Below are 72,089 nucleotides of genomic sequence, written 5' to 3'. Positions count from 1 at the left end.
CGGTGTCTTCAAGTCCTCTGCAATAAAAGTAATGCAGACAGTTAATTCCTGTATCATGCAAATCTGTGAATTAAAAAGGATAAAATGTATACAAAATGACAACAAATGTGAAATAAAGACAAATATAGTCATGTATGTACCCTGTTGTATGCATATGAGTCTGATATGAGTTACATGCATATTGATGTAAAGATGATGATTTTGGTATAAGCAGAGAAGTTCACATCCAGGTGACATTAAACTCTTTTATAATTCAGTAATGGTGAATAATCAGGTTTTTTTCATTGAAAGTACAGTAAATGTACAATGTAATAATAGTTCCCTTGAAAGGACTATATATATGATAAGGGCCTAAAATGGCCCCCTAAAATGAACATCATCATTTTACTATCATTCTTTGTTTTCTTAGTACAGATATGTATGTGATGTGTTTACATAATATTCATTTTGATTCAAGTGCCCACAATTTAGACATATGACATTGTAAAGACAACCTTTTCCCGCCATTTTTGCATTTTTAGCGTAAAACAGCTTGTTTTCAAGCAGTTTTACCTTCCGAAAACGTAGAGCGCATTCTTGAACAAATAAATATTTTAATCAGAGATGTATCTAGCCAAGACTAATAAGTGACACACAATTTTTCCTTGTTCAAGCATGCGCTCTATATTTCCCATTCGAAAATAGATAAGAAAAATGTCAATTGTTGGCTGATTTTGATTGAATTATAGAAATGGCGTCACTTCTGACGTCATCTACTGCCAGTGAGTGCAAATAAATCAAATAAAAAGATGAAAAATATATTTTATATCAACTCTTCTAAATAATTAGTTAACATTTTATTGTACCCGAAACATTAAAAAAAATGGCGAATTATGGGGGCCAAATTTAACTCTTATCATATATAGTTCTTTTCAGGTAATATTAAAATATTTAGTCTGAAAGCATATGACTGCTCTGTTATATATTGTTTATGAAATACCATGATAATTTGAAAAATTATCACTACAACCAACATTACCCAACCTTCAGTGAAAAAAGGTTATAAAATCACACCTTATGCGAACAAAAGAACCTCTCTATTTCACTTCTGGTTTTGGTATGCATGTTGGGTTAAATTTCTCCTCGGCTGCAGTTTATGTGCCTCATGAGATATGGCTTTGGTAGAATTAGGTACCAAGCATAGTAAGTGTCACCCGGCCAGCAGAATACTTTTTTCACACCTGCCATATTCTCCGTCTTTCAAATCTTCAAATTAATATTTCTTATATTTAAAAACCCAGAACAAATGATTTTTTTTTAATTTTAAAGATACTTAAAAATTGTCAGAAATATATTTATTAATAATGTAAAATACATATGAAATATATACACTTAAAATATGTGCATCATGATAGGGATCTGCCCAGTGAAATGAAATAAATAAGGTCAAATTTAAATATCAATTAATTTAATAAATCAATAAAACTATATAGAGTTGTAGAAATTAAATGCTTCAACAAATTTTAATGCAATAATTCTTAAGAAATTTAATTTTAAAATAACAGGCATGTAGCATTGTTTTTGAAAGTGGAAGGGGGGGCAGGCTCATCCAAAAAATCTTGACAAAATCCTAACCTTAGGGGGGGGGGGGGGGGGCGGTGCTACCTGCCTGAACAAAGATATAATATGAAATACATGTACACAAAAATTATATTAAGAACTCCAAACTGATAGTTTTTAGTATTTTTCCATTGCTTGACTGAACATAACATTTATTTAAATGTTTTAAAAATAACCATGAACCACCACTTGCATTTTGTCAAAGGGGAGATAAATCTTAATATGCAGTAACCAACATTGAAAATAAAATTATGCGAACATGTTCACTCAATATTTATCTATCAAGAAGCATATATTCTTTTCTCTTGATGTTTTAAAAATTCAAGGAAAAAGTGTACAATGTTTTTGTACTTACAGTACCCATTTCACTGATAGTTTTGGAAATTTTTGTTGAATGTGTTAAGTGACAACAACAATATAACCAATGTGAAGGTCAAAAAAGGAAAAACATACCTTTTTCTGTTGTCAGCCTTTTCCAGTGAAGGGATCCTTTAACATGAGGGGTATGGACCATATGCAAAATCCTTCTTCAATAAAAATATCACACAGATTACTGCAACCTTTAATGTCAAGCCGGTTGCTTTTCCGTAGATTTAATCATATGTAAGATTTTTTAAATCTTTAACATTTTTGAAAATGCTTCTTTGACCAACTTTTTCATTTGAAGTGACAAAAACATTACACCAGCGGCCATAGTTTATCACTGTGTTAAATCTTTAACCAAGGTACTAGGGGTTGATTAAAGTTAACACAGAGTTAACACATTGTTAAACTCTAACACACTTTTGAAAAACGTTTAACCATGTGGTTAACTTTAACACAGAGTTAACACGGTGTTAGAGTTAACCATTTTTCGAAAAACCGGGCCCAGGTATGTTTTTGAGCTCAGTATTAGATAACAGGTTATATATAAATCTAGTATTCTCTCCAATGTACCTTCCCTTGATAAATCCAGACTGTGTATCGTATATTGAATAATCTAAAACTTTCCTGATTCTGAAACTAACGCACCCTGAAATAATCTTATACAAAACATTCAAAAGAGTGATTGGTCGCCAGTTTTTTTTAAAAACTGTCTAGGTTTATCACCTTTATGCAAACATAAAATAATTCGAAGTCTATGTGAGATGGGGAGTTCCTTCTTTTGGAATATACAGTTAATGGCTCGTACAAAATACTTTTTAATATCTTTCCAAAAAAATAAAAAAATTCAGCAGTGTACCCATCACTTCCAGGAGATTTGTTGTTCTTCATATGTTTTATGACATTCAATACCTCTTTGTCTAAGAAAGCTTCTTCTAAACCATTTGACATTTCTTTTTCTAACTTAGGTGAATTGTAATTAGAAATAATATTATCTAAATCAATCTTCACCAAATCTGTATCCACATTTGCATATAAGTTTTCATAGTACTTCTTTACATAATCTAGTATTTCTCCTTGTTCTTATATCATTCCAATATCCTCAGCTTTTTTTCATTGTTTTGATTAAATAATTCCTAGATTCCAAATTGCTAAAATATTTTGAAGGTTTTTCGCCTTCCTCCAACCATATGGCACGATACCTGGATTAATAGAGCAGTTTTCAACTAAATTTGACAAACTAATAAAAATAAGAAAAAAATCAAGACGGCCTCGTTTCAATGGATTTTTCTTGTGCCAAGTGTATGCTTTTTTATCTGAATTTAGAATTCTATTATAATCGATAAGCTGCAAACCTTCCATAATTTCTAAAACTTTACTACGAGCCTTAGGGTTGTTAACTTCTGTGTAATTAAAAGTATCGAGAGAAGGATTTAGAGTTAGATTAAAATCACCACATAGTATGAAATAATCTTTATCAAAATCTAAAAAAAATATCCCTTATATTTTCATAAAAATTAGGAGTGTCCATATTAGGCCCATATATATTTATAAGTGTTACCTTGTTTTCTTCAATGATAAAATCCAATGCAAGTAAGTTACCATCTGTTTTTTTTTCTGAGGACTTTGAATTCAAAGTCATTATTAAAAAGTATACAAACACCTCTTGAATTTGACAAGTATGAGTTAAAAAACCCATTTATATTCCCACTGAGATTCAATGAATGGTTCATGCTAAGGTATAAAATGCGTATCTTGAAGACAAATTATCAAGTATTGTTTTTGTTTGTAGTAATTAATGACATCTTTGCGTTTATTTAGAGTTGCAAGCCCCTGACAGTTCACCGTAGCTATTGTAATATCCGACTGTGGCATCGTGAAAAGTAATAAAATAAAAAAAAAAGTGCAAAATAACATAATAGAGAATGACTTAGATTGAAGCAAGTAACCACTTACCAGTCCATTATTTGAAAGGAACACACACACACACATAAACATTCACACATAAAAGCACACCTATCGTTCATTTATTTGGTATGGCGATCCCGATCAATTAACTGTTCTTTGTCCTCGATCGAATTGTTGCTCCCGCAATATCGGATTTAGAGTTGTTTTAGCTTCATGTCCACCGAATCCAGTAGATCGAATTTGTGTCGAACTCCTTGGTGGTCCAGTGCAAACATTTTCCCGTTGAAATACCAGGTTCTTTGAATTCATCGGTCGTTGTGTTGTGAATTTTGTTCAGTTATATGATCAAACATAATAAAGTTCTTTTTTACTTCTTGATTTGATATGTGTTTAATCAAAATATTTTTTGCCTCTGTGTTTTTGAATTTGGCGATGACAGGCCGAATTTTACCACGTCCCCCCGGGATCCGATGAATTTCCAAGATGACGTGACGTGAGTTTCTCTGTAAGCGCTTCTTTTACTTCTTTGATAATTTCATTTTTTATTTCTCCTTTGATTTCATACACAATCGTCGTAACAATGCTTTTTATATCGTCGTTTTTTTACCATTGGTGTTCTGATTTCTGACAAACTTTGGTGTATGAGTTTCAATTCATCGGAAATATCAGTAGCTTGGTCCTTCGTATCGGAACTACTCGTGCGCTGTAATTTTGACGGTCTTTTGTCAGATACAGTTGCGTTTTTTACAGACGATGGGGCGGAATGCAGACTCAATTGTACTAACCTTTTGTCTGTTGTTTTCTCATTCTTTTTTTCTTGTTTTTGTTTTCCCAGCGACATATTCCAACACAAAACAGTCCGATGAGTAGGTACTAACTACGAATATTTTAACTTCACAATTTACAATATAATATCGTTAAAGAACAGAAAATACAGCAACAGCCGGATTTCCTACTGTTCCTTTATGGATTCAGTGTCTTTAGTAAGCCTTTAAAGTTTTAAAAAGCCGTCTCAAAATCCGTCAGTCAACTTTTATCACGTGACCGGAACCTCATTTCAAGAACGACTTAGCAAATAAAAATCCGAAAGTGTTTAAGTACGATTAAACAATAATCGAATTATTTTTGATACGAGTTAATATATCTTTGAACATACCACTATTTTTTAACCAATGATGCGGAATCAAAACTTCCGGAAAAATCAATTTTAAAACCCTAATATCTCTGTAGTGCATAGTCTGATTTTAAAACGGGTTTCATTGTTAGATTCTGCTTGAAAAGTTCTTTGTTCTTGTTAGAATTGATATCAAATTATCGCTCAGAAAAAGTATAATAAAAAGACTTTGTAGCCCTCCTGGCCCCTAATTGAGGGGAAAGCCCCTTTTTTCTTTATATCAAATGAAAGGTCGCGCAAATATAAACATATTTTGTTCAACAATTGTTAAAAAATTCTTGACCGTTTCTGAGATATCTGACAACTGTGGTTTAGGGGCCGACCCTTAAACTTCTTACCAGGGCAACCAACAACATATTTTTAGATATCATATTGTTAAGAACATTCTTCTGAGCAACTTTTGTTCTACATTTTTTTTCAAACTATTTCTTCTTTTTCAGATATTAATGATCAACGTTTTAAATTTCTTCTCCCTTACTATCCTAAATTACGTAATCTAAGACCTAGGAATAGTACTGTATAGGTAAAGAGCTGTAGAATGAGCATTTTTATATTTTATATTTATAATTATAATAAATAACAAATTATTTTTCAGTAAGGAGTTATTGTAAGAAGACTTTGGATCTCTCTTGCAAATATAAACATATTCTGTTTAACAAGTGTCCACGATTTGTTAACCGTTTTCGAAATATCTGAGCAAATGTGTTTTAGGGGCCGACCTTTAAATTCCTCATCAACAAAAAAATTTAAGAAAGCATATTGTACAGAATATTATTTTAAGCAACTTTTGTTCTACATTGCTTTTCGAAATATTTCTTCTTTTTGAGATATTAATGATCAAAGTTTTGAACTTCTTGCCCAGTAAAACCCCTAATTACGAATATATGACCTACGTATGGAACTGTATAGATAAGCAACTCTACAATTAACGTTTTTGCTTATACAATTGATAACAAATTTTTGTTCAGTATAAAGTTATTGTCAGAAGACTTCAGAACCCTCTTTGCCCCTAATTTGAGGGGCCATGCCCTTTTTCCTGATATCAAATGAAGGCCCCTGGAATTTTAAACATTTTTTGCATTACTTATTTTTACAAAATATTTATACGTCAAAGGATATTACAGAAAATATGCAAAAACTTCGTGAAAAAACTTGGGGCTGATTTTCATGCTCAGGCGAGCTTCGAGGCCTTAAGCAATTTTCATAATATGAAGCAAGTGGGTACATTTACAATTTTCATAATATGAAGCAAGTGGGTACATTTACAGACATTCATCTACAAACCCTGAACATTTCAAGCTTCTATCTTGATTAGTTTTGGAGGAGATGCGTAAACAAACTGACCATTAAAAATTTGTAAAACTGTCAATATCTGAAACCGGAAGTGACGCTATAAACTCAAAGTTTAATAACCTCAAGTATTTACAATACCAAACAAGTTCTGAAAATGTCGTGGAAATCTGTTAAATACTTTATGAGATATAAGCCCAAAAAAACAGGGGGAGAAAAACAAGAAGGTCTTCCGTTAGAAACGGAAAACCCTAATAAGAACTAGACACGATCTCGTTGCGAGCAAAGAGGAGGTCTTCCGTTCAATTTTATAAAGTGATATGAACATCATCGACTTTGATTTTCGATAACAAAAAAACAGTGGAGTAATATGCTTCTGCCTATCTTTTTTGTTTATCTTACGTTGTTTTATGAAATACTGATATTTCTTCCAATCGATGTAGAACAAATTAAACTTAATTACCTCTAGCCCCTAAAAACCTTAAAAAAGGTAAATGCATGAGACAATCATTACATTGTTAGGATATATAAACGTGTTATTCTGCTTATATAAACTTTTACAGAATATCCCTCAGTAAAGGGCTATAAACAAAAATCTTTAAAGCCCTTAAGTCCCCTTTATTTCAGAAGCCAGTCCCCTGTTTTTGATATCAATTGAAAAGTCACTTAATTCTTTACACATTTTGTTCAACATGTCTTTAGAAATTAGTTACTGCGTTTGAGATATATGGGAAAAATGTTTAAATGGCCGATCCCTTATCTCCTTATAGGGACCTTTTAACGAAATTCTGAAGTTTGCATTTTATTTATATCTATATCACTTTGAGCATCTTTTCTTCAAGACTGTATTTCAAAATCTGTTTTTCCTTTCTGAAATGTTGGTGATCAAAATTTTAGACGTTTGGTCCCAAAAAAATCCTCATTACGTAATACATGATCAAATCATCACCTTGCTTGGATACTAAACTGTAAGATAAACATGTTTGCTTCTATAAACTTTGACATAATATCTTTCAGTAGAGGGCTATAGATAATTTAAGGGGTCCTAAATTTGAGGGGTCAGCCCCTTTTTCTTGATATCCAATAAAATATCGTTTTTTTCTTAACACATTTTGTTCAACAAGTACTGAGAAATTTGTTACCGTTCTTGGGAATATATGGGAAAGAACGTTTAAGGGTTCGATCCCTTGTCTCTTTGTAGGGGCTGTTTAACAACATTTTGAAGATTTCATATTATTAAGTATATCATTTTGAGCATCTTTCCTTCCATACTGCTTTTGAAAATATTTTTCCTTTCTGAAATATGGTTGATCACAATTTTAGACTGTTGGCCCCTAAAACCCCCTTATTACGTAACACATGATCAAATCATTACACAGTATAGATACATAACTGTAAGAAAAACATTTTCATCTCTATTACCTTTCACAAAATATATCTCAGTAAAGAGTTACAAATGAAAGACTTTACAACCTTTTTGTCCCCTAATTTAAGGGTCCAGCCCTTTTTTCTTGATATAAAATGATATATAATTTCATTTTAAACACATTTCGTTCAACAAGTGTTTGTAAATTGGTTACCTTTTTTGAGATATCTGAAAGAGAACATTTTAGGGACCGATCCATTATCTCCTTTTGGGGGGCGTTAAACGAAATTTTGAAGTTTGCATATTGTTCAGTACATCATTTTGACCATCTATTCTTCAATACTGCATTTCAATGTATTTTTCCTTTTTAAAATATGGGTGATCAAAGTTTCGGACTTTTGACCCCAAAAAACCTTTATTGCGTAATATACCACAAAATCATTATATTGTTTAGGTACATAATTATAAAATAATTATAAAATAAATATTTTTGCCTCTGCAACTTATTACAAAATATCCCCCAGTAAAGGGCTATAGATAAAATATTTTAGACCCTTCTGGGTCCCTAATTTGAGATGCCAGCCTCTGCAACTTATTACAAAATATCCCCCAGGAAAGGGCTATAGATAAAATATTTTCGACCCATCTGGGTCCCTAATTTGAGATGCCAGCCCCTTTTTCTTGAAATCAATCGAAAGCTCTTGTAAATATAAAATCTTTCCGCAATATATGTCTTAACAAAAACAAATTCAGAAAAGAGATAAACAAAGAAATCCTAGAAAAATTACAACGCTTTTCTAAACTCAATTTTCAGGTCCAGGCGAGCTTCGGCGCCTTTTTACCCAGACAGATGTAATTGACATTATACACAACTAAAATTTTTTGTCTACTATTCCTGAAAATTTAAACATAATATCTTTTATAGTTTAGGAGAAGTTGCATGAACAAACTAACCCTACAAAAATCGCTAAAACGGTAATATCTTAGAAACGGATATGATGACATCAATTACCAATAACATTTCCAATAAGGTTCAGATCAATATCTATCAGATCTGTAAGTGTCATGAAAATCGGCCGAGCCATTTCTGAGAACTCGCGCGGACAAAATTTGTAAGAAAAAAAGATAGAGCAAAGCTCGTTGCAGAGTAAAGCTAGATGTTCTTGTAAGAAGCAGAGTTCTTAAACTAATAACAAGGGTAACTAAAAGAACCAAAAAAATAAAATTCGAATAATTCTTGGTACGACTTAACAAAATCCGAATGATTCTGAGTACAAATTGACAACAACCTTTACGATTTCAAGAACGACTACACACAAAAAATTCGAACGTGTCAAAGTAAGACTGAACAAAAATCGAATTATTTTTGGTACGAGTTAATTTAAATTTTAACCTTTACGCTATTTTTTAAACCTAGAACGTGACATCAAAATTTAAAAAAAAATCGATTGTTAATCCCCAATATATTTGCAATGCATCGTCTGATTTTCAAACAGATTTCTGATTTAAATACACCATGGCAAATTCTATAATACTGTAGTATTGTATTATTTTGTTTAAAATAAGAAATTTTCAAAAATTGGAACTACTTCAATTTTTAGCAAAATTAATGAAAAAAATTTCTTACTCCCCAGTACACAATAGAATTGATACATCTATCATCAGTAACAATTTCAAAGCCATATCTTTAAAGTTTACGGGGATTTATTCCGGACAAAATCACTTTTTAAAAAAAATTAAAAATGGCCGCCAAATTTAAACAGAAGTGACGTAAATGCTGAAACTTTAACATGGTTCAGGCACGCTAACTTTACAAAAGCTCTGAAAATTTCATTAAAATCGAATGAAAACTTTGGAGCCCTCTTGGCCCCTAGTTTGAGGGGCCAGCCCCTTTTTTCCTGATATCAAATGAAAGGTCTTGCAAATATAAACATATTTTGTTCAACAAGTGTCCACGATTTGTTAACCGTTTTCGAAATATCTGAGCAACTGTGTTTAAGGGGCCGACCTTTAAATTCCTCATCAACAAAAAAATTTAAGAAACCATATTGTACAGAATATTATTTTAAGCAACTTTTGTTCTACATTGCTTTTCGTAATATTTCTTCTTTTTGAGATATTAATGATCAAAGTTTTGAACTTCTGGCCCCGTAAAACCCCTAATTACGAATATATGACCTACGTATGGTACTGTATAGATAAGCAGCTCTACAATTAACATTTGCAATGCATCGTCCGATATTTAAAACAGATTTCATATTTAAATTCACCATGGTAAGTTCTATTAGACTGTTGTATTGTCTTCTTTTGTTAAACAAAAATGAAAATTAACGAAAGTTGGAACTACTTCCGGTTTTGGGCTAATCGACACCATATAATTGACACATCTATCATCAGTAAAAATTTCGAAGCGATATCTTTAAATTTTTAGAGAAATCCTCCGGACAAAATCACTTTTTCAAAAATTAAAAATAGCCGACAAATTTGAACGGAAGTGACGTAAATGCTGAAACTTCAACATGATAAGTTCACAAAAGCTCTGAAAATTTCATGGAAATCGGATGAAAACCTTTTGAGATATAAGGCTGAGAAGGAGTCAGAAAAAATAATAATAAAAAGAAACTGAAGAAAAACAAGAGGGTCTTCCGTTGGAAACAGAAGACCCTAATAATAGGGGGGAAAGAGAAAAATCAAAAACAATAAGGCCTTCCGTTGGAAATGGAAGACCTTAATAATAAAGAAGAATGAGAAACAGTAAGGTCTTCCGCTGAAGACGGAAGACCTTCAGAAGAAAATCGACCAACAACAATATGTCGCCCCTTTGAAAGGGGAGATATCATAAATGACATCAACTTTTTTTAAAGGTTTCTGAAAGATGTCCACTTAAAAACCTTCAGACTCTAGACTCTAATGTAAACAAATAGCTATTCTTCAATGGCAGTATTTCATTTATTAGCAGTTGGGATAAAAAGATAAAAAATTTTTTTTTAAAACAACTAAATAAAGTTTTCCTATAATTAATTTACACGATAAATTTAAAATATTGATATTAACTGAATGAGTATATGTGGTCAAACTAGGGGCCTAAGGTTAACCAACAGGTACAATACTTATAGTAAATGTGCAAGTACTAAGCACACACTGATATTCATAGATTTACTTCGTCGTCAACGGACTTATAAGCATTGTTGATCAAGCTTTTAAATGCATTTACATGTCTATCAAAATGCTGTACAAAAACAAGAACGTTTTGTTTTCGTAAGAACATGAGAAAAAAACTTGATAACTTTACAACCCAGCAATCATTGACACTCAAGTTCCAAAAGGGTTTGTGGTCTCTCCGAATGGCCGGAATCCATCTACTTCTACTTCTACTCTCAGGATCGTTCGGTAGTGTGTGGAAAGACAGCTCTCAGTTTATCCCACTATATTCGTTGCAAAAAGGGTACGCAGCACGCAACAGTGCTTGTTTCACCTTATTTGTCGCCATTTATAGACGGGGTCACGTGACCTTGTCTATTGGTTTACTGTCAGCCGAAGTCTCAAACCGGAAGGCACGCGTAGAACACATGGATTGAGTCTACGCGTTCAAAAATAGTGCAGAAAGTTTTCATGCATTTCAGTAAATATGTATTATAAAAACACGCATTAAATCTCGTTAACTCCTCTGTGTATAAATAAAATTCTATTTAGAAAATAAACAAATAGTTTTACTGATCAAAATATTCTTGCTCGGGGTTCAAATGTGGAATGAGTTACGTAACTGAATGCAGAGTACCGCTGACGATTCAGTTAGTGTACGACCTCATTAGACGATAGAAGAGGTTGATGGTGGAGTCGATATTAAAGTTCATGAACGCAATGTGCCATTTTTAAAAAAATGTGAATTTTAATTTGACAATCTTTCACCTTAATAATACAAAACTTCATGCGCAAGCCGAAGTTAAAATCGGGACGGGTAATACTCAGATGCTTTACAAATTAAATAGGTGTTTCATTGGCTTCCAGTCTACTTGCGGTATGACTGCTCGCAGGCATGTTAAGGCTTCCCGATGGATTTTACAGCGATATGTAGAAAGTCACTTGTCTGTACTTCATACGATATGACGTCATAATTAACTTTGACGGCACGATCTGCATTCCTGTCGATAGTTTTCAGGCAATGTATCTTAGCGTTAAAAGTGAATTATGTCAAACCAGTATAACACCGCATGTTTCCTTTACAAAGATGCTGCCGTTAATTCTAGACGTACATAATTCATTCATATTAAAAACCAGTATCAAATAATCGACAGTTTTAATGCTTCACCTAAAGTAAAAGACTATCTATAAACTAGTGGTTTGGAGACTCTCCCTGCTACGTGTAAACAACAGAATGAAGAAATTGTAATGCGTGTAAAACCAGCTTGGCGCAGATGAAAGATCAACACAATTTTAGAATATTTTACGTAAAATTGGTAGAGAATATAAGCACCAAAGTGAATCGTGCTTGGGAAACAAACGGATTTTCTCCAATTTTTTGTAAATCGCTTTTGATTAGTAAAAATGTGCATTATTTTGATGATTTTGTAGAATGTTTCAACAATATCTTCCATAAACGAAATATCTATTTCTTTCCCAAGCAAGAACTTCAAAATATGAAACTTAACAATATGGATGATTTAATGTCAGTAATCACCTGCGCCGATGCGATTTAAATAAATCATTTGCAATATTAGGATTCGCCCGTCACGTGATTACAAAGTACATATGACGTCACAAAAATGCATCAAATATAATGTTTAACATTGTTGTCAATAAATGTAACATAGATTTGAAGACAAACTCCCGGTCAAAGTATTTTTGCGATGATTCAAATAATATCGTTTTCTAGTCGTATTTTAGTATCGGGCCGCCTTAAAATTGCTGCGCTGTTTGTCTCTAAAGGAATTTTGTACAAAGAAAATGAAAACAAGTCTGAATTTGCCTTCTTGTTCGTTGGCTCTTAAGTTGATTAAACTGAATTTAAATTTTAAACAATGCATTGTAAGCAAAATATTTAATAGATTATACATTTTGGAAGACTTATACATCATATATATACAATCTTATCGATTGAAGAACCAAGTTAAATGTTAATGTTCATGTCTTCCGGTTTAGTTGGAATCAGGCTTGGAGTGAATTACATTGTAAAAAAAATGCATTACATTACCATTACTTCATGAATTAGGGCATTAAATAACCATTGCCATTACTTCATTTTCTTGAAGTAATACATTATATTACCATTACATGAGTAAAGTAATGCATTACCATTACTTTGTGAAAAGTCAATAAGTTTTAAAAAAGTAATTTAAAAACTAAATAAAAACATGCTTTAAATATTTACAGGTTCATGTTCATGTTTACTATCAGGTTCAAATTTTTTGACTTATACAATATTCTTGTTGCACTTGTAGTTTTCATAGTAATGTTGGTCTCGTAACATTAACACGCTAATGGCGGAGTTGCAAATCTCTTTTATTTATGTCTCTGATTTTCGGAGAATTATTTTTAATGAACGGAGCGGTTGTATCGTAATTCGTGTAGGTGATGCACGAGTGTAAACAAAAAAGTAGTAAGTGGCGATTTATTTTTACCTATTACTTTTGCATGAATCGCAAATGAAGAAAATCGTGTCAGATAAGTCGGTCTTAAAAATCAAAATGACGACCGTGACAATTTTTTTTATTGTCAAAGTTCTTGGAATCTTTTTGTAAAAAAAATATTTCTAACGTCAGGTGCCTGTGTTTGTTATCGGTATATATATATTAACTTTGTTTGTTAATTCAGCAGTTTTCGAGGTCTTCATAAACCTTGTATAACGGATACCGTCCGACTTGTGAATATTTCCTTGGATCACGAAACTGAATAAATCTAATGATTTAAATTATCTTACTTGATATAGTTGTTTTGATTTTCCCGGTTAGTAGTAATTTTGAAAACTTTTTTTACATAAAATACCGTTGTGTCAATTTTCTACAATTATGAAGGCCGGGATTAAGCAACAATTAGGCAAAGTACAAAGTATCAGACAATTGCAAAAAAGCCGAATTAACATAGATTGAAGTAACTTATTCAAACTCATAAATTTTGGAAGCATATTCGAGGAAATTAAGTACAATTACACATTCAAACTTTCAAGACCCCATCTTTCAGTACTCTCAATACTTTAATTTTCCATGGAGGTGCTCTTTTTGTTGTTGTTTGTTTGCTTGTGTGTATGTGGGTTTGTTTTTTTTTTTTTGTTTTTTTTTTTTTTTGGGGGGGGGGGGTTGAGGGGGATTTAAAATTGGGTCTAACTTCTTGAATCAAAAGATCACTAGTTCAGGTATCCAAAAAAGAAATGAAAAGATCAAATCATGTATCACTATGTTTATTGAATAAGCATACAGAGAGAGAGAGAGAGAGAGAGAGAGAGAGAGAGAGAGAGATAGAGAGAGAGAGAGAGAGAGAGAGATGATCAGTCTTTACTAAACAATATGTATGATCACACACAAAAAGAGCCCAGCTTTAAGTACTCAAGTACTTTGAATTTTGTAGTTTTGCCTGGAATTATTCATTCGTGCATCTAAATGGTATTTTGTCTGTCTGTATGTGTAGCATTGGCAAATAATGAGATATGTGGGGTATGTAAGCTTGCTTATTATAAATTACTTTTTCTTTCATTAATAGTGAGGTAAAAAATATTTTTTTTAAAAAATGTTAAGTCCTCTTCAGCTTATATTCAAATTCCCATTTCTTGTGGTTTAATGGCATTGATTAAAACAAACTGAATTGTGTTAAAGCAACCCTTCAGTTCAGTAAAATATTGTTAGGCTCGCGAAATATGTCGGAGTTTTTCCCCCAATAATATACAATGTAACGATGTAAAGCTAACGTTAACCTACAGATTCTGGAGAGTTTTAAAAAAAGAAAAATGTCCAACTTTAAGACAATATATTTGCAATATTATTGAGAGTCCAAAGACAGAAATTTGATACATTTTTAAGAATAATGTCCATTTATAGTTAAAAACAGATTTAGTGAATTTAAAGTGCCACTTTCTGACTTTTAAGCATTTAAAAAATGTATATTTTTACAATTTTATAAAAAGTTGGAAACATGCCATATTCGTGACCTATCTGCACTTAACAGAAAGAATATTTGGGAATTCTCATAAACAATATTTACACTATTGTATCTTGTTAGTACTAACTCTAAATGACTTTTTGAATTTATATTTAACTTAACTCAGAATTCTTAACAAGAATTAAGTGAATTATGCACAATTTTATTTTTTAAAGGAGCAAAATGCTATTTTTAGTAACAGAATTGCAGAACCTAGTTTAGACTGACCACATAAAAAAAAACCTGTGGCAAAATAATTCATATAGATGCACACTGTTACACATAGAATATAACGTTGATCAGAAAACCTTTCTACAACCATCTTTTGGATGGTTTTCTCGTAGACTCTTGAATGTATGACATAAATGATCACAGAATATATTATCGATTATTTTGAAGTACTGTGTCTTTGCAGCTATGGTGATTTTCAATAGTTTTCATGATATGTATTAGAGCAACTCTGTTTGCATAACATTGGTCGGCCTTTGAAAAGAGAGATCGATATAGGCCAAGAATACGGCTGATGAACTGCCGATTGTCAACCACAGAATCCAATCTATATATTTCAAATATTGTGAAATATTTTCTCGTTTGCTCGTGAAGATTTTTTGAATGAGGCTGTTACACTTCCAGAGCACGTTCCAATTGTTTCCTATCTCTGAAGGAAAGTCCCACATTCGTTAGTTCTGCTAGAAGGACTATGTGCGGTATTGTCAAATATATGCCCCCAATTTTAACCAATTTTTAAATAGTGTCCAATAAAATTCAAGCAATGTATTTATAATGCATGTATATAGTCTTTAATTATTTCTATCTTGTTCTCATGAGAGTGAAACATGGGAAACCATATTTACAGGGAACTGCTGATCCGATAAAAACATTGCATTACTGGTCTGAGTAACTAATGCCAAAAAAATCCGTTGAATCAATGTGCAACTAGTCCGAATTTTCTATTCACACACGCCTTGCCGGTAGAGTTCGCTTCGTTCGACGGCGCTGCATTTGTACAGAGCAATAAGCATCTTTCAGAGTAAACATTAACTAATAATATACATACATAATGGTTTTGTGTAGACAACCGTCAAAGGGGACGACTTGCTGGATTCTCACTGTATGTATCCAACACTGGTGCAATACAAGGTCCCACTTTATGTTACAAAGACGGACCACAGTTACCGCCCCTGAACTTTACCACAGAATGTATAGAATCCGGACGCTATGTGATATTTTACAACGAGAGATTTGATGGAGTCTCCTACCCTACAGGATATGAACTTACCAATGTATTCACTGAGCTCTGTGAAGTCATTGTAAAAGGTATCTTTTTGTAAATATCATTGTAAAATCATGTTAAAATGATATGAGGCTTAATTGTACAAAATGCAATATCACGTGTGTTTCCTACAACCTTAATAGGATGTAAACAACTTGGTGTGTATGGCGGTAAATGTGATATTCCGTGCCCAGTCAAGTGTAAAGGTAACACATGTCACATACTACGTGGAACATGCTTTGACTGTGAAAATGGAGTATATGGCGGTTACTGTAACTTGTCGTGTCCAAATAGCTGTAAAGACAACATATGTAACATGCAAAGTGGAGAATGTTTTGAGTGTGAACATGGCGTATATGGTAAATACTGTAATCTATCGTGTCCCATAAACTGTAAAGACAACACGTGTCATATACACAGTGGTACATGTTTTGCATGTAAACCTGGATGGACTGGAATATATTGTGATACAAGTAAGAGAACCTATAATTGATGTATATGTAATTTAAAACACTTGATTATTTACTATATCTAGTTACATGTATTTAAAAATTATTCAAGCTAATATGATATTTCGCAAAAAAACATATTTTGCAAAACCTGATATTTTACCAAGTTAGTTTGTAGTTAATAGAAAAAAATATCTGCAATTCCTGTTAGAATAAGTCATTAATCAAGCAGTCACACGTAGAATGCACCCTTAAAATAATGATAATGCTACAATTATGTACTCTTTGTTATCCATATACCATAGATTGCACAAAAGGATGGTACGGTGACAGTTGTAGACATCAGTGTTCAGGACATTGTAGAGACGGTGTAGCTTGTAATCACGTGACTGGTCGGTGTGACAGAGGGTGCGATGCTGGATGGACAGGGGCTACGTGTGCGAAAGGTAAATACGCCAAATGTTGTATGCTTACTATTTCTCTCAGTTATTGTTTGCAATTTGTTTATTTAAGGGGGGGGGGGTTAAAGGAAAAATAAGAGATTTTTGTTTTTTGTTATGATTTATGCTCTTCAAAACCGAAGGTTCATGTGCACTGTTCTGGTCACGTATTGTCTGCAGTATGTACGTCCGTCCGTCTGATTGTTCGTCAGTCTGTAAATATTTCTCATATTTGACTTCCTCTCTCAAACCACATTACCAAATTCATTGAATCTTTATACAAAGCTTCTAAAGTGAAGGGAATTTTAATTTGGTAATATTAAGGGCAAAACCATTTTAACAGTGAAATTATGACGTGTGTCTAAAAAATGAAATTTTAAATTAAATGAAATGCTTTAAAATCTTTTTCCCATGACCTACAGTAATTGGCTATAATGGCTGACGTCTATTCAGTTATCGTCATTACCTGAATTTTTGGTTAAGTTATTTCAAAAAACAAAGTGAAAATGACTAAGCAGACATATATTCCATTTTGTTTTATATCCTTGGGTATGATAATCTTCGAATTTTCTTCGTTTAGTGATGTACAGGCTTCAATGACTGATGCCATTACTACAGGCATATTTAAGGTTTGAATGTCGCATTTCCCGAATCAATGCAGACAATGGGGTCAAGCAATATCAAGATTTTTCACAAAAAAAGATTACACGATGCACATTTGATGTGTAAGCATCTACATTCACAATTGATTAACATGTTATATGGGATGTAATAACAACAGTGATCAAGAGTTTTAAAGTAAAATGGATGTCACCAAGCACTTGTGTAATCCCGATTTAAAAATAGATTAGCAATATTTTAACGGTGGAATAAAGGAGGGAGGGGGGGGGGTCATCGCAGCAAATTGTTACATAGTGTCTATGACGGTGCAATGTAAGTAATAATATGTGTTTGATTATTATCATTACCGGGCAATCATCAATTTAGATTAAAACAAATATATATTTATGTATCTGGTATGTTTACTGGAGGAACTACCAAAGCAGGGATATGAACCGCTTTGCGATCAATTGGGCAATATCATTCATCTTGAAAAGTGTACATAACTGATAACTCGCGTGTCCAACTAAATATACATTATTACAGCAAACAATTACTAGTCAGGTGTTCGTGCTAATTCGATAGATTTCTTCCAAAACATTCGTTCTAAAGTATAATATATGTAATTGTTACAAAACAAAAGACTATATATGATATGGGCCTAAAAAGGCTCCCTAAATTGAACATCATTATTTTACTGTAATTCGTTTAATTACATAATGTTCATTTTGATTCATGTGCACACAATTTAGAAATATGACATCATAACTGGTTTTAAATATATTCCTCAAAAACCGCAATGCTACATTTTGTGTGATTGCTTTACAGTGTTTTTAAATACAGTAGTATATATTCTTATAAAAATCATAATTACCAGAACAATAATAATACCCTAAAAAGAGTTTACATTTTTTTGTAGAAGTGTATATGTAAAATGATAAAAAAAAAATATTCTACTGAAGTAAAATGTTGCAATTTGAGATATAACTAGATCTCTTAACGTGTAACTAGTAGGTCTTTCGTCCGATTGGTTTTATATGATACAATGTAATATCGATACTCTCTGCCAAATTTCTGATCCTGGTGAAACTAGGGTTTTTGCCTTGGAACCGGAAACGGATGAAAGGAAGTAATTAATGGATATAAAAGCTTGTATTTCTTGTACATTTGCTTAGTGTACATAACTATTTTTCAGGCGAGATGAAACCCCCAAGAAAGTCTGTTAAACTTGTTAAAACATGAATTGTTTGAACCCTTCCGGTGAGTACCGAAGGTGACAGTTAACAAAATAAACCCGTTAAACACATGACACAGTCAATTGTCTATCATTCATGAAAGGTTTGTGTCTAAATCACTTACTGTAACTAAAATCATCTTGGGTATCAAATTTGTAAAAAGGAAAGCTACCAAATATATTTGATATATCTCACCGGAAGTAAAATATGTTTATAGAATATGTAGAATAAGTCACAACAATTCAAACGAAATAATGTAAACACATCTTCCCACATATACATACACACAAATACATACACAGCGCTATTATGCAATCCCCCCCCCCCCCCAAGTTTGGTTGTTCAGGTAGTCACCGTTTTTGAGACCTCGTGGAGTCAAGGTTTTTTGTTTAGGGACAGGAAACGGACAAACGGAACTGTTCAGTAAAAACAAAGTCAGTATTTCTAAAATACTACAAAACTGTTCTTTATTGTTAAAAAACAGTTAAAAATTTCAAACAACTTGATCAGTTTAAACCCTTCCAGTTAGAACCGGAAGTGACAATTGAAAAAATGAAAGCGGTTGAACGCATTTTCTATCATATGTCTATCATCAATGTAAGTTTGGTGTCTTAATCACTTGCTATTCATGAGATCTCGCTGGTAGAACATTTGTTTAAAAAAGGCTATCTGAGATATTTGAAATATCTCACGGATTGTATTTTGTTAAATTAACATCGGATAGATGACAATTGTAATGATTTAAACTTACATTTCAATTCTATGTGAAAATGAATTAAGTGCGTAAAAAATTAAATTTTTGAAGTGCTTCCGGTGAAGACCAAAACAAAATAGTTTAAAAACATATACAACTATAGGTCTTAAATTCTACAAAGCCTGAATGCTCACGTCTTTGTCATATTGAGATCTTCATGTCACAAACCTTTTTGTCGCGGGACAGGAAACGGACAACAGGAAGGAAGTTTTGAGAAAAAAATGAAAAAAAAAAACTTCAAGATATTATCATTGTCTATTATCATTGCAAATTTCGAGAAAATCTATCGAGCCATCTCAAAGAAATCTTGTAGACAAAAAAAAGGGGGATTTCAAAAGTCCTACCCAAGTGTTGCGCTTAGGCGAGCTCAAAGTAATGGCGCGACTGGCGTAAAACAACATAATAGTACACAACTTCAAACTATAGTCTACCTATTCTGAAAATGTCAGATTCATGTCTCTGATATTGTTTGAGATCAGCTCTGCACAAAATAGGTCATAGAAAATCGGCCGTAACTCGGTACCGGAAGTGATGATTTTAAAATTTTACAAAAACGTCTAGAATGATGACCTCTAGCAATTATCTGTAAAAAAAATGGTCGAAATCGGCCCGATAATTTCTGAGAAATCGCGTGCACAAAATTTGTGGAAAAAATAAGAAGAAACAGTACGAAAACAATAAAGTCTTCCTTTGGAAATGGAAGACCTTAATAATGAATTCATCCTCAAATAGTGTATATTCTAAAGTTTTAAAAACCATGATTCAATACCTTAATACCGTGGCCAAAAGAGCGGTTCAAATTTCAACATAAAAATTAATATTAATATATAAGAAGAATGTTTAATAATCTTCTTATCAAGATTTACAATTTGACATATAGTGAGACTACTATGCAACAATTCTAAATGTCCATGACCATCATACCAATACGGAAGCCCAAAAAAGGGGTTCAAACTTTAGTATTAAGAGGTATATATGGAACATATTTACACATGTAAGTCTCTTTTTATTAACTACTGTTTGTAATATTACTATGCAGTCATCCCCAGATAGTATTATCTGAAGTTTTAAATTGCGATTGCCATGCGTACAGCGCGGTCCCAAAAGGTAAGAACATTTCAAAGTAAAAACATATAGGGACAATCTTATTTTTTGAAGAAACTATATACTAAAATGTGTAAAATACTATGCAAGCATCTTCAGATAATGTAGATTCTAAATTGTTTAACCCCTGACATTTATGCATGCACTAGGTCCCTGATAAGACTGAAATTGTTCCTATTTACTTGAATGACTCATCAATATAATGCTATAAAAATGTTATTCGTTGTTATCATTAAATTACATTTGCTTTTCAGAAAACTTTGATCGCTGTTGATAATTAAATATTATTCTTATTGCTAACGCATTGTATTTTTATAAACATTAAAAGGCGGTTAATATTCGGTTGATATTCTAGTCGGCCTGTTATCTAGAAAACAATAATCCAACTTACAAATCAAATCATCCTAAAAAAAGGCTATAAATGACTAAAGTACTCTAAATCATACTAAAACTAAATTTAAGACCAAAAATGTTTAGAAAAAGCTTTCGTTCATTACTGTAAATTCCTAATTAAACGCGAGGAATTAATATCCGCGTAAAATCGCGAGAAGCCCGTCTCGCGAATTTTAAAATCTCGCTTTTAATTTTCGGATATATGTTAATTACATTAAACTACGATACAATTTCGGCAATCGCGATTTTATGTTCTCGCGGTTTGTTGGAAAACCGTTCAATCGCGGAATTAAGTACTCGCGTAAAATAAGGAAACTACTGTATACATGCATATGTATAGTATATGGCTAATGAACGAGGAACAGTGGAATGATTAACTTGGGAACTCAAATACATTTGGAATTTTTTCCCTTTAGTTTCTTAATAAATTTCATATAAATATAATCTGTTACAGAATGTGATGACGGAAACTATGGTTATGGTTGTAACAAGAACTGTAGTGGTCACTGTCGTGATGAATTTCCCTGTAACAAACTGTCTGGTCAGTGTGACGAGGGTTGTGATTCTGGATACACAGACGCTAACTGCAGCAAGAGTATGCTACTATAAACAAAAACATATAAAACATTTACGTTGTTTAATGATATCACGTCTAACGCTATAGTTAATAAGAGCAATGATCAATATGTTACGTAATTAGTAGTTTATCGGTATTGATGATATATGTTGTTTTTTAATATAGAATGTACACCCATGCATTTTGGACTGGATTGTAAAGAACGTTGTAGTAGCCATTGTAAAAACAATGGACATTGTAACCATGTCAGTGGAATGTGTCCTGATGGATGTATGGATGGGTTTATGGACGAATATTGTAATAGCTGTAAGAAATATACATGATCATTTTACAATGATATTTTACACATTCGCTTTTTTTTTATACTAAATCTTAATGTTTTGTGGATTATAGCTTGCAAAGCCGGATGGTATGGACAAAACTGTACTGTTCAATGTCCTCCAAATTGCAATGGGACATGTGAACCTATAGATGGGACATGTGTTGATTGTAAAGAAGGTTCTAAAAATTACTGCTCCATAGGTAATTATCGATATACTTTGAAAAATCTCTTTCTGTACATATTTATTTATAGGAATGAAAATGCATGATTTTATCCTATTGATAACCTTACTCTTAGTCTAACATTTTTTTTCTTTTAAATCAGTGTGTTATATAGCGTTTTTTTTTCTCTTTTAAGCTGTGTTTTTATCACTTGTATAGCTCTCTTTAAAATAATAACTTATTTAGAGTCAAGTAATCTTCTGTTAAATTGCATTTAATATTGTTTTTTATAGCTTTGAATTTGAATTTAAATGCAGATAATAATTAAGATCACAAGCAAATAACATAAATACGTACAAACTAACAATTAAAAATCGGAGGGAAAATACTAGAAATGTTGATGATGGTTGTGGTATATATGCTTTTAATTGATATCTATGTTCTGATATAAAACGTTGCTAAAAACATTGCTAACTTATGCAATTTGGATGATAGTAAGTCAAATAAAATACTGTTTTTTGTAATCTAATTTTGTCCAACAATACCATGCATCGTTGTCTATTACGAGTATCATTATTTTTTGTAATCATTTAATATAAAAAAATTATTACCAAAAATATAATCTAAACTATTTTGTCAAATGTTAAGTATCAACAAGCGCGATTCTATTTCTAAAGAGGATTTATCAGTATCATTGACAAGCATGAATATGTTCTAGGTGTAATAAGTATTAATACTTAATTAGCATACGTAGAAAAAGTATACGGATATCGTTATACTGTATTGCTATATATTAAGTACGTAAAAAAGATCTACTCTACAGTTTCATGAACTTATCATGTACTTGTTTACATTTATACAATAATATAGAATGATCAAGTTAAATGATAAGTTATCTTAGCATAATGCAAGTAATGAAATACTTGTCAAATATTTTTATTGATTGTTACAGAGCCAACTCGTTCACCTGAAAAGTTGTCGAAGAATCTACCTTTAACTGTTGTAGGAATAGTTGGTGCATTTGTGGTCCTTATAGTCGGAGTTATTTTATTTTTTATTTTACGGTACATTATCACATATTGTTTTAACATTGACATTTATATTTTTATTTTAAAATTAATTTGCTTTATGTTCAATAAACTTGTGAAAGCAAAAAAAAAAAAAAAAAAATAATAAAAAAAAGAGAAAGAAAGAAAAAAACAAAACAAAACAAAAATCAGAAAATTATTGTTCGTTTTGAAAGTTTCTTACATTAATCATGTTATAATCATAGTCTCAAAAGAAAAACAAAGGGAATGAACAAAAGGGAATCAATAAAAATGGAAATGAAGCCTCATATAGGAATTAAAAATCGTCAAACAATTGGTAAGTATTAATATTATTCTAATCTACGCGGGTATGATAAGGCAACTAACAGCGATCAAATTCCTCTGATCGATATGACGTCACAATAAGCAGCATGATGTCATATTTCACTCAGAAACATGTCGATTTTAACTTTATCTCTGGTTTAAATTATAAAAACTACAGACATAAAATATCACTAAAAACTCTTCTAGCTGAATATATCTTTGATTTCTCTCTATTACGTATAATTATCATTGATGACGTCACAAGCATGTTTAATAGAGAAGATCATGTCGGGAGACAAATCATCGGAATGCAGTGTAAACAATGCCGAAATAAGACTTATTTAATACAGATACCTAAGATTTAGATGAGTGTCAGTTAGGATATAATCAGGATAATACAGGCATGGATATTTTGTTTAATCAGCGAGTGTTATAAGGTAAGCAGATCGACATTTATATGGCTTGACCAGCCTTTCCTCTGTCAGTGTGTACAGAAAAAGGCAAAAGTGTAACACTACCCCGGATATTATGAAAGATGACTTTGTTAAATATCAACGGTGTATGACCTAAACTACTTGAAAAGTGCTGCTAGAATCCTGTGAATTATTGTTTTAAATGAAATATACGTAATATTTTCAATGAAATTATAGAAGTTGAGAGGGTTTCCGATAAATATTTACAATATTTATTTTATGCGATTAACAATAGGATTCTAGCAGTAATACTAATAAACCTGAACTAATTGACGATCGAATTATTGTAACAAACAGACAAATGAACTTCGGGGTAGTGTTACACTTTTTGATTTTTTGTTAAGGTAAAAAATTGATCTATTTATAACTGTCACGTGATACCATGGCACGGCAGCTTCAAAGATCGAGTCGATTCCGAAGTAGAAAAATAATATCTTGGTGAACACGTTCACTTGGTATTAATATAACACACTGTTTTCATAAAAATAAACAGTTTTCAAATAGATCATAATTTTGACGGTCATTAAGCTAAAAGTTGCCTTAACCTACCCGCGTAAAATTTATTTTTTAAATGTCTTAATCTATCCATTGGTCAATGTACATCTCTCTCTCTCTCTCTCTCTCTCTCTCTCTCTCTCTCTCTCTCTCTCTCTCTCTCTTATCGGCATTTTTATCTGCTTATCTTTTATATATATTTGGTTTTATTTACAACATTTTTTTGCAGAAGAGGAGTTTGATATTGATATTCTAGTAGACGAAATATCTCATTTTTTCTCAACTTCATTATACCACAGATCACAAATTTCTAGATGACAAGGCAAATGACGATGCTAACTCCACATATGCTTTGCCAGAAAAAACCAAGAGGGGTCCTCCAACCAACAAAAACATTTCCGTCCGGAATATTATGGCACAAATTTCAAACATGTCTGCGAACGAAAATGCTGGCTTTAAAAATGAATATCATGTACGATTGACTTTGTTAAATGAAAAAGAACAAATGCGCATAAGTTACAGTGCTGCTATCGTGAAAGTTGACAAAACTATCCTATCCTATCCTATATCCTGTATCCTGCATCCTATCCTGCAAATGAGCTCTATCCTATCCTATCCTATCCTATCCCATACCTTCAAATTATAGGAATGCAAGTTAAATGAAACGAAATTTAAGAATTAAATAATTTTATCAATTAATGTAGTACTCAAAATGAATAATTAAATCTTAAAACCGAATTTTCTTAGAGCGGGGTAACTTACTTACCTGTGCTACGGTGAAATTAAATCGTTCGCGGGATGGACAAAATAACGTAAACAAACAGGTAAGCGATTCGATTTTTTATTTTATTATATTTATGCATGAAAAACAGATAAATAACTTCGATGCACTTATTGAAGAACTGTTAAGTCACATATTTTTATCAAATTATTTTCTTATCATATATAACTGAGCGCAATTATCATTATTCGAGCGATTCGTTCGGCGATAAATGTAAACACGATCTGGAAATAAATAATTCCTTTGGGTAGTTTATATCGTTTATAGTTAAACCACTCGGAGTTATTTTTAAATTATGAATTCTTAAGCATATATCGCTAGCTAACATTTATTAATTCGATATATTCAGGTTAATATCGGACAGAAATATCCGTCCCTGTTATTTGGCATCGAAGAAATTATATAAAACGTGAAGCGATGTCTGTTTCTTGTAAACATGTTTATCTTTTAAAATGCCGAAATAATCGATTATAAATTCAAGCTTTTATTACTTTTCAGACTTTAAATGAAGTAAATACAGAAATATTATATTTCTGACGTTTTCAAATGTTGCATCGAATTCTCGCAGTAACTCCGTACTTGCGTACGAATTGACAAATATGTAGCGCCGTCATTTTAGCGCACATAAATGTTATGCACCGCGTTCTTGATATAATAATCATTCTTAAATGGTTTAACGTGTAAAACTTATTAAATTGACATTGAAAATACATTGTTAAGCCAATTTTCGTTTCGCAAAATAACTCTGAAATTTATACTCGAATCTGATTGGCTACAGGATGCAGGATAGGATAGGATAGGATAGGATAGAACTTAACTTTAATATTTCTATCATGTATCGTGCATCCTGCATCCTATCCTATCCTATCCTTGTCAACTTTCAGGATAGCAGCACTGTAATCAATTATACATTCAACTAAATATATTATTGATAGGATATTCCTCGCGGAGAGCTTCATCCATGCACAGAGGCGAAGAAACCTGAAAATAAAGCTAAAAATAGATACACCACTATTTATCCGTGTATGTATTATACCATAACTCACACACATAGCAATGCATCAATATTTTAGAATAGTATTAAAGCAACATAACATTGTTTTTAATAAGCTATATTTGTAGATGACCACTCGCGTATTATTCTTAAACCAGTGGCTTTAGATAGAAGCGATTATATTAATGGAAATTACATTGAGGCAAGTATTCATTTTTTTATATGACATATGATATATTGCATTTGTCTCAAATAAAAAAACACACAAGTTCTTCTTTTTTAATTTATTCAAAGGATACACGAGGAAGGCGACTTTACATTGCCACACAGGGTAAACTTTACATTTACTTATGATTAATCATTTTCATTAAATTTCAAAATTGTGTTATTCTTTGTGGTTTCTATTGGCAATTTTATCATTAGGCCCAAAGCCAAAAACAATTGCAGATTTCTGGACGATGATTTGGCAAGAGGAGGTGTGCAATATAGTTTGTCTGACAAACCTTACGGAAGGAACAAAGGTTGGGGTGTATTTAAGTGACAATGAATATTCTAATATCTTCATTTTATACACACTTTACTATAGTATTAAAAGAATTTGATAATTCATTTTATTGAAATGAAATATTATGATGGAAAATAGATAAACTTGTTTCTAAAGCTAACATAAAAAGTGATTTTTATGACTATTATCACGTTCTACTTGTTATGTGAACTATGATCATTTTTTAAAAAGAACAAGTGTGCCCAATATTGGCCAGATATCAACGACAAACTACAGGGAGGGACACTAACAGTCAGACATCTGGAGGAGAAAACCTACGCTGAATACATCATCAGGCGATTCAAGATACACCACAAAACTGTAAATATTATTTAAAAGCCATATTTTCATATCGTGTGTTGCAGATGAGTTTTGAAAAATACTCTTTCAAAACTCATCTTCAACACACAATGTTTTTTTTGTTTAACGAACATAACATTTCTAACAAAGTTGATTGCAAAGTTAAACAAGAATATCAGCTTATCTACTGAATATATATCACCACAATTACAAATTTATCAGATACATATTTTATAAACTTACTTACTTTCTTTAAGCTTGTAACTAGTTTCTTACTCACGACGATACTTCTCACATGTGACGAAAACAATGTTTTTCAACTAATTACGTGTTTAGGACAACATTCTTAAAAATCTGCCACATTATTCATAAATTCGATGGAATTTTGTCATTTGAAGTTGATTATTGTATTCTGTTACTTTTATATGATCGATATAAACCCTAGGACAATCCCCCGTGGTTTGTTCATGCGCAACCTGAATCGGGATGCGAAGTGAATTGACGTAAAAATTTTCAAATCCGAAACGCCCATTTCATCGGAAGTCCGCCAATCGTATTAATCTCTGTTTAAAAGAAGGGTTCTCGTATTTTCAGTCTTTGCTTAAGTATCTTGAATATATTTAAAAAAAAAAAAGCCCTATAACTAATACGTTTTCAACGAAACTTAATGTGAATCTTATGTCATAATTACGATTAAAAAATATCACTGTTGATTTATGTGCATGTCTTATAACCCTTAGAAACAAACGTATACGCTACTTCGAACAAAAATATTATCGATGAATATATCATACAATGTAAAAAAAATGTATACATATGAATTTCAAGTGCCATATTCCTTAGCTAAATCTATATGTGCGAGCAAGAGTGATTGTACTCCATATAAGAATGGGTAAGAGACGTATAATCAGATAAGCTGTTTTTTCTTTGTTCTAAACGAAAAACAAGATACCATATTGACGCAAGCGTCATATGGGCCGCATAAAATATAATTGTATGAATCATTGGTCGTTTACATAAAAACTCACCACAAAGAAGAAAATAAGAGTTGGTTGTACTAGTTTTTATGGAAAATTTTAATATACTTTCAGCAACTTGTTTTGAAGTTTAACATTCTACTATTATCATAAAGAATCGAGTTCGTTACTATAAGCATTTCTAACGGTAACTGTATGACCATTGCAATAGTATAAAGTAATGGAAAACACATTGACTTGTACATTACTCTAATACAAAGTTCAACTCATCATTTTTCTCTTGGAGATTATGTATTTCAAACTTTTGGTTTTTTTGTTGCATTGTATTGAATGAAAACTTAATGCTTTAGTTTTATGATTTCAAGGGACCACATGATAAAATAAAAATGGGATATAATTTTCCAGTCAATTTCAATTTTCATTTCTGTCATATTTGTGCGTAAATAATTGATATGGATGTCATTTGATGATATTTTCTACCACATTTTACATGGAAATATAATAAATACAAACACAAAGTCATTTTATTTGACACGGCACAAAGAAATTCAAATAAACGTTTATATAAAATTTAATGACATTCAGATCTTCAGTATTTTAGGTTTCTAGTATGCCCTGCATAGGAATCCAAATGCATTGTATTGTAAGTATGAAGAACTCCAAAATTTTCCGAATAGATTATAGTCTCGATAAAAACGTGCCAAACACGGCAATCTACTAAGTATGACCTATCTTTCATTTACGAGTAAAACCAAAAAATATGTGATATTTATTTAAATTCATAACAGATATTTCTACATGCAAATTTACTTTTCATTCATAAGAACAAGCATAATATTAAAAAAGGACTATCCTGCAGAAACGCAGTAACAATATTTTAATGTATATCAAATAACGGACCGCCTACCGGCGGTCCGTAATAACAATTTGCATCAAACTAAGAATTATTAGATTGCGTTTTTTGTTAATGGCGCTTAAAAGGATGTTCCATGCACAAACCATTATAATGAGTGTAGTGTGTGCACAACAGTTAAAAGCCTTTTTATATATAGCTATTCAGTAAATAATGAAATTACCTGTAAAATAAATGAAAAACGTTGTATTGTCTAATTCTTATTTTAGAAGCTAAAATACATTTCTTTCGTTGTGATTTAGTAATGATAAACAGATTAGAAGTCAAACAGTATAACTGAGTGCAGTGATTTACAAATTATCAGCACAAATTTTGATTTGAGTCCAGATGATCCATCGTACATTTTCTGCTATTCGAAATGTCTACTTCCTACATTTGTAAATAAGTTTCCTGAATTGAATATAAAAGAAAGCAGAAACGTTCAATTCCGTATGAAATTAGTGACGTCACAATGACTACCGCTTACTGATTGCTGGTTGCATTTTATCGCTTTAATATGCAAAGATCACAATAAACATATATATGGAGGATTTTCTTTTTGAAACTAATCAGCGTTTTTTATTCTATCAACGAAAAAAAGATTAATATTAAAAGTATTAAGAAAACTATTGCTCAGGTAAGCAAAATGGTCCTCAATCTTAGTTTTTGTCTGTTGTATTTAGTGCTAAGTATCTCTTTATATTACCTATCTATAAATCACAAGTCTTAAAAAAAATATTTTTATATTTACTTTTTATGTATCTTTATTACAAATTACGTATAAAATGTGCTACACTCACATTTTGCACAATGATATTTATCAGAATCAAAGAAGGAATACATGTAATAATAAGATATTAACATTGATATGAAATTAGGATTTCAGAATTCTTTAGTGTTCAGTATTTTTAAACAATCTACCAGTATTGTTAACGGTTATCTTGACCTATTAACCTAAGGAGTACGTTGAATTAAACTTTTATTTTTACACAAAACTCATATACAATATTACTTCGAAATTAAAGTCATGTTGAAAAAGCAGATTTCTGAATTTATCTTCTTTTAGTTAAAATGGTGCCTTTCCCTTTAATGTATAATTGCAAAAAAATCATGATTATATGTGAATATGAACAAGAAAGAAACATAAAATGAAAACATGGGGTTAATCCCTTGTTCAGTGTTTTCAAAAGTGACTCATTAGTAACTTTTAAAAATAACTGAATTATATAACTATGCCATTCATTCTGCTTTCCATATATTTCAGATAGCATTCGAATCAGTTGACTAAATTGCACCTTCATCATTCGCCTGCTAAAATGTACATCAAAATAAAAGCAATTATCAACATAGTCTTTATGATAAAAATATGATTTCCCACAAAATCTAATGGATTTTTAATCTTTAACTATTCAAAGTTATATTTATCATGACTCTAGACAAGATCAGACCGTCATGTTACGATGTTCCATTACACCACATGGTCGGATCATGGAGTGGCCGATCCCCTCAGTCTGGTCGTTTTTCATCGTCACGTGATCAGAGCAACAGCTAATTCTGCTGGAAAGTACACCGTTGTACACTGCAGGTATACGCCGCGTGACCATTTCAAATGAATCAAAGGCATGCGATATTTGGAAAACAAAAGAATAATCTATTGAATACAATTTAAACTACTTGAACATAAATTAATTTAACGGTAATAATATTGATCAAAATGCCCTGAATAAAAAAAATTGTATTTTATACTTGCAATAGTTGTTAAAAGCCAATGATTTTAAGATTACTTTATAACAAAGAAATACAATTTGTAACATTTCTATTTAAAAATTTTGTTTTAAATTTCAAATACCAAGTTGCTTTAATTTGATTTTTAGTGCGGGAGTTGGTAGAACTGGTACGTATATTGCTTTAGACGCCCTCTACCGCGACGGGGAGAGAACTGGTAAAATCAACGTACCTATGTACGTCAGGACCATGAGGAAGGACCGGATGAACATGATTCAAGGAGATGTAGGGTTTTGTTTAATTTAGATGTTCCCAAACATGTTGCAATTTTACCTTTTTTTTAAGTGTCAGAGAAACCAACAAATGTTCAAATTTTAAAAAAATATATCACACTTTTGTTCTTTGTGTTACACCTACCTATGCATTGTTATATACCGGAAGGCACTACAATACATTCATTCTCTCGTTGCGGCTGCTAGATTCATCATTGATATTTTGTTTATTAATGATGAACTTTAAACTAATTTCTAGAAAAACTCATTTGAATTACAGAGTATCTATAGTAATATTAGAAAAACATTTAAATTGTAATTGAAAACGTTCTCTACTGGGAAGTGGAGAGGACAGGTAAAGTCAAGGTACCGATATACAAAACAATAGAGGATAATCGTGGTTCAAAGAGTTGTGGGATTATGTATAGCTACACCTTATTCAAAAGTCAAAAATCTCTTTCGAATTTTAGAGGAATCTGATTGCACTGTCGAAAAATTTCGAAATATATGATCTGTATTTTTATGATAGTCAGTGATTAATGATCATGAATAATGCTACTCGAAATATAACAAGTTAACGAATCTATGCTTTTTAAAAAAATCATTGTGTTTAAATATATTCCCATAATCGCCTATGTTATTTTTTAACTGTATTTTATTTTTGGTTAGTGGTATTCAATCTTTTACACGTTTCTATCGAAAAGATTCAAATATAAATAAATGATAAATGATTTCATTATGTAGTACAATATTACTAATTTTCCTTCAACTTTAGGTCTGATATTTTATTGTAACTAGGTTTTGAAGCAAAATAGTAGCTAGAAGTTGGGAATAATTTTTTCCTCTTAGTTTTCTACTCAATAGTCTTATTCAAAATAAGTTTAAATGCGCAGTTTTAACGTGTTTATTTTGCGCTACAAGCGGAAGAAAACGAGGCTTTGTTACATAACATTTCCGTGGATATAATGTCCTTATTGAAAAGATGTTAATCAATCGTTTTCAGAATGTACAAAATACTTCCTATCATTAGTAATACAAATGCATGTTATGTAAAATGCATGTTGCTCTAGTCCTTTTAATTGGATGATGATACACATATTATAAAACTTGTTTGAAATCACGGAAATGACCTCCGACTTTAAGAAAACAAATATTTATTATCAAAAGCTTCCTATTGCCTTTGTTTATTTAAGATTAAAATAAGATCCTCTAGTGCCCAATTGATTAAATTGCCTTGTAAACAGTTTTCACAATACATGTGTAGATGTAATGAGGAAATATCCGCACAAATAAATGTCCAATGGAATTAATTTCATTAAATATATTTTATTCTCGTTAATCATAACAACTGTTTTTTTTTAATGATATTTATTTATTTTTTGAATCATTAAATTGAGTAGACCAAAGCATTCTTTAAGAACCTAATCCAACTAACCTTGCATTAAAAGATGAATTTCACGGGAAGGATAGGTGATCTTTCCGGGATTGAATTGCTTTAAAAGCCGTTTTTATACATGACAAATATATCTTGAATAGTGTAAACGAAGTGTTAGTCGCCATCTTTTAAATAATGTGATTTATTGTTGTCTCTAGATCAGTCGAGCAAATTTTCTCTAACGATTTTCTCTAAAGATATTTTATCAAGTTTAATAAATTTTATTTATTCGACTTATTATTATGATTATCAATATCAGTAATTTATGATTTATTATTTTGCTTTTTTTTTTACTACGTTTTAACAAATAAAATATGTTTCTCAAACCAAAATATTCTTTCAGGAGCAGTATAAATTGCTATACCTTGCACTGAAGGATGCCTTTCACGGCCGAAGCAAATGTTTGGACACAGAGAAGTTTTTGGGCGAATACCAAGAACAGACTTGTTATACGAATTGTGGAGATCTATCACAAAAGAAGTCATTATCTTCTGACCTCGAGGTTATCAAATTGTGATTTATATTGTCAGCAAAAAATGCTCTCTAGATATATAACTTTGAAATTTGATAAGCAAATCTCGATTTAAACATATTCGTTATGATTGAAGTTATACATTTGGATCTAATGCAATGTGTTTTTTCTTCATTTTTTCTTATATGTTATTTATAAATATATTGTAGGAGTTACTGTCCTTGAGAAAGGAGTATACACAGCAAGATTACACTTCTGGTCGTGCACAAATATCGGCTAACTACACACAAAGTGTATTACCAGGTAACATACTATTTCTATATATACGCCTGTGAAGGTTGTAATTATTTCATATAAGATTTTATACTAAAAAATTGCTTTCAATCTGATACACTGAATCTTTAATGATAATTAAAAAAAAATTAAATAACAACATATTATTAGATATATTTAACGATTCTTACGTTCCTACTTTAATTTCAGTTGAGGAGTTCATGTGTCATCTGTACTATATGAAGGGCTATAACACGTACTACAATGCTGTGCTTATTCAGGTTTTGGAGAAAAACACATAAATACATTGACTGTATATATAACCCTCTTTTCATGCCTTAGGGTAATTTTCTATAACAGCAGTCGCATGGAGACCATGTGTATTCCATACACATTTAGTACAACATGCACCTAACATTATTTCAAACGTTATTGTGCCGCCAGATCTTAATCAAAACTTGAAGTATTACTACAAAACGTTAAATCTGTATCGTGGTATTTATTATTTATACAAAAGCAGTTGGTAAGATAAATTTAATACATTTACACAAAAATTTATATTTGTAAGCACATTCCAAATGAGAATAGTGTTCAACTGATGAACAAATCATATTTTGTATAAGTGAAACTTAGGTGTCAGTTTGATGATGAATTAAAAGTTACTGCATTAAAATTTTAGGAGCATTGCATTGGCATTTCATTTGACCGTCCTCCTAAAATGATTACTGCTAATATACTTGAATATAACCATATTGAACCAAACAATAAACATCATTATTGTTTTCCTGTCATCATTTCTGAAAAAATATGTTGAGTTCCCAAACCCTAAAACAGACTTCAATGTTGCAAATGCTATATTTGTGTGTTTAATACAGTCATTCCTGGAGAAGGACTCCCTGATCAGCGCCCAGTATCCTCTACCAGACAACACCGAGGATTTTCTTAGACTGATCAAGGACTTTGACGCACGTGTTGTCGTCTTTTTGTGTCCACTTGAGGATATTGAATCGGTATGGGGGAAATGTTTAATCCATAAACTTATCTGCCTGTCTGTCTGGATGTGATGGTTTTTCTCTGTTTAATTATTTATTCTGTGTGTATTATTATTTTTTTTTGACAGACATCCAAATGGTTTCCACCAGAAAATCAACACAAATTCAATGGGATTTTCTACGTTAAAAATATGTCATCAACAAGAAGCCACAACGTCAAACTGACCAGATTGAACATACAACCAACGGTGTTATTTTCTTTTATTTAAATTCAAACGAAAATAAGATATCAAAAATAAATTAAAACCAACACATAACGACGAAATGCTTAGTAACTGTTTTTAATGCAATTATGATTTATGGATTGTTGCATTTTTAACTGCAAAAATACAATGCCTTTCGTTGAAACTGCAAAAGAACAATACATTTAAAATTTCACCTAATTAATCAGAGAATGGTTTAAGTTTGTTTTGTCAGAATCAATTGCCTTGGGCACATTTAGGTCAATTAGAATGTTTCAGACTTCTAAATGACTTCACCATGTTTTATTCGGTAGTTTTCTGATGATACTGTTGGATTCTAACGCATATATTTTTTTTACAGAAAAAACAGAGATAATCATCTAAAATTTTAACATTAGAATTTTTATCCAAAATTTGAAACTAACACTTCTATTTCTTTTCTTCTTTTTTTTTCAATTGTACATTCGATTTGTAATATTTAGGGTTTCAATGAAATGGATATCACTCTTCTGGAATGTCCGACTTGGGGTGAGAGACTGAAAAGGGGGGACAAAAGAGTACTTTTAGATGTAGTTAAGGCAGTAAAGACTGAAAAGTCTGACCAAAAGGGCCGAGTCCTCGTTCTGTCAAGGTAACGTAAACAATATCACATTAGTGTTTATTCCTTCTTTCTGTATCTACCTGTATTCAATGAATTGCCATTGTTTTCAAGAATAAGTACACTTTGGTATTATGCAAAATATTTTAATAAATACACTCTGGCATGTTAAAAAATAAAAATTGTAACAAAACCCGGCTTTACAGTTTGACATAATTTATGATAATCTAGAAATACCGGTAAAAAGTTTGACAAAATAAATGATAATTTAGAAATACCATGTAAGTATGACCATTCGCTTCTAAAATACAATTTCATTCAGATATCTTCTTTAATCACTCACTCTCTTGACCTAAAATATCAGTAACCAACTGTTTCCATCGAGGCAGGATCAATTTATAATGTGAAAATATAAAAAAAAACACCTTAAATTGCTTGATTGAGCACAAATTTTCACATTAAGTAAGTTATTTTTTTTAAGGTTCAATACATTAAAATGTAGATACGTTTAGTCAATTATTTCTTTAAATAAAATGCAAATGCACATGAAACGGCATGTATAATAAAACATTGACAGGTCATATCCATTACACTATGTTTAACAGAAAGAAATATATACAATATTAGCAGAAAAACTGTATACAAAACTTTAAAAAGTGTACAAAAGATATGCATATTCTTTAATTTAGAAATATATGTAAACTTAATATTTGTTTGTACATTTTGTTATTAGCGACGGAGCTACACGCTGTGGTCCATTCTTTGTTGTATACAACGTGTTAGAACAGATCTCCGTGGACAGAGAGGTGGACATCTTTACTGCTGTACGTCAGATCCAGATACGGAGACCAGAGTGTGTCTCCACTGTGGTATGTATTACAGTTATATTTGTAACTTGACTATATTTGAAATTGTTGATATTATAAAAAAAAAACCGATTTGATTTTATACTATTGGCATTCTCAACTTGTGCTAATGACGATTGTTTTTGGGAGTTGATTTTAATCAACTCTCCTATGCACTTACTCGGGCAAAGCGAAAGTGAAACAGTGTTTGGACCAAAGCACAAATCAATGCCTTAGACAACACTTAGTTCTTGAAAATAATCGATAAATTCGATGCTATACATTCTGAAGCATTGTTTTTCAAGAAAAATTATTTATTAATACCATGAAAATAGTAAGATTTTAAACTGTATAAACAGATTAGATATTTTTTAAAGTCGTATGTATTCCTATGCTAGATCAATGTAGTCTCGTTCAACCAGACGCTTGGCTGTCTCCGTTAATATCCGACAAAACAGAGTCTCTCTTGCTTGTCGAAGATAATCGGAGACAACCGCGCGTTTGGTTGAACAAGGCAAGAGTTCAATCTTGCCTGGATCCGTACAATTTCTCAGAAATATTTCGATTACTGATACTTCTTGTCATGCAAAATCACATATTTGATTTTGAATAAATGATAATCGATAAAATCAACTCCCGTCAGTACTTCAGTACTTTGATTTATCTTAGGACGAATACAAGCTTTGTCATGACGCCGTGGCTGAATATCTTCTGAATGACTGTGTTTATGGAAATTGTTAAAGAAACATAAAAACCCTTCAACAGATGCTTTCTGAACACTATATGTTCATTTTGAGTATGCAATTAGCTATAAGGAACTTGTGTGAATTTAGTTTATGTGCATTTGTGCTGATATAAAAATCATTTTGAATTTAAATATAATTTTATTGGATTGTTAAAAGATCATACTTGTTATTTGACGTTATTCCGATTAATTTTAATTTCTTTGTAAACTAATGAATAACCGAGTGTTTTATTTGTACCTATTAAAATTACTGTTTTTGCTTGTTTAAAAAAAACGATTTATCACCCATAGTTTTAAGTATAGTATTGCCCTACAAATGTATTGTTTTGTTGCTGGACACCAAAACCAACGTACTCAAATCACGTTCAAGAATGTTAAACATTATTTTAAAGATTCAATAAAACCGTCTTTTGATTTTAATTTGTTTAATATGAACATATCTATTGTTTGTTGTTTTATATTTTTTCGATTGTTATAGGTTTAAATTGTCTATAATGTCTTTTTTATATTTTGACATTAAAGGAACGGTGATTTTTATTCGTTCAATAATGGTGGTTATGGCCTTTAATATTTTTTACAATATCTTTTGTTAAATTTTTACTAAAATACATTTCATCTTTGAACTTAAGATTTCTTTGATTTTTTTTTATAGTGAACATAACTAATTTCAAAAGTATCATATTTACATCTAATATACTTTTATTTATTTTAATAATGTTGGTTATTGTGTGATGCATGTTAGCCAATATAAGCAACTAATATATTTTTGATGCTCATAACGAAATACGTGAACTTTCTTATGATTGTCTTTTTTGCAATAAATATGCTTATGATAAGCGTGTTGTTGTTTTTTTAAGTAGTAGTGCCAGAGTTTGTTTTCTTCGTTTTTACCCATGTAATTTATTTCAATTGTCCTGAAAAAAAAAACTGGTTGTCCCGAAACTTTGACACTATCGATTGTTCGTGTCGTTAGCCATTTTTAGTTTATATGTTTATATTGTTCTTGCTGACTTTATTCAAACCTAATGTATCCTTGATGCTGTTATAAAGGGCTTTAAATAAAAGTGTTTGGGTTTTGAAATCTCAAAAAGTTATCGATAATTTAGTGTGGTTTGAAGTTTAAATGTCAGGTAGGCTGTGAACAGAAGTACCTGCATTATCGCCTCACTTTTAACGAAATTTTGGGTGTTGAAAAACTCGGGTTGTCTTCCCTTTTATGGACATGACTCATCCAATTACCGATAATACATAAAGAAAATCGATGCAATCAATAGTGACGTTGTCTCATTTATTTTTTATTCATCGATGTAATTTTCATAATTAATGAGAGAAAGGGAGACTCTCTATATAATGCTGTCTTGCAGCGACTGATGAGCACTTTTAAAACGTAATATTATGTTGATTTGATCATGAATTGCTTAATTTTGGTAATATTTTAACACTAGTTACATAAAATCCGAAAATGGAAAACTATAATTTGGTTTGATACGAAATGTTTATTTGATCTATTGCTTTTTGTGACCCGGATGTTCTAAAAAAATGAGCTGCAATTAAAGATATGTGTTGGATTCCTAAAACCATACAATGAGTATTACTGAACTTAGAAGCAAATACAATTCCTCGGCGCTTTCTTACTTATGCGGAGATATTACACATGTCATTTTGTTTATTTTAGGCGAAACCTAAGGCAATTATATTTACATACCCCTCCCATTCCACACACATAACAACAAAGGGAAAGAATAAGTACTCTGCCTTTCCCTTCTTTGATTTTCATATTATAATTTTGCTTATAATTATCCCAATTGTAACAGTTAAATTGGCTCCTAGCTAGAACACAATTCTTTAAGCAGATTATATATGGTTATACTGTGGTTGTAGTTTCTTAACTAGATGCTAGGTGAACAAGATGTTAATACTAAAAGTTCTCAGGATCTATTACTTAATCAACTATTCTAATATTAACAAATGATTGAATACAGCCTGCCATGATCATAGTATGAAAAAAACCCGATTCTAATGATATTCAAATATTTGCAATACATTGGTTTATTTTTTTAAAATAATGATTTTATAATGAACGGATTGAGAAAATGCCCCCCCCCCCAATTAAAAAAAACCAAAAATTGATGTATAAAATGACAACAGAGAAAACACGGGATTACATATTTCTAGGTTTTGTCTAAGAGTTTGTTTAAGCCGATTTTAACAATAGGCTTTTGATTGTTATAAAATATATAATAAATACATAAATCTGTTTTTATGGACATGGTATTTGTAGTTTTTATATTGAGTCAACAGTTTGGCGTTCAATAAAATGCAATGCATTTCAAAAATAAAACTGCTTCACGATTTTTGTGTCCTCTCTCTCTCTCTCTCTCTCTCTCTCTCTCTCTCGCGGTTTTTTCATTCTTTTATTAATATGAGCTGCAATTTTCATATTGAATTTTTTTTAACGAAAATGTTATTTTCTACTAAAATGACAAAATATCATCGTTTTTAAATTTCTTTTGGCGAAATTTTTGTGAAAAAGGCAGTTAAGGAGCCTTATTTGGAGCAAAATTGAATTATTGTCGTCCTGTACAAAAATTGATTTGATATGTTTCTTAGAAGAAATATCTACTCTGACAAAAATTAATGATTTTGTTTAACCTTATTTATCATAAAAGTTTAAGATACATGCAGACTTAGCATATAAGCATGTTTTTAAAGCAAAATAAAAATCTAAACAATACAGCTAATATTGCTTTGATTATATATATATATATATATATATATATATATATATATATATATATATATATATATATATATATATATATATATATATATATATATATATCCTGGTTTTATATATTTACTTGTATTTAGTTCTCGCTACGACTTCCTGTTTTGTTTTTGTTTTTTGTTTAATGGCGGAAGAATTTGTTTGACCCTTAAATTCAGATATTTATTTTATTATATTTGTCCCGGAATATTTTCTTCAAGGATATTTACGTTTGTTTTATTTCATGTACGCTTTAATTATAAATCCTTGAACTGTCAAAAACATCTTTCCGTGACTGTCATAATTAATTTTGCCAATTTCCTTGTCATTTTCTTTTTTGCATTTCTACAAATCAATATAATTTTCAGTAATTTCATGTAAAGCTTACACATCAATAACTGATAATTGATGAAACTTGAAAATTATCGTTAAAGCAGCGAATATAAGTTAAGGAGGTTTGATACAAGTGATCATAAGAGTTATCTAAAATTTTAAGATATGAATTGTTCAGCTATAAACTATTATTAAGAAAAGAAAAAAATCCATAAAATGTTGTTCACCTTTTTAATTTGGCTACATATATAAAGAGCTTTTCTTCTAAACGAGATCATTGCCGTCTAAATATAAACAAGACCATTAAGTGTTCTTACAGTCGCGTCGGAAGCAAATTGAAAGTGGGGGGCTACACTAATCATCAGAAACTTGACAAGCAAAAACAAAAAACCTTATTCCCAAAATTATGAAAATCCTAATCCGTTGGAAGGGGTGGGGGGTGGGGGGGGGGGGTTGGGGGTAGTATATCTCTGACTCCAACAGCTCAATATTTAAAGGAAAATTAAACAACCATTATGTTTACTACGAGAAAAAGTGGAAGTGGGGGGCTGAACCCTCTATGATGCTATGTGCCTAACGGTTAAGTCTAACTTTGCAAAAAAAAGTGTGTGTGGGGGGGGGGGGGGGCTCAGCCCCCCTAGCCCCCTCCCCGCCCCGGTTCCGACGTCTATGTCTAAAATGAATCAATATTGAAATAAAAGTTCGTGTTTATTAATCTTTATTGTTTAGTGTTAAATCTATGTAAAATAAGTTATTCCAGAAAATGCATTAACAAAACTAATCGCATTAATATTAATCATTGTGCTAATTTGATTATTTTAAGAAAAGGGTCTTCTCGTTATCAAACATACTTCTTATAATAAGGAATTCATGAAATTTTTGACACAATAAAATAGGATCATATAATCAAATGATTCTACAAGTAAAATCAAATTTGACCTCCTTGTTTTTGCATAAAGGTCAGGTCAAGGTCACTTCCTTTTTCCTCAACTTAAAGGATGGTAAAAATAATGTAGTTCTTTGCAGTTATGTAGACATATGAAAATTCTATTCTTTAAGGGAATCAAATTGTCTAGCAGCTTACACTATTAAATTAGGAAAAAAAATATTTTAACTAAAATTGATATTGCTTAGCCCGCATTTCTTGTAATTTTCTTAAATTTTGAAGATATTTTGATAATTTTTTTTTTTATGCTTTGAATATTAAAATATTTCTGATTTTTACAAATTACAAAGACCTTACAAAAAGATATTAATTGACAGAAAATCTAATGTATTGACCATTTCATAAGAGAGAAAAACTGTTTTTTAGTGATTTTTTCACACAAATCAATGTATAGAATGGACGCTTTAAAGAAACTTTTAAAATGTAATTTAAAAGGCAAATCAAATCGTGAAAACATATTCTGAAACTCCAGTATCATATTTATATTTTACGGTAGTTTAAAATCCTTCATTAATGATTTTGTTTTAAAAAAAAGCAAAAACAGACTTATTAATATAGAGCAATTCTGGATTGCGAAACGTGATATTTTCCCACGCTAATATTCCGCCATAAATACAGTCCTTGTTATATTCTGAAAATTTATGACTATTTCTATGCTAAGTTGTATGATAGTACAAAAGAAAGAAAAATACACTACTTTTATTTCCTTCCATCTTCATTTCATGAACAATTAATTAAGTTTGGCAAGTCGAAGACCAGAAAAGACTCCTTTCTTAAGAATGTATACATTTCTAAACGACGACGATTTTGATTATATGAGTATTTCAATATATTCATACTAAAGGCATATATTTCATTTTTTTTTTCTGGAATTAGGTTTCAAAACACGCATTTGAATAAGTTTCCTCGTTTTTTTCTTATAAAACTTATTAACTTGCAAATACGCTTCCTTAATTTCTGAAATGGGCTTGACTAATATAATAACGTGCATATCAATGGTTATTATCGTCAGTGCTTTTGGTAAGTAGTATAACCAGTAAATAAGTGTGTCAAACCGTTACTGTTGTTTACTAATCATGAACAAGTCTGCTCTCTGCTTTACATTCAAATCGACATGCATTGCTGCATGCAACTACTAGTATTAAATATTATTATTATTTTTTTTTTTATAAAGAAATTCTATTTTTTTTATAAATGGCTATAGAAGTTAAAAGCAACTTTGAATAAACATTCTTTAAAATTGGCAATATGATTCACAATAATTTTTCTATAAATATTTTAATATTGTTTATCATAAAGAGGATTTGTCATATAAAAAAAATGCAACTCAATCGCCATTATATCCCGGGACCTCATATGATGCAAGTAATGCAGTTGACAGAAATGTCGGAACATGTATGAGAACAGAGGGGATAGGGCTGAAATCTGTATACCATAGTGCGTGGTGGAATGTGGATCTCGGCGGAATATACAATATCTACAGCGTCAACATCCTTTTTAAAAACTATGAAGGCTATGGTATACACTTAAACATTTTACTTTCATTTTATATTTTAACTTTTATAACTTTTTAGTATTATAGTGGAAATAATTCTACTTTTTCACTTTTTATAATATATTTGAAAATCACTCAAAACAGTACAAAATGTGACTAAAATTGAACAACTTTTTTGTCACACTTAGACAAAACAGCATTGATATTGAAAGAAATGATAATGATAAAAAGACCTCAAAGTACTCATTAAGACAAAATACTATAGATATAGACTATTTTTCATAATATAGACATTACAAAATGAAAGTAGAAGTAGATAATGAAGCATAATAAAAGTAATGGCAATAAAATGTGTACAAGAGTCAATATCTCTTGAAAGTCTGTGAATCGATGCCGATATGTTTGTTACATATTGATAGTTTAGTAATATTCAGTATGTAATCGAAATACACCCATTTGTAGAAACCAGACAGAGAGGACGATTTGCGGGATTTTCCCTGTATATAGCAAACACAAGTAGTATTAAGGGTTCTACATTATGTTACAAAGACGAACCTCAGTTACCGCCACTGAACTTTACTAGAGTCTGTCCATATGTTGGACGTTATTTGATATTTCTCAATGAGAGACTAGATGAAACTTCCTACCCAAGAGGATATCAACTTCAAAATGTATTTACCGAACTGTGTGAAGTTATTGTTGAAGGTAATTTATTTTGTAATAAAAGGACAAAGCAAGATAGATTGTGTTTTAACATCTACTTTGTGTCATATTCGGAATTTATTATTTACATGTAACAAATTGGAACAACAATAACGTTTCAATTTTTTTTCACAGCATTTATTTTGATCTTTCGATGGTTATAAAATCATTCCTGTTTCCTTTTCGAATTTTACAGAAACAGGGCATGTTTAAGAAATTACTATTTTTGTAAAAGAAAAAACAATTACACCAAAGACATGCGATTTGTCATGAATTAAAAATTATATCTGTTTTTCTTGATTCATCGGAAATGAGGATGTACAAAGCGCGGCGTATATGGTTCTGGATGTGATACGGCATGCCCAGTCAACTGTCGAGAAAACGATTGTCATATAAGAAATGGGACTTGTTTTGCTTGCAAACCAGGATGGAAAGAGAAAACTTGTGAAAGAAGTATGTATTTTTCTCATGTGCTCTGCAGGTTCATGTAAACTTCTCTGATCACATTCGTCCCAGTTTACCCACAGATCTTATGCAAACCATTTTTCGGATTATCGTTCCTTAATCTTTTTGATTTAAGTAATAGCAAATGATTTCAGAGAGTTTTTTTTAAGCTAAATCCATTATGACGTCGATAGTTGATTTTGTATATATATTTTGTATATATATTTGCCTCTTACTTAAAATGCTGTAAGGAAATGTTTGTTAGGTATAGCAATTTTCTTGAATTCTTTTTAAAATCCTTTATAAAAGAAGCCCCAATAACTATGCTCAATCTAATGTTATTTCTAAGAAGAGTAAAACTATCCATTTGGAAGAATTATTAACGTATATATTTCAGAGTGGTATTTACTATATTCTTGCAATTAATATCAGATTTATTTATAATTCTTTTGTATAATAGATGCATTGTTTTATGAACGTCCCCATCCGATTATATTTCTAAAGTTCACTTTAATAGTGCAACGGGCCATAAGTTTTTTGGTAAAATTAGGCGCCAGTACAATCTATAAAACAAGCTATTTATAAGCATCGTTAAGAGAATGTATATCATTTAATTGGTCGTAATTTCTTAAATATATTGAAAACAATAGAATGTTCGATGTTACTGTGCGTCTAGATGGTTGAATATTTTTTACATCAAGATTTTGATTCTAATAAAGAAAGTGGGCATCAGTGGGAAACAAAGTACTTATAAAAAAAAATAAAGCATCAAGAAATTCATTTTAAAAATCATAAAACATGTAATTAAAAAAGAAAAAAACTGTGTCACAACATGTAATAAAAAAAGTTTAAGGTTTGTCTACGTACATGACCATAGGTGGGTTGTATGATGACAAAGAGATATTTTGAACGAATCCAAGGTAGTTTGAAAGATTTTACATGGCCAAATCATACTACTGAAATATCTAAAAGGGTCAGTGAACATATGTTACGCGTTGTGCCCAATGGAGCTTTCCTTTTTTATCTTTCTTTTAAATAATTTCTGTTTTTTGGCCACTTTTCTCTTCCGTATTATTATTCACTAAATTGTGAAATGGTTTACGTATAGAGTGTAGAGAAGGTCTGTATGGTGAAAGATGTAGTCAGCTATGTTCCGGAAATTGTAAAGAAAATGAAACCTGTAATCACGTGACTGGTCAATGTGACAAAGGTTGTACTACTGGATGGAAAGGAGCTATGTGTGACAAAGGTAATCGTGTTAATAAGTACTTCATTTTTGTCATTTATTCAGCTGTTTATATAAAATATTTCAGTGAAAAAAAATCGTCAAGAACAGATTTGATAATAAATCATAGATTTGAATAATTAATAATAAATCTTATTTTATTTGTAGAGTGTGTGGACGGAACATTCGGATATGACTGTAACGGCAATTGTAGTGCTAACTGTTTGAATGAGCTACCCTGTAACAAAACAACTGGACATTGTGAAGACGGATGTAACCCAGGATATACCGACAGTGACTGCAAAACACGCGAGTTTAAAGATTGATTATGCGGAACCACCGTGCAAAACCATGTAATTTTTAAAGAAATGGTAGGTGCCCATTCTTTTACAATAGTTATCTCTTATACATATTGTAGTGATATATCATGTAAAATATATAACCCGTTGGACAGCTATAGGTAAGGTTGAAAAAAGTAACATTACATTGGCCGTCACATTTACAGATTAAATGCCTAACACCGATAATGTGATACATAAGGGAACCGCTGAAATATTAGTTAATAATCAAAAATTTTGTTTCTCTACTTTGTTTGGTAGAATAAAGTTACATTGTATGAATAATTCATGTGATCATAATTACGTTTAACTACAAATCAAATCAGAATGTAAATTGGGACAAAGTTTTCTGCACCATAAGAAACTCATACATGTATCTGTTTCACTTAGTAAAATCATTATTATCAATCATGCAGACCACACGCTCCTGGAAAAAGTACTTACTTCGACATTCAACATCTTCTATTACCATGCCCAAAAAATGAAACCGAGCCTGTCAATGCATTCCTTGTTTTGATTGGTTCAATCGTTTTTTCAAAAGATGCAGATATTTTTCATAGTTCTACCCTCGATAGACCGAAGATAATTTAGAACAGTGTCAGTGATTGCAGTACTTCTTTGAAATCTCGAAAGTCTGCAGAAACGGGTTTTTTTTACAACAGAGAATGAGATATTCATGTTGAATGAATATATTTTTTTCACTTCAGCTTTTTATACTTTTGAACATACCTTAAACTGTCCAATAAGAAGTCGTGGAACATCTAATTAATGACATGTTACAAAACATAATGATTTTTCCTCGGTTCAAAAAAGCAGGATCACGTCAAACTTTGCAATGAAACTATTTCTTGTAATTTCTACAATCTCTTAGTTTCTTTCTTTTCTCATGAGATATAATTTTAACCTTATTTGTTTTAATTGGATACTTAATTTACTTTAAGAATGCTGGTAACTAGTAATGCAGCCTAGCCTACTAAATATTCCTATATAAGACGTGAGCTTTTTTTAAGCATTTGGAGAAAGAATTTATTTAGTCAATATTTCATTTAAGTTCGAACAAATGAATAGTTAATATTTTATTTCAATTTTAACAAAAGGTATTCTTTGACAGAAAGTTCACAACTTAACTTCATTTAAATTCATGTTTTTCCACAGAATTACTTGAAATAATATCAATGTTAATGTCAATTGAACGATTCAAGACTTTCCTGCACATTTATTTGTAGTATGGCTTTTTTGATTTTTGATTGAGGCGTTGCCTTATTTAGTTTCATTTTTGTTTCCGTAGGCTGCCCATTTGGACACTTCGGAAGTGCATGCAATGAAAGTTGTAACATAAATTGCCTACGTAAAAATGATATCCTTTGTGATCATATTGGCGGTGAATGCTTAAATGGATGCGAAGACGGCTACATTGGAACACACTGTAATGACTGTAAGAAAATCAACAATTCATTAAAAGTTTTTACCTTGTGAATTTACAACTGAAGAGTACTTAGTATTTAAAAAAAATAGTTTCATTTTTTAAAGATTATTACCTTCTTGCATATAAAAAAATTATATTTATATATGACTTTAATGTAGCTTGTGAAGAGGGCTATTACGGTAACAAGTGTTCTTTCGACTGCTCTCAAAATTGTAAAACCTGTCGACACACAGACGGCTTTTGCACTTGTAAGGAGGGGTGGTTGGGATACAATTGTACCACAGGTAAATATCGATCCCATTGGAATGTCTATGGCACATATCATTGATCCTTTTAAAAAATGTCTTTATTAATCTTTATTTATCTTTAATAATAGTCATGGAATTTTGTTGTATAAAGCAAATGCATTTTTTATACTATCTAAATATCAATGTAGTATATTTTTTCTTTTTTAAAACAGGATGTTCACCGGGACATTATGGATTGGACTGCAAGGATAACTGTAGCGGGCACTGTATAAACAATGAACCATGTGACCATATCAATGGAGTGTGTCCAAGTGGGTGCCAGGATGGGTACACTGGAGCACGCTGTACTAATAGTAAGATACAACATACATCCAGTGACCAAAACCGTACGTTGTAATTTTTTTTAAAATATGTTTTTATAATCTAATTTTATAATGCAGCTTGTGCAGAAGGATATTACGGCGGAAACTGTTCCAAAGTTTGTTTTCTCAACTGTAAGACGTGTCGACACACAGACGGACAGTGTTCTTGTGTTGCTGGTTGGATGGGTTCCAATTGTAGCATAGGTATGTGTTATTTCACATCCTTGGATTACTTTCTCAACTAATAAATGCGTATGCCTATATGCTTGTGAAATCGTAATTTTTATATTGAATGGTAAAAATGTAAAAAAAAAAAAAAATTCTTAACATTTTTAAAATATAGAAATCAATGCATTAAAGAATTAGTGTCTACAACAATGAAAGTAACTGTCAGAAAACAATACTTTTTTTGAATGATTTGATTACTTTTATCGGAAATTGCCGACGTAAAAAATAAAGTTTCAATTTCTTTTCAAATAATAAAATAAACTGATGTTTTCTTCTGCTGAATGCAAGAAAAACTATTTTAAGATGTACTTGTTAGCCATTGGATTTTTTTTAATCAAACCAGACTTTGTAATGTAATATTTGTTTTTACTATTAAACACCAATACTAGAATGTGACCAATCCTATGGAGAGAACTGTCGGTATGCATGCGGTGAACATTGTGTAAACCAAACATGTGACAGATTTAATGGAAGCTGTTTGTTGGGTCGAACGGACGGACAAAGTTTCCAGAAATGTAAGATCGACTTTTTAATTTTCTGCAATCTGAACAACGTCATCTAAATAAAAATCAAAGGTCATGCTATAGGATATGGATGTACAGAGGAATAAAAATCATAATATCATAATTTTCATTTTGTTTTTAGATAGCGAAAAAATACGTCTTTTGACGGAAGAACTGATTGAATCTTCGAAACAAATGTTACTGTGGATTATTGGATTTTCGGTAGCACTTGCCGTCTGCGTCCTTTTTATTATCATCACATGCACAATAACGATACTACGGTAACAATATACTTTTTTCCTTTGTTAAACCTGTTCAAAAGAGCAGTAACCTGATATAAATTTTCTGATAATCTAAAGAAAACCATATTTTCTTTTATGTTTGATTGAAGTATATATTTTGAATTTTGAATGTTTAACTATAATCAATTTAATGTAGGAAAAAGGCCTGTAATGCGAAACGTAAAACTGAAGATAAGCAGCCTTGTTTGAGGTCCACAACAACTGCTAAACATCCAGTTACAACCAATATCGTCTCTAACTACCAGGAACTTAATACAGAAAAAGAAATAAACGCATATGAGTCAATACTGCTGCAATAAATAGGATTTGAATATTCGACGGTAATAAAAAAAAAACAACAAGGTACTGACGGGCATCGGTTTACTCCGATTCTAGTTATTCAAAGAGACAGTGGCAGGCTTCATTCATTCTACTGCCATCAACCTAACATGCTACGGATGTGGATTCATCGTGTTACTATGAGTGATGACATACTTACAAAATTAGTTTTCATGTGGGACTAAGAAAAATCAAATACCAAAAGTTTACCATTTCTTTTGTAGTATTCACTTTAATAATCGATTAATAAAGATGTCAGACTCAGACTGCACTGGTTATTTTCTCATCTAACTTTCCTACACAAACTGCAAAATTCGTATATTCAAATAAATGTGCAGAAAATTTATTCAATATAAATATGACAATGAATAAACTTATCATTAACTCTAAATTTATGTAATAAAGTGACATATATGCCCGATGGTGCTGGTGTTGATTAATTAAGTCATTATATACATGTATTTTTTTTTATAAAAAGCATATGTCACTATAGTAATCATTTACTTACTTACTTAGTGAGTCATTTTCACAAGCTGTGTACATCGTTTAAATATATCACAAGGAGGGTTTAGGTATTGGAATTAAAATATGTGTTATGCTAGAAATTCTTCAACAAACACAAATAGGGTAAAATGATTGGACTTAGACTTGCAACACAATACACTATTTTTTTTTTAAAATTTGTTTTGGTAAACCTGTGTAGCAATTTATAACCAATCTGGGAAATCCCTCTCTTGCTGCAGGGTTACAAAAAAACAAACCAAGAGGCCCATGGGCCACATCGCTCACCTGAGCAACAATGGCGAACTACATTGACTTAACACACTTTACGGTCAGACGCGACCTATCTTCCATTATTTTCTATTTTTTTTCCTATCTCCACAATGTGAAGATTTCCACCAAGTTATTCCATAATTATATTTTCCTGTCATATGATTTAGATATAAAGTGCTCAATTGAAAATATATACTATGACTTTATTTATAAGCATTCAAATGCATTTTGCATGCTATTTTAGGGAAAATTCTAAATATTATAGCTCTAAAAATAACCTGGCAATAAACCTTGAATTTTTGATTAACAGGTTTAAATGTTAATAAATAAGGAATAATGCATCAAGGAAAATTATATGAAATTGAGGAACGTCTCGTGTGTCCTTATATAATTAAGAACAGTAGAATTTAATATTTAGCAAAGTTAAGTACCATGATAATTTTCTGACCTAAAACTCAATATTTAATAAAGGGGTAGGGGTGAAAATTTATTGTGATATATTAATTATATATAACACCGGTCTTTTATTTCCTACAGTTTTTGCACATATGTGAACAGTATTAGCTCATTTAAGATAAAAAAAATCATACATTTCCTAAGACGTATATCAGTTAAAAAATCAGGACCCATTGTGGGCCTACCTTATTGTGTGTAATCATAATTTGAACATTTTGAATCTACACAATTAAAGGATGCCAACATTTTATTTCATTAATATGTTGTCTTAGAGGCCATGCAATACATATCTATTTTATATGATGAAAATACTGGAAAAGGTAAATACCATTTACCTGCAATATTTCTTGTTTGGTATATTGGTATTTATGAAAAAAAAATAATCGAACTTAAATTAGTGTAATTTTCATTTTCCACATCTAAGTGAATATTTTAGTGTGTTTATTTAAGATGCCAAGCTCTATGAATATACCATGCAGATGAGATACATTTCATTTTCACAGCTCATATCTCATATGTGAAAGTTAACAAAGATTGACGGATAGAGAATCGCCAACTAGTCTGGAAGGCAGTACGCAGTGTTTGAACTCTGTGGCAAAAGTTGCTAAGGCTACAGTAAAAACGTAATTGGTCTTCCCTTAAATAATTGTTTACCTGATGTAAACTTGTGTGACGTTTTAAAACCTTACTCACTTGATCGATGAAAACATTTGACTGGAAAATGATGTCACATGATGTGTTAAAAAGCTATTTAATTTAATGTATTGTCAGGCATACAGGTATCAGTTCTGTACTAAGGCCCATCAATTATTTCATATTCCCTCAAAAACAACAAATGGCTACAAACCAAGATAATTTTCTGCTGCAATATTTTCTTTAAAATAATGATAATGCATGGATATCCTCATAATTGTAATGTGTCAGAACTGTTTAAAAGAAGTTTTTATTTACTCGTTTGAAAAATACCAAAATTGTTGCAGATCTCAAATAATTTATCAAATGAGAAAGGACCCCAGAAAGTAGTAATAGCACGTCATCCTTTTGATTTTTCTGTACACAAGTATATAATGTTTAGCAAGACAATTCCAATGATCAACAAACATTTCAGCGTCAGTAGAATGATACACAACTTTTAAAAACTTATCCAATTTGTTTAATTTTAATTTTTTTAATGCATTCATACATTATGTAGATAAAATGTTTTGTAATTGAGTTAGCCAGGTGACACAAAGTTAGTTTATGCACTGTGTATTTTGGAGAAATTAGTCCTACCCTATGACCCAATAACAACATTTTTTAGTTTTGAAGATAACTGTAAACAAACGGTTTTGCATTAATTTGGCAGAGTTGTTAAATAATTACAAGTTACCTTCTAATTGTAGTATCAACAAGAAATGTATCGATTATAATTTTCAATTCACGGTGTGCATCACCTGTATTTATAACCTGTAAAGATAAGACACTCGCGGGTGATTAATCACATGTTCAGGGTTTAACTGAGGCTGTTAAAACGTCTTTTCAAATTCATAAACATCTTTTTATTGTCTTTGGATTTAATTTACACGATTATGAACTCGGAATACATGGCTACTTCATATTCTGTTTCGGAGGAAATTCCGGCGAAGTTATCGATCAAAAATGGATTATTTCAACCAAAGTCGCTCCCTTGTTTGATCCTTGTTGACACAATTAGAAATTAATAAACAATAAAAACAGAGGGAAATGCACTTTAATACGTTGTTAATGCATCAGATTTTATCCTTTTTGCAGGTAAACAATAAACTGCCTATTTACCGAAGTCTATGTTCCAAATACAAGGCGATTGTTTCCAAGTTAAAAAGCAGAATGAAACGAAAAGAAACTCAAAACAAGCTAAAACCACCCTCACAAGTGAAAATGACAACGCGTTGAAATATTTAACCTCAATTTACTTCACAATAATCGGCACCAATGTTATTTCCATGTTTCATAGATTATAATCGCACGTGAACTGTTGCACAACAAACTCACAACTTCAAACAAAGAACCTCGTTTTCGAGATGCGGTAGACTGGCGATGCCTGTCATAAGACCAGTTTATCGCAATGAATTGCCAGTCTACGATATATGGAATAAGGAGCCCTCTTTATTAGTATTTTCGCAATTATCTCAAATTTGGAACAAAATTCGCCTATAATTTTTGCAATTAATATCTTCCTTTCCCTAAGGATGATTTATACTAAATTACGTTAAGATTAACTCAGTAGTTCTTGAGACGAATATTTTTTTAAATGCACCCCCCCTTTTTTTTTTTTTTTACAGTTTCGAGGTTTTCTCCGCTTTAAATACAATCTGGCCTTTTATGTTTGCAATTTATATTCACCTTCTTATAAGGATGATTTGTGCCAAATTTGGTTAAATTTGGCCAAGTGGTTTTAGAGAAGAAGATCAAAATGTAAAAAGTTTACAGACGGACAGACAGACGGACATACAGACGGATAGACAGACGGACGGACGGACGGACGACGGACAACGGGTGATCAGAAAAGCTCACTTGACCTTTCAGCTCAGGTGAGCTAAAAAACACACAGAGTACGTAGACACAAATTTCAAAACTAATGCGGCTTCAGATTATCAGGAACTCAACGTAAATACATCAAATTTAGGTTTTGCGTATCAGAATACCTACAAGATGATGTAAAGAAACAATGAAATCTCATATTTGTTAAAAAAAACTATAATAATGTGCTAATCCATGCCATTTGACGGATATAACAAATGTTTAGTAAACATTAAGAAAATATTCATAACATTGATAAATTATGCGTATCTCATCATTAACATTCTTTTTGTGCCGTTAAATACTTGTACTCTCAATTCATCATTTCCGAAAACAACTTCAGGACTACGGAACAAACGCTGATAATGTACATCACAGGCACGGTTTGTTCAGATATCTTGATTTTCGTTATAATTTCATTCTAAAACTGAGTACTTACCTGCACTTATCATGATCATGAAAAAGTGGGTTAATAGTTTGCCAGGTTGTTAAAGTTAAAGCCTCGCTTTCCGAACACAGTCGGTAACAAAGCTAGAACTTTTAGGTGCTTTGCTTTGTCGAGTACTAAACCTTCGAGAATGTTAAAAATATGACATTTCATTTAATAACATGGTGATAACATCACCTTTCCGAGGTCCGTGAAACAATGTCTGATGCAATCATTCAATTACAAAAGATGAAATGTATCAAATATTTGGGAACTGACAATTTATAAGTAAAATCAAAGATTTGATGGACCGTTTCCGTCAATATCAATAATTATAGTTAATACATATTGATATGAAATGAACGTTTTAAAGTATACTGTACATATATTCAATCATGTTGACCCATGCGATAGTTTAAAACAATTTTCGAAGCATTTACTTCAAACGATCATATTTGGAGGGGAAAAAAATTCGGACCCCCTATAAGCACATAAATTTATCCGGCTATGTTATGTTACGTTAGAATTTTAAACAATGTATTTGCAGGATATGTAACATACATGTGCCTTTTTAAATCTATTGAGTTACATATACTTACATACACTGTACATATTTATATAATTTCAATGTAACTGTCTATTTTGGCGCGTTTTTAAGTTTTACTGTTTTCAATCCATGAAATCTGTATCATGATCAAATTGGCACCATATTATCCTCTTTTTTTTATTGTACAGAATATTTTTCTTTCTATACTGAAAACAATGCCAAAATGTTTGATTCATAATAAGCTGCTTACTGAGGAAAAATATCCTAATAGTTTTATTTTTTTGTAGTATTTAAGGTAAGGTTTGCGGCTTGCATTTTTTAGAGTTTGTACCAAAGTTACATACCATTTTATTCACTATACTAAAGTCTTTTTTCTCATGAAATTCAAATGAATTTTGCCCGTCCCGTTTTATAACTATAAAAGGTCAAAGTTCATGATTTCCAATTTTCATTTTGATGAAATGTAAACAATTTCGTGAAAATATGTACATTTTATATGTGACTATTATGGGGGTTATTTATGCTTAAAATGTTCGAAAATAATATCACTATCAATATCATGATTCACTTTTATTAATTTCTGATGAACTATCTAAAAATAGAATAAAATGCAACAAAAGTCTTAATTTTGGACTAGTAGTACGAGGGTTGTCCCAAAATAGCGTAGACAGGACTCATAATTTATAATCTGTTCACTGCAATTTCATTAGACTTCTATGTTTTCTTAAATGGCCCTTTGGCAAACAATACTGAAAAATTCAAATCTGTACTTTATTTATTTCTCGAGAAAATGAATAATTAGTAACAACAAGTTTTGTCAGGCGGCGCAATGTGCGAAGTCGAAAATTTCCTGTTTTACGTTGTTGCTAAACCCTCCACATCGTTTACGATAACAATTACGTTTTATTTCCGAAAAAAGTCTTCCAAAAATATTATCTTTGAACAAGTAACCTGAGTGCACATTCAACATATATTTCTAGTTTTGTTTTTTGTTTTAAATATTTATTTAGTACAAACGATCTGTGGGCTCCACACTTGTCCTGTATTTATTGTTGTCTAAGGTCTGTCTTGCCGAAATGTGTCGTTGAGCATTTTGACGTCCATTGATATCGTTTGGGGTTTCTTTTAAACCACTAATTGTCATCATACTTGTTCCGATATTTTCAATGTTGTTTAACAACTGTTTAACAATCATTTTCAATCGATTTTGTTAATTTCATTTACTTCCAAAGCCGCTTAGCATTTATTTCATGGTCTTTACAAAATTGTATCAGTTACTGCTGCGCCGCCTTCAACGCTGACATCGTCATTTTATTACGAGTTAACTTTTCAACATGTCACAAAACGCGCTCTAAGATATTTAAAAGTTTTGTTATACCCAAAACATTTTCTGAGTAAATGATAAAATGATTATCAAATATCAATGTATGTTTTATTTGAATTTTTTTATTCGAAAAGTACTTTTCCTCGCAATTTTCATTTCATTATGTTGATTTTAACTTTTTGTTTTTGACATTGCGCTGCATGTCGAGTTTCTGATCTAACATGCTTTCATTTCACTAATTTAATCTCAAACAATATTTGATTTTAAAACATTATTTGAATGCAAATTTCTTGAACCCTTTGTGGCACAAATTTCATCTTCCTTTGTCTTCGATTAACTGAATAACGCCACTTGTCTACGCTATTTTGGGACAACCCTCGTATGTAAACGAAAACATCTTATTTGAAACCTTTCCAAGTCCAGCGATTTCAAGAAAAACGTACCTTAGAATATGTGTAATCTGGTGTTTCTAAAACACTATTCAAAACCATATGATGCGGATTTCGTTTTCGTGGAAATTTACAAAATGCTTGTGTCCTCTTATTTGTTCATTGAAACTAAAAAAAAAAAAACGCGAAATAAAAAAAAAACTGAAATCAATTATGACGTCATATAAATTTTGACGTTATAACTGAAATAAAGGGTAGTTGGTGTTACGTCACAATGAAAATGTGTGAGTTATCTCCCTGTAACCGCAAACCTTACCTTAATAATTACGTATGATGTGATAGTATCTTAATCACAGATACTATACACAGATAACAATAAGTTTGTTTATAATCATATTGTATGACTGTTTGATTGCATAACAAAAAGATAAGTAGTGTTTATATTAATTAGTGAAACCGGGCAATTTATATTTAGATTAAAATATATTTTTTTAAATATAATGAAATCTTAATATCCTAATCTATAGCGAATGTCAAAGTCGTTAAGCAATAAAACCCGCCTCGATGCCGGGTGTAGAGAACGGATGTAACGTATGCTTTTATACAAATCTTGTCACTTGTTTTTTTGTTTTTTACATTGAAATTATGGCTTAGTTGACCGAAAAAACTATTACAATGCCTATCATGATACACATAACATGAAAATTACCTTTTTAAAGCGTACATATAATTATTACATAATTATACCCGCACTTTCTAAAGAAAGTTCGGGTATATTGTTGTTACCCTGTTCCGTCCGTCCGTCCGTCTGTCCGTCCGTCCGTCCGTCCGTCTGTCACGTTTTACTTTCTCAAACTGCTCTTACATCTTATAAACCAGCAAACTGAACTCTTGGAGTTTGATTTGGGGTATCATGTTGTTTTGTAAAAAGGTTTCAAAAATTTTCTGTCAGTCCTGGGGGTCAAATAATTGGTAAAAAATGACGTTTTTTCACAAAAAACCTTCTTCCTCGAACTCCTCCTACATTTTCAAAAGTAGACAAATCATCTTTTGGAATATGTTTTAAGGTATGCTATAGATGCGCAATAAGGTTTCGGAATTTTCAATTTTGTTCTGAGGGTCATTTAATGGCTAAAAAATGACGTTTTTTTTTACAAAAAAACTGGTTTAAAAAACGTCATTTTTTTAAGCTGTAGCCAAATGATCTTCTAGAATATGATTGGGGGTGTCATATTGAGGCATGATCAGGTTCCAGAAATTTTTTTTTAATTAAGGGGATCAGTGGGCAACAAAAAATGACGTTTTTTGGCCAAAAAAATATGGTTCCCAGAACTCCTCTTACAACTTTTGGAGTAGCTACGTCATCTCTTGGGATATAATTGGGGCTGTCCTATAAATGTGCAATAAGGTTTTAAAAATTTAAATTTCATCCTGGGAGTCAAATAGTAGCAGAAAATTGACGTTTATCACTAAAAAAACAAACATTGATCCAAGAGCTCCTCTTATGATTTAATGGATAGACAATCATATCTTGGGATATGATAGGGACTGTTCTATAGATGTGCAGTAAGGTTTTCAAAATTTAAATTTCATCCAGGGAGTCAAAATGTAGCCGAATATTGACGTTTATCACTTTAAAAAAAAACATAGATCCTAGAACTCCTTTTATGATTTAATGGATAGACACATCATATCTTGGGATATGAAAGGAACTGTTCCATAGATGTGCATTACGGTTTTGAAAAATTAAAATTTAACCCTGAGGCCCATTACCTACCGGTACATACCTTTTGATGCCCTTTAAGGATCAAGAATATATATGGTTAAGGGGTGGGGATCTCAACCGTTTTCGAGATATTCGTGCACTTCCTGTTCAAAGGGGGGTCATGACCACCCCCGGGGCCCATGACCTACATACCGTTTGATGCCCCTTGACACAAGGAACAAGAATATATATGGTTTAAGGGTGGGGATTTCAACTGTTTTGAAGATATTAAGGGACTTGCTGTTTGAGGGCATCAGGACCACCCACAGGGCCCATGACCTACATAACATTTGATGCCCCTTGACATCAGAAACATGAATATATATGGTTTAGGGGTCATGATTATAACAGTTTCTGAGATATATGGTAATTTCAAATTCCTGGGGGTGGGGATGACCCCAGGGGTCAGATCTAATAAACCCTATATATTGCCAGTAACAGCCAATATATGATTATGAAAACCCTATATTATTATCTTTGTCCGTTTTCAAGTTACCATTTACAATAGAGTCTATGATTCTTCCTACAAGGTTCAATGTTAGACCCCACACCATTTTGACACCCCCCCCCCCTCCCCCGAAAAGTGGTTGTCTAACCCAAAATGAGAAAAATCAAACCAGGGTGCACAACTAGATTTGCAGGCCTATCATATCCTAGAGTTTTGTACAATTATGTTCAGCCATCTCTGAGAAACAAGTTCAGAGTGGGAAAGAAGAAAAAGAAGATGAAGAATATATACCGGTACATGTATTAAGAACCGTACAAAAACAATAAGTCTCCAAACTTCATTCAGGAGACTTAATAAGTAATAAAGATTAAATAGAGATAGGATCATCAAACATCAATAATTTAAAGATAATTGACAATTTCTGATTCTAAGGGGGTCAGGATGACCCCTTCGGGTCATGACTTACATGCCATAATGATCTGATGCGCCTGCATGACCTAAGGAGGAATAATATCTTTGGATTAAGGTGGGGATCTCAATGGTTTTTATGATATTTGATAATTTCAGGAAGAGCACTTGGGATCATGACCTACATACCATCTTAAATGCCTTGAACAAAGAAACAATAATATAATATGTACATGATATATGATTCAATTTAAGAACCAAGATATAGATCAATCATCTGTTTTGTAATACTTCCTATGTATATATACATGTACATGTATTAGTTTGTGTTTTGTTCTATACTATTCATGTTCATGACTGTAGTATGGCTTAGTCTTATTTTAAATTACATTAAAAAATTGTCAAATATATGACTTGGAACCCCCACTCCCAAACAAACTCAAATATAAACTGTTCTCTCCCCCCCCCCCCCCTTCCTTGTCGAATAATCTATTAAAATCAAAATATAATTTGGGTGTCTTAAAACTTTTATAAACTGGTAAAAAATGTTATTCTTAAAAAAAAAAATTACATTACACCTTGCATAATTGACAAATGATCTATTGAGATACGATCAGAGGTCATATTTCTACCTTGGGATCAATAAGTAGTATTCATTGACAAGTTAAAATTAATTAATAACAATAAATGATTCAAATTATAAATGTTTATACTCCACATTCATCCCCCCCCCCAATCTAACCTGCTTATAAAGATTCAGTCTTCTTAATACATACTTACATGTGTACAGTAGCAAATTTTAAATCATTTCTTGATTGCTTTTTCTCTCGTGATTCACATTAACATTTTGGAAATTGCTTAATTCAATTTTTAAGATTTATAAACAAAATGTTATATGCATCACTGCCATGTGTATTCACCTATTTGGGGCAATTGTAAAGTCTCCTAAACAAAGCAGTGACATCATTAGGCTAGGAATTACCCACATGGATCAAACACTACTGTATAACATATGAATAAGATAAAATACATTATTATTTCTAGTTCTAAAATGTCAGGGTGTTTCCAAGGGGGCATTAAATCTTACAATACAATTTTACGCGCAATGACACAAAGAGCAAAACTAAATTAAACGGTTTAGGGATGAGGATCTCAGATCTCAGATTAAGTTAACAAAATATACAGTGTATCATATCATTTCCTATTTCATAAAGGCGGGGGGGATGGGGGGGGGGGGGTTTAAAGACAACACCTGGGGGTCATTAATGTACTTTACACCAGTTGATGCATCATAATGACTTTAGAAGATATTTTGTATTTTCCTGTTTCGTGGGGTCAGAGCAGTCCCATAAGGTCATGACCTACATTGTATTTGATGCATTATACATGTAATACATTAAGAAAGAAATACTCCTTCCTTCCTATTATTACTCATATAAAAAATATAAGTGTCTACACTTACTTACATATGTAATTACACAAATTTAATAAGAAATTGTTTATACAGGTTCAATATGGGGTCAACTCAACAGTGCATGCAGTCTGACAAATGAAAAAAATAACTTTTGCAACTAAAATGACAGAAACTTTACAAATGCTATAGGATAGGTAACGATGATAAGCTTATTTAAATAATAAAAGATGATGATACAGTATGCTGTCAAAGGGAGATGACATTTAGAAAGTGAAAGTAGAACTTATATACATGTGTATGTATGCTGGCAGGAATCCCATGCTGGCATCTTATTATATTGTGCTACTGCTACTACATGTATTATGCTTACCTAAATTGGTCAACATCATAATGATAATCCAATTAAAACACAATAATGAATTCCTTTAGCTGATCTTAACTACCGTAATCCTTTTCTGCATACGGAAAACACAGACATGTATGTATGGGTGTTGCTAAAACGCGGAACGGAAAACGGAACGGAATGGAAAATATCATCACGTTTATCGCTTTAAAAGGGTATAGACTGGCCAGAAACGATTTACTTTGTATCTTTTATTTATATCTAATGAATGATTATCAACATGTTGCTATCTTATTAATATTCATATGAATGTCTATTAATTATAGCATTGTATTCATTCGGCTTTAGTTGAGTACGAATCGGAAAAATCAAATGTATACGAATTGTGAAACATTAACATGATTAAACGAGCAAATTAGCTATAACTTTTTACTTATTTCTCTTATATGGTATTGCTGGCATATTAGCGTAACGTACGCAGTTAGTGAAAGCGTTTTATGCGTGTTTTGAGTATTTTTATATTATTTTCAAATATGATGTACATGTATATACTTACATCAAAATTGAATTTTCGGTGTTCTAGACGATCTTTTATCATACAGACGATACAGTATCATTGAGATGAAAGAAAATAACTGTAGGACTGACGACATTAAAAAATTAAAATACAGTAAACATTAAAATACCCGGTAATTTGTGAAACTAGTAATTTGTGAAACTAGTATTTTTAGCAATGCAATTTTGTTTACGTTTGCATTACAAAGCATGCAGTTGTTTATTCCAGCAGCTATATACATATGATCCGAATAGAGAGCTCTAGACGTTGCCTGGTTTGATTTTCCGATTATATATTGGGACTATAGTCTGTCGATCCCAAAATATTCATGCAGCACATTTGGACGATTTATAATGGAAAATGTTGACATCTTTTCTCCATTTGGAAGTCACTCAGAAGACCTTGCACAATTTTTCAACACTATCATCCGGGTCTGTTAAAATGCAAAACCCCGTAGACTTCTTTATTTTTAGCCGTGTATTTATACCAGCTGATAAGCTAGAGAGGACGTTTTAAAGAAAGAATAATGAGAATGTTTAATGCTTCTAAAAGAGAATCGCTTGAACCCTGAGGTATATATAAATATACAGCAAAAAGTGAATCGAGGATATTTTGGGACAGAATATAGTGGTCAATGCATGTACTGTTAATTTTGAGGAAATAAATATTCTTGAATAGATAATCTAATATTGCTAATCTTTCAAAAAAAAATTAAAAAGGTACATAAAGTATATCGTTTTAGCATACTTAACAAATCTATGAGGTAAATAACATTAGATAACATTTTCCTTTTTCCTTCCGTTCCGTTTTCCGTTCCGCGTTTTAGCAACACCCATGTATGTATACACGTGAACCCATCTAATCGAAGAGCTGGGTAAAACTAGTACCCGCTAATGAGACATGCAAACCTGTGTTGTGTACGTAACTTCAGACAAAGATCAGACATTTGTAACATGCATGTATTTTTATGACCTATTCTTCAAATCCACTTGCACTATTCTATTAGGTAAATAACAGCTTTAAGGTGGTGCAGGACACCTGCATATTGTGATGTACATGTATACTTTCTATTGAGATAAACAATAAAGTATGTTGAATATTGATTAAATATTTACCCCCCCCCCCCCCAAATAATGTTACCTAACATTGAAGCGCAATGGGTTAGAGCGTTTACATGTCTGTAAGAGCATTGGGGTCCAAGGTGTATTTTTGGTAATTTACGAATTTTCATGGGGAGGGGGGGTCTGGACCCCTCACTCCCACCCCTTCTCTAAATCTGTGCACACGATGATGTTCATGTAGGCACACAGAAGCAAATCTAAAACCGGCAACCGCCACGGGGAGGGGCATAATTTAATTTTTAATTTTGTTTGTAATAATTATATAGACCATTATACTTCATATGACATAAAATGTTAAGATTATTGATTAACTGAAAATTCACTGCAAACAGTTCTACCCCAAATTGCACATAAAGTGCTGCTCATGTCACGATGTGTATTATCATATGGGCAGGGATCTCATCCTTCAGTTATGAAAATTATAATTTTTAAATGTATTACCGGAGTTTGCATGTAGCCTTCATTTTTAATTAAACTGGTACAAAACAGTGTTATCTAGGGGCAAACACATGGTGCGGGTATTACTGTCTAATGACAGCATCTAGTTACATATAAAAGCAGCTTTTTAAAAAGTCAAAATTTTCTACGTAAATATGCGTGAGGTCCCGTCTAAATGTTTTGTTAAAGTTTGGACGTCTTGCTAAATACGGAACAATTTTCAGCGTGAATTTAATTAATGATCTGTTTTAGTTACACATATAAATTAAGGAGGCTGGGGGGGGGTCAAAACAAATTTCTCCAAAATTCACCAAATTTGCGGAAATGTTTCATATAATCTTAATTTACATTTTGATGTGAAAGACTACATCACAATCATCGTTAATTTTATCATTTATTGCATCTGAAAAAATTGCACATTATGTAAAAAAAAAAAATATGAAAAATATATGAAATACACATGTATTAATAAAGGCAAAAAACATACCAATAACATCACAAAAAATTAACACAATAACCAAAACTTAACATTATTTGTTATAAAGAAAAATATCACAATTTTACCAAAAATATATTTGTCACACAAATGCAAATATGCAAAGAAATAAGAAAGTAGCCACAATATTATTTCCAAATTTTAACATGATAATAATCAATACATGTGTAATAAAGATTGAGCATTAAAAAAGATTTTCGATGGTGAAATTAAAAAAAAAAAGAAAGAAAGAAAATATTTGAACAAAATATTTGGAGTTTTACAAGATACCTCCCTTTGAAAAGTTAAAAAGGTGCTGAGAAACAGCTAAATGATTTGTTGGCATCTTGTATCCCTCAGTTATCATCAATTGACTCTTTAAATAATGTTTCAATATGTAAACAGATAGCCATGCTATGAATTTTAATTGCTAGTATTAAATAATGGTCACTATGATATTTGAGTGTACCTAGGTGCTGCGCACCGAATGGTGCTAAGGATAATTAATAGAATGAACTCTGTGAATCTTGTAGCACTGCGTAGTATTCCTAAATGATGTTATAAAACCAGGCGAATAATACGGGCATAATAATATCCAAATTGAGAGTTTAAAAACAAGTGTCATATTTGGCTATTCTGTGTCTGCAACGATAGCTCTGGTACTCTATATTGAGTCATGTATTGTGTATTCTATATATTAACCTTTGTAACCTTTTATGCTATGTATGAATGAAGGTATTATGAGTAAGTGATGCCTCATACTAGGTGGGGGACTCCGAGACCCAGGACTCAGAGACTCACATCCTGCATCCAGACTCTTTGATTGGCAGTTTTGACAGTTTTGTTACTTTATTTAGAAATAAAAAAATAATCTTAATTTTGAACACTAAATGTTCACTCATTATCATCGTAGATGGGCCAAACTAGTCAGAACTGTCCATCATAAATAAAATGTTATATATACCCATGTAAAATGATGTTGAAGAGATTTAGATAAAGAGATTCCGCTAGGATAGATTCCGCTTATATAGATTCTTAGACTCTTGATTTGGACTGCTTTTAATTGTTGTAACTATACGATCACGCTTAATAAAACCGCTTGAAAAAGAGATACTGTACTTGTCATCACTAAGTTTGAGCTGACCCTCAATCGGATCCGTAAGACAGAAGGCTTACATGAACATTCTTGGTGCCAGTGACCAGGACTAAGCGAAGTTGAAAACAAAATAAGGTAAGAACCATTTCTATATGTCTCTTATAGCTATCTCGAAGTAAACAACTTTGTCTAAGCAACCAATATGGCGACAGGTGATGGGTTTGATAAAAAAGAACTTAGAAATCAAATGGAGCAATTAGAAAAACATTTCGCGGGGTTGGGTCAGAGCAAAGAAAACAAAGGGCAAGAAACAGTTCAAAAATTCTCAGAAAAAGAACAGATTAAACAAAATACTTTTGAAACATATCATAATGCTAGGCCGTATGAAACTCGTGAACCTCGACACCGAGTCCCAGATCAGGGTGATGATAAAGATTTTTTCATTGGTCGAGTTAAAGCTATAACAGCCGCACTCTCAGTGCCCCTATCTTCTGTGATAACTCCTTTTGAGGGAGATGCTCGAAAATTTAAACAGTGGATAAAGGAAGTTGAAAAGTACCGTGTTATGTCTGGGAAACAAGGTCACGAGATCCCCATGCTTGCATACATAACGAGTAAGGGTTCAGTTGGGGATTATATTAAAAGGTATTTAGATCAAACAGATGCGTCTGAAGAAATCCCATCTTGGGACGATCTTAAGGAATCCCTTAAAAATAGATTTGCAGAAATAACAGATCCCCAACACGCGTTAGCAGTAATGCGTAAGACTCGACAAAATTCAAATGAAAGTGTTCAGTTGTTCGCCGAGAGACTATTGCAAATTGCGGAAGACACCTACAGTAATGACAGACTAAAATATCCTTTGATACAACAACAGTTAGTAGATATCTTTTGTGACGGGTTGACATTCGACTATCTCAGAATGACAATTTTGCAAGAAAACCCTAAAGATTTAGAATCCGCAATTCAAATAGCAATGCAAGAACAAAATCTGAGACAGAGGCTAGCGATAAGAGGGTCAAATATGACAGAAATTGTCCAAAGTAATGACAACATACGAACTCTCAAATTTTGATACTACTCTTCCCTTATTAAAGGAAAGAGCAGATAATATTACCTCAGTAGAAACAAGGCATGTAGAACCAATGGAAATTGACCATGCGCGTAATAGTAGGTGTTTTAAATGCAAACAGATGGGTCATAGGGCTCGATTTTGTACTCAAAATAAACCCCAAGTCAGGTCCCGTCCTCAAAAAAATAAACGACTCAGTCAAAACAAACCCGTCCATAATATAGAGCAGAAACCCCGTTCGCCTGTGGAATGTTGGAATTGTGGTAAAGTAGGTCATGTGCGTGCAGATTGTTGGAGCTCGCATATGTATCAAAGAGCGCAGCAAAATCGGGGCAGACCATCAAATCGTCAAGGCCGAACATATGAATCTAGCGACCAAGTGATTAGGGGATCGTCTCAAAATTTCAAATGTCGCTCTTATTTTGACAAACAAAAACAGGAAAACTAAGACGTTCTTCCTTCGTTGAAGCCCGATGAAAGAACTTTAAACAAAGACCTACATATGAAATTAATTTTACTAACAACCCCAGTAGCTGTTTATTAAAAGTAGGTAAAAATAAATTTAGAGCTTTGGTAGATACAGGTGCAGCCGTATCTCTATTTAGTAAAAAAAAATGAATGAAAATCTATTTCCCCGCCCCAAGTTGTTTAATAATGATATCCCCTCTTTACAAGCAGCAAATGGCAATTCTTTAATTGCGATAGAGTATGTAAATATTTCCTTTAAGATTTCAGGATTAACTTTAGACCACAAACTTTATGTGACAAAGGGACTCAACCGAAACATGATTCTCGGTCGTGATTGGCTCAAGAAAAACAATGTTCGTTTATACTTTGATCTTGGACTCATGCGTATTGATGGCAAAGTATACGCGGAACTTAAAGAAGATTTACACATCTCAACTATTGTAAGAACTCCTAAGAAACTTATTATGAGACCAAACACGGTGACTGTATTCTATGGAAAAATAAATAACAATTTTCCTCTGGAAAAAAATGACTTGGTTGAAGTGAACAGCATAGACAATAACTGCATTATGGAAGACCCTGGACTATATTTAAAAGACGCCGTTTGTATAGTTCGGAAAGATAAGAAAGTTCCAATGATCTTCGTTAACCAAACTAACAAAAATTATAAAATTCCAAGAGGCTACATAGTAGGACGAATTACCGCAATAAAACAGAAGGAAATCTCAGAAATACAGACTACTCAGGACACAAAAGAAGAAATTGATGTACCTAAAAGATTTGAACACTCAATCACAAGACTTGTGAGTAAAAACAATGATTTATTTGCAAAGACAGACAGTGATCTTGGAGTGACTGATACTATTAAAATGAAGATAGAAACTGGAGATCACCAACCAATAAAGAACAGACCATACCCTGTACCCTTAAATAAAAGACATATAATTGACAAGGCCATACTGGAAATGATGGACGCAAAGATTATTGAGAGATCACAATCACCTTGGTCATTTCCCTTAGTAGTGGTGAAGAAAAAGGACGGATCAGACCGGATATGCGTTGACTTTAGAAGTTTGAATAAGATAGTGAAACCCGTATCATTCCCGCTACCGTTGATTGATGACATCCTATGTTTACTAGGTAAGGTAACATATTTCACTGCACTAGACTTAAAGAGTAGATATTGGCAAGTGAAATTAGAAAATTCAAGTAAAGAAAAAACGGCCTTTGCATGTCACAAAGGACTATTTCAATTCAACCGTATGCCATTTGGGTTGAGTAATGCACCAGCAGTTTTTCAGGAGCTGATGAACATAGTTCTTCAAGGACAAGAGGAGTTTGCTATCGCATACCTGGATGACATTCTTATATTCTCAGAGACACCGGAAGATCATCTTCGTCATATTCAAGACGTTTTCAACCGCCTAAGGAAGCATGGACTTAAAATGAAGCTAAAGAAATGTAGTTTCTTCAAGGAACAGACAGAATACCTTTGTTTCATCATTGATGAACATGGCGTTACACCTGATCCAAAGAAAGTCGAAGCTATAAGAAAGTTACCAGCGCCCACTACAGTCCGAAAAGTTCGTGGCTTTATAGGTATGTGTAGTTATTACAGGAGATTTATACCGAACTTCTCTAAGATTGCAGAACCATTGATTGACTTAACCAGAAAATATGCAAGGTTCAAATGGACACCATGTTGCCAAAAAGCGTTTGACTTTATTAAAGAAAGTTTAACGGTAGTGCCTTTACTAGCATATCCAGATACTAATAAACCGTACACCCTGTACACCGATGCCAGCAACAATTGTATTGGAGCGTGCCTTATTCAAAAGACAGATGAGGGAGAAGATAAGCCAATATATTACTTATCACACAAGCTGAGTAAAACTCAAGAAAAGTGGTCAACCATAGAAAAGGAGGCATTTGCAATCCATTACGCCTTTCAGAAGTTAGACCATTATTTACACGGTGCTCAGTTTACTATAAGAACAGACCATAAGCCGCTCAAGTATATCTTAGAATCTCCAATGCAAAATAAGAAAATTCAACTATGGGCATTAAGTATTGCAGGATATAACTGTAAGGTAGAGTACATAGAAGGAATATTTAACTGCTGTGCAGATCTCTTATCCAGATTACCGACAGTCAACCTCGAGTGTGAAGAGGAAGAACAATCAGAGCATGATGAACCAGATGTTAAGGACAATTTCTTTGAAGTGAACGTACTTAACTCCTATGCCTTTTCGCCTAAGAGATTGGCCAGATGTGAAGTTAAGCAACACGACGAATTGGTCAAACCCTTTATTGATCTACCAGAAGATATCAACATCAAAGAAAGTCAACAACACGACGAGCAGATCAAGAAACTGAAGAATCGGTTAAGTAAAGGAACAGCCACAGCAACCGAAGAAAAAACGTTTTTGGAAATTGATGGTTTAATGTACTATCTTTCAGATGGAGACTCAGAAGGCCCAAGACTTCGCCTGTATGTACCACGTGAGTTAGAACTTTTAGTAGTGTAGCAGTATCATGACGGACTTGGACATATGGGAGTGAACAAAACATATGACGTAATCAGACAAAAGTACTACATACCAAATTTGTACAAAAGGTTATACTCTTATATAGAAGGATGTGTAGTATGTCAAACGAGGAGCAATAAGAAAAATCAACCTCCACTTCAAGAGACAGATACTGTGGAATCATTTAAATTCGTGGGGGCCAATTTTCTTGGATTATGACTTTTTTGCTCATTTGTGGGGATGTAATTTCGTGGATGCGTAGCCTACTGTTTCAGTAACAAAGATAACTCTTTCTTAAATTGTTTTCGTTGAGGATTTAAATTCGTGGGAGAGGGCTACCCACGAATTCCATGAAAATTGAGCCACCACGAATTTTAATGATTCCACAGTATACCACCTTTTCCATGGGCTAAAGTAGGACTTGATCTATCAGGACCATATCCAACATCCTTGTCGGGAAACAAGTACATAGTGTCTTTTATTGATATCTACTCTGGTTGGCCAGAAGCTTTTCCCGTTCCTTATAAGTCAGCTGACAACATAATACATTTTATCTTAGAAGAAATATATCCAAGGTATGGCTGTCCTCTTCAAATCCTCTCAGACAACGGAACAGAAAATGTGAATAAGAAAGTGGAAGAAACTTTAAAAGAATTGAATATCAACCATATCAAAACATCTTATTACAGCCCTCAAGGTAATGGTAAAGTAGAGAGATTTCATAGAACTCTTCATGACGTGATGGCTAAGAAAATAACAGACAACGCTCAAACATGGGATATTCATCTTAATAAGACGTTGGCAGCCATTCGTTTCCATCCTAACGATTTGTCAAAGTTTTCCCCATATTACCTTATGTACAACAGAGATGTCGTATTACCTCTTGATACGTTAATGAAACCTCGAAGGAGATATGCGGGAGAAGATCAACACAAGATCGCCATACAAGAACAACATAAAGCTTTCCTGCTAGTACATTGTAATATGAAGGAAGCCAAGAAGAAACAGAAAGCTCAGGCCGATAAGAAAAGCAAAGACGAAAAATTTCAGGTAGGTGACCCTGTCTACCTTAAGAACAACAGGAAACAAAATAAGTTAGATAAAAAGTGGCTACCTTATTATCGAATCATAGAACAGAAAGGACCAGTTAGTTTCGTGGTGAGAGATCAATTGACTTGATTGACCACCAAATTCCACGCACGACAATTAAGACTGGCAGACATTTCGCACTGGCCCCTTTCATCAACTACTGAAGATGGTGGAAGAACTCTTAGAAAAACTAACTATGTGGTGCCACCGGAAGATGAATCGTCGTCAAAAAATGAAGACATGCAACCAGAACCATTGGAAAGAGCTATACAGTCCAAACAATGGGAAAGAGAAGGATCTTCAGACGAAGAGGATATTCCCCTAGCAGAACTTCAGAGACGTATAAGAGCTAAGAAGATCATGGATGATCAACACTATAAACACGAGAATGATCAGACCGTAGATTCAGAATCGGATGGGACCCATGAGTCAGAACAATGTGATAAAAATAGTGGTCAAGACTATGAAATACCCTTAGATAACCCTAATGTACCCTTAGATGAAAATATGGAAATAGATGAAATAGTCCCTTAAATAGGTCTAGGCTTCAAACCAATCCCTAAATCGCGTAAACTAACCCCTAAACCCCGTTAGAAAAAATGCAAACAAGAGTATGCTGAAGATTGCTTGGCTATTTTGAAGCAATTAACCAAAGTACTGGAATAAAAAATTTGGTTTAGTGTAGATGTAAATAATCTTGAATAAGTTTGGCTTTGTATATATTGCACGCTTTTTAAAAAATGTATGACAGGATGACCCCTGTGACATCAAAACATGTATTGAGATACGCCGACTAGCAAACGCGGACTCAGCACCTCGGTTATTTGTATGTATATGCGGAGTTAAAGAGATTTAACATATACTCGAAAGGTGTGAGACAGCGACTAAGTAAAAAAAACTGTAAGACTAATTTTTGTACGTGATTTAAGATTATTGGTAAAAACAATTAAATATTACAATCGACATCTTGAGTATGGGACAAGGTTGCTCAGGTTTTCATGGTTTAATGACTTAAGACAAAAGATATTAATTTAAAAGTTTTCTTTATGAATACACTTATGGCGGAATTGCCAGTAATAAATTTGCAACCCATGAAATCTTCGTCTTGGGTGGGAAGCCCCTGGTTTTATGTGAGTTTAACTTTGGCAGTAACAATAACAATATGACTTTGTATTAAGAAACGCAAAACTATTAAAAAGTGGGGTGGTATATGCTGTGTTGGTTGCTGGACAGGTTGTCGAAAAAGGGGTAGTGACGGCGATAAGAAAGGTTCTTCCAAAGACAATGTATTTTGTTGTGTGAATCCAGAGAAATGGACCTCTAATGACATTATTGAACTTGAACCAATCCCGAAAGACACTAGGATCCAAGAGAAACCCCGACGGAGCGGAAGACTCGAAACTCGCAAATTGACCAGTAACACGGGGACAATTTCGACCAAACTAGCACAACAATTACTTGGAGAGGAGAAAAATGAAGAATCTCCATGGACCAAATACTAAAGACCGGACCCAGAGCTGGCACGTAAATACCTGGAAGAGAAGGCCGCGATGTCTACGCAACAGAGGAACGCAGGAGACGCTCCGCGAGAAGTCGCCTCGCCATCCGCGCCGACCCTCTATCCACGGGTGCCGATGATGGATGAATAATTAAGCTGCAGCCGTGAAGAAGTGTGTATTCCTTATAAAGGAATTGTGAAAGTTAGTGAAAATTAAAAATGTGAATTGTGTAAATTGTGTAAAAGTAGAAATGTGCGTTATGTTGTGCTAATATAAATCTTGTATTTGGTGATTCACTCTGGAGAACTTCAGGAAGAAACCGATGGACTCCGAACCTATGACGTTAACCTCACCCCTCAGAAGGAAGAGATATTTTGTGAACTTACAAGCATGCCTTGACTTTGTATATATATGTGACATTAAGCTTAACCATACTTAGTATTACTTTGATGATGAATTACGATTTTATTCAACTATGGTTATTTCATCTAGGTCATTATTGTCATACTTTATTCATTATTGTTTTCATGATTGTAATGCGATATATTCAAGCCATATGAGTTTATGTATGTGTATACATCCTGGTTATAGATTTGTTTTTGGAAATGTATGATGTTCTAAGCCGGAGGTGAAAACATGTCACTTGATACTATCTCTTAACATAGATGTTCTGACTGGTATGTCACTAGGAAGCTCGTCTGAACAAGGGTAGATCAAGGACGCTTTCCTATTCCGGGCGCCAGGCAAGAGAAATCTCCCTTCGGGATATTTCTTTTGTTTGGGGGACGTATGTAAACAGATAGCCATGCTATGACTTTAAATTGCTAGTACTAAATAATGATCACTATGATATTTGAGTGTACCTAGGTGCTGCACACTGAATGGTGCTAAGGATAATTAATAGAATGAACTCTGTGAATCTTGTAGCACTGCGTAGTATTCCTAAATGATGTTATAAAACCAGGCGAATAATACGGGCATAATAATATCCAAATTGAGAGTTTAAAAACAAGTGTCATATTTGGCGATTCTGTGTCTGCAACGATAGCTCTGGTACTCTATATTGAGTCATGTATTGTGTATTCTATATATTAACCTTTGTAACCTTTTATGCTATGTATGAATGAAGGTATTATGAGTAAGTGATGCCTCATACTAGGTGGGGGACTCCGAGACCCAGGACTCAGAGACTCACATCCTGCATCCAGACTCTTTGATTGGCAGTTTTGACAGTTTTGTTACTTTATTTAGAAATAAAATATTAATCTTAATTTTGAACACTAAATGTTCACTCATGATCATCGTAGGTGGGCCGAACTAGTCAGAACTGTCCATCATAAATAAAATGTTATATATACCCATGTAAAATGATGTTGAAGAGATTTAGATAAAGAGATTCCGCTAGGATAGATTCCGCTTATATAGATTCTTAGACTCTTGATTTGGGCTGCTTTTAATTGTTGTAACTATACGATCACGCTTAATAAAACCGCTTGAGAAAGAGATACTGTACTTGTCATCACTAAGTTTGAGCTGACCCTCAATCGGATCCGTAAGACAGAAGGCTTACAAATACCATCAATCCATTTTTTCAAAAGACAATTTCAGTACAATGTAAGAGTTATACAACCTTAAAAAGAAAATCTTTTTTGTGTAGAGATAAAAACGCTTTAATATGGCAGCCATCCCCCAGCCTCGTTAAGTATCATTAGGTTTGACAATTTCACGGCTTTGTAACATCAAGTCCCTTGTTCTTAATGTTTTACAATTACATGAATTTAAAAAAAACCCAAATGTTCATTTTCATAAAAGCAAGATACAAAGCAATAATTTTGCCTTTTACCAACGTCACTTTTTTGTAAACAAATACCAAATAGCTTACTATGTTACAGTTTGTAAAAAAGAATTGCGAAGTATTTTTTAAAATGATTATTTCTTCCTGATCCTTTTTTTTTACCTTTGAGCGGAAGCTTAATTTTAATAAATATCATTGGTCTAAACCCACTAAAAAGAACCCATGCCGATTTGTACATGTTTTACTGCATAGAAGAAACATCTTTTCACAGGTTAAATTAAGTATGTGTTACGTTAAAGCAATACCTTTTTATTACATACATTGACGTAAATAAAGGGTATTGCTTAGGCTATACTGCATTTTACAATACATGAAACAGATCCTAGGTCAATATAGTTCATACATGGCTGATGACGATGTAAAAAATTGATAGGGATCCGCACCACACCTCTTCCAATATTTCTTTTTTTTAAAAAATACCTTTGCGCTTCATTTTTAAGATAGAAATGGTTTTTTTTTCATTTATTTGATTTTCCTGTATAATTGAATTATTGTTGAATTATCAAAATGGTGTGTGGTTTGTGTATAATCATTATATGTGTGGCGTTGGTAGCCGAGTGGTTAAGGTGCAGGACTCGTGACCGAAAGGTTGTGGGTTCGAATCCCGGCCGCGGCAAGTCGACGTTGTGTCCTTGGGAAAGACACAATACATGTATTTCCTCACTCCACCCAAGTGTAAAAATGGGTACCTGGCTATAGACAGTGAAAGATATTGTCGGAATGTGAATGTTTGAGCGCCTTAACGGCTGCCGCACTGAGAAGGCTCTGGAATGCTTTAAGGTCTGCTGGGGTAATAATTGTAAAGCGCTTTGAGAAATGGTTCGCCAATTTTAAAAGTGCTATATAAAAACTTGCAATTATTATAAATTATTATTATAT

General features: G+C 32.2%; 2 protein-coding genes and 1 long non-coding RNA gene across 4 annotated transcripts; all 3 read left to right on the top strand.

Annotated features, from left to right (window-relative positions):
• Positions 1-21,960: 21,960 nt before the first annotated feature.
• On the top strand, positions 21,961-23,501 carry LOC136274839 (uncharacterized). The gene is made up of 3 exons (XR_010713264.1): positions 21,961-22,175; positions 23,089-23,200; positions 23,410-23,501. It is a non-coding gene; the product is annotated as an uncharacterized lncRNA (long non-coding RNA).
• Positions 23,502-24,730: 1,229 nt separating this feature from the next.
• Positions 24,731-37,378, top strand: LOC105321769 (receptor-type tyrosine-protein phosphatase mu). The gene is made up of 16 exons (XM_066082438.1): positions 24,731-24,928; positions 26,173-26,260; positions 26,360-26,433; positions 26,526-26,562; positions 26,655-26,752; positions 26,968-27,096; positions 30,381-30,529; positions 30,819-30,954; positions 32,720-32,878; positions 33,058-33,151; positions 33,332-33,402; positions 33,997-34,131; positions 34,242-34,361; positions 34,838-34,986; positions 35,687-35,822; positions 36,468-37,378. The coding sequence occupies exons 1-16, from the start codon at positions 24,869-24,871 to the stop codon at positions 36,537-36,539; spliced, it is 1,707 nt and encodes a 568-aa protein (XP_065938510.1). The 5' UTR covers positions 24,731-24,868; the 3' UTR covers positions 36,540-37,378.
• A 4,094-nt stretch (positions 37,379-41,472) lies between these two features.
• LOC117688043 (protein draper) lies at positions 41,473-48,501 on the top strand. 2 transcript variants are annotated; one of them, XM_011420220.4, is made up of 13 exons: positions 41,473-41,609; positions 41,889-42,107; positions 42,547-42,789; positions 43,102-43,239; positions 44,339-44,479; positions 44,624-44,764; positions 46,082-46,228; positions 46,378-46,503; positions 46,680-46,820; positions 46,908-47,033; positions 47,447-47,572; positions 47,703-47,841; positions 47,999-48,501. In XM_011420220.4, the coding sequence occupies exons 1-13, from the start codon at positions 41,552-41,554 to the stop codon at positions 48,159-48,161; spliced, it is 1,908 nt and encodes a 635-aa protein (XP_011418522.3). In that variant the 5' UTR covers positions 41,473-41,551; the 3' UTR covers positions 48,162-48,501. The 2 variants fall into 2 exon arrangements, with proteins under 2 accessions (XP_011418522.3, XP_065938506.1); XM_066082434.1 differs by lacking the exons at positions 41,473-41,609; positions 41,889-42,107 and having other exon boundaries at positions 42,648-42,789; positions 42,983-43,239; positions 47,999-48,498.
• Positions 48,502-72,089: the final 23,588 nt, after the last annotated feature.

Source organism: Magallana gigas, chromosome 1, assembly GCF_963853765.1.
Source record: "Magallana gigas chromosome 1, xbMagGiga1.1, whole genome shotgun sequence".
Taxonomy (NCBI): domain Eukaryota; kingdom Metazoa; phylum Mollusca; class Bivalvia; order Ostreida; family Ostreidae; genus Magallana; species Magallana gigas.
The sequence above is the reverse complement of the archived record's forward strand: the minus strand, read 5'-3'. Positions and strand labels throughout refer to the sequence as shown.

Coding starts and splice junctions, on each gene's coding strand:
- LOC105321769 (XM_066082438.1), top strand. CDS start 24,869: ATGGCACAAATTTCAAACATGTCTGCGAACGAAAATGCTGGCTTTAAA. Junction 26,261..26,359: donor ATACACCACTATTTATCCGT/GTATGTATTATA, acceptor CTATATTTGTAG/ATGACCACTCGCGTATTATT. Junction 34,987..35,686: donor CGAGTCCTCGTTCTGTCAAG/GTAACGTAAACA, acceptor TTTTGTTATTAG/CGACGGAGCTACACGCTGTG.
- LOC117688043 (XM_011420220.4), top strand. CDS start 41,552: ATGGGCTTGACTAATATAATAACGTGCATATCAATGGTTATTATCGTC. Junction 41,610..41,888: donor TATTATCGTCAGTGCTTTTG/GTAAGTAGTATA, acceptor TTTATCATAAAG/AGGATTTGTCATATAAAAAA. Junction 47,842..47,998: donor TGCACAATAACGATACTACG/GTAACAATATAC, acceptor AATTTAATGTAG/GAAAAAGGCCTGTAATGCGA.